At 35.7% G+C, this 72,089-nt stretch overlaps 2 protein-coding genes and 1 pseudogene across 3 annotated transcripts; 2 read left to right on the top strand and 1 right to left on the bottom strand.

The window, feature by feature from the left end:
* The first annotated feature begins 33,698 nt into the window (after nucleotides 1–33,698).
* On the top strand, nucleotides 33,699–43,070 carry LOC141668504 (uncharacterized). Of its 2 annotated transcripts, XM_074475393.1 has the most exons (9): nucleotides 33,699–34,206; nucleotides 36,674–37,393; nucleotides 38,565–38,660; nucleotides 38,751–38,834; nucleotides 39,385–39,619; nucleotides 39,706–39,866; nucleotides 41,732–41,938; nucleotides 42,268–42,546; nucleotides 42,627–43,070. In XM_074475393.1, exons 1-9 carry the CDS (start codon nucleotides 33,853–33,855, stop codon nucleotides 42,687–42,689), a joined length of 2,199 nt encoding a protein of 732 aa, XP_074331494.1. In that variant the 5' UTR covers nucleotides 33,699–33,852; the 3' UTR covers nucleotides 42,690–43,070. The 2 variants fall into 2 exon arrangements, with proteins under 2 accessions (XP_074331494.1, XP_074331503.1); XM_074475402.1 differs by lacking the exon at nucleotides 41,732–41,938 and having other exon boundaries at nucleotides 33,700–34,206.
* Nucleotides 43,071–44,836: 1,766 nt separating this feature from the next.
* Nucleotides 44,837–48,455, top strand: LOC141668494 (uncharacterized). The gene is made up of 2 exons (XM_074475384.1): nucleotides 44,837–45,135; nucleotides 48,107–48,455. Exons 1-2 carry the CDS (start codon nucleotides 44,880–44,882, stop codon nucleotides 48,355–48,357), a joined length of 507 nt encoding a protein of 168 aa, XP_074331485.1. The 5' UTR covers nucleotides 44,837–44,879; the 3' UTR covers nucleotides 48,358–48,455.
* A 616-nt stretch (nucleotides 48,456–49,071) lies between these two features.
* On the bottom strand, nucleotides 49,072–70,441 carry LOC141708371 (flotillin-like protein 3; annotated as a pseudogene).
* Nucleotides 70,442–72,089: the final 1,648 nt, after the last annotated feature.

Here is a 72,089-nt window from a genome sequence, read left to right as displayed (position 1 = left end):
CCATGCAATTCAATTCCATACACTAGTAATCACATACACATACTTTATTTGTTTAGTAATTACACGGTTAATATTACAGAAATGTACGAGTCATTATATCCTTCACCCCTTAAAAAGATTATGTCCTCAGAATCCGATCTAATTAAACAGTGAAAGCCTTCAATAAAGAGAAAGCTTTAGCAACGGTAGGAGTTACTGCTTACACCAGCACCGGACTAGCTTACCAGAACCGATGGGCGGGTTCAGTCTGATTTTAAAATGCCGTTGACTTAAATGAGGATATTTGTCAAGCATATCTGACTCTAATTCCTAAATGGACTCTTCCACTCGAGGATTCGTTCAAAGCATACTTACTATATATATAAATTCATTCCTAAGGATTTGCTCATAATGACCTAGGATCTGGGTCGATCATTCCATGGAGAACAATTTGGATGAGAGCCCATTGGCTCCTACTCAACGACTTGGTTCGAATCAAGAACATATCGCTTTAACAATGACATGTAGAACACATTATAAATGTCTGCAACTGTAATGACAATGCTAACTCATGAGCACTTCATCTGTCTTCCTCGATACCTCCAACGGGTACATATATTTAGGGCTCAACTCGCCCCTTCTAATCAAACCTAACCAATCTCTTTTTCGAATCAACACCACCACGTCCTTGGTACGCTGAATTGAATCATGACCTAAAAACATTTTTACTCCCACTTTCTCTCCATAGAGGGGAACTCACATTTATGCTTACACAGGGCTTTGCAAAGTAGCATTCCCTTACTAGCATGATAACTATTAACATAGCAAACTCAGTCAATGGTAGGTGATTACCTCAGTTTCCTTTTAGATCCAAACTATATACTCTCAGCATGTCTCATATCTTCTTAATCGTCCTCTCACTTTGACCCTTCGTCTAAAGAAGATAGCTGGTACTCACTTTCAACTTAGTTCCCAAATATTCGAACACCTCTTACTCATTTTCATCAGTTAAGACTAGAGAGTAATCTCATATATTCACTTCTTATCACCTTCAGATATTTGAACCCCAACTTTCACTCTTTCCAATTCTTTTACTAATTCCTTAGTAATCTTAATCACATTCAATCCGTCTTTTCTACTCAAGACATCTGTCCCTAAGTGGACCTTGCTTGGTTGGTAGTTACTCAAACAACTGTGGCTCATAATCAATTTTGACCAGAATTTCATACTTTTGAAGCTTAGTATACAATTGCTACTTTTCAACCCTTCGCAGACATCTCTTCAGGTGTTCAACTTGGCCTTCCTTAGTCCTTAAATGGGCAAGGATGTTATCAATAAATATAATTACACCATCCAAGTACTCCTTGTACACCATGTTCCTTAATTCCTTATAGACAACTGATATAATTATTATCCCATATATTATCACCAGAACTTGCAACGCTCGTAACTCATCCTAATCACAATCTTTGATATGTCCTCAGGCTGGATCTTAATTCAATCCCCGAGAACAAACACACTCCTTGAATTAATTCATATAAGTAATTAATTCTTAATAGGGGTTACTCATTCTTAATTTCCGTTTTGTTAAACTCCCGGTAATCATTACATACTCTCATAATTTCCTCCTTCTTTTCAGCAACATCTCTAGCGTAAACCAAGGGACTATATCTGGTATGCTCATTTTCCTGACTAATATCTTTTACATTTATCGAACTAATTATTTCACCCCACTGGCCTTCAAAGAAATTCCAAGGCAATTATATATTACTCAACTTCCTCCAGCTTAAGTGTTTTCTTCTTCGAATCTTTACACAAGGTGGATCTACTTTATCTCCTTAGCTTAATAACTATTTTCTTCGCACGATTGGAAGAGCTTCTTATTTTGCTCCTTCCTTTAGCAATTCACCCTAATACTGGCTTCCATACACTTTACTATTCGCTTCTCCTGCATTAATCCTTGCCTTATGAAAGGACAACCGATTCATTACTAAAATCATGTTAAACTCCTCTAGCTCAAAGAGTGTCAGATCAATCGCACTATGTCTGAATTCTAAACACTTGATCTTTTGGCCACTCTAGAAGTTCTACCTCTAACTATGCTGGATGTTGACCTTTGAGATGTAGTACCTTGAGTAACCGTTCCACAACTCCTTGCAATACGCCTAACCTTCCAACATTTATAACAAGTAACTCTTAGATTTTCTGGGTTGCACTCCGACGCATAATGACCCTTATGACCACATGTGACACATCGAACGTTCTTTGTTTCCAGGTCTGAAAATCACGTTTGACATTGTCTTACACGAATTGGAAATGACTTCTATCTAACTAACCATTAGCTGATAAAATTAACCAACTCTCTCTTTTAATTGATCAATTGGAGTATCAACAGAAACATCAGTAACACATCATAGCAGACATTGTATCTTTAAAAGTAGGGTATTTTCCAAAAATTTGGGCAGCATTTCCTCTATATTATTGACTACCAGTCGGACTCAAACCGACACCAACAATCAACCAACAACCATATCAACCCATCAACATCAACCAAACCACCAACAAGTATACTAACCATCTTCCACCACTCCACTCCATGTTCACAATACTGTGACACACAACATATTAATAACCATATGTATCACTAACCAACTAATAAAACGGGGTTGGCTATTTTAGCCATAATTACCAACAAACAACCTCGCAACTAGGCCAACTTAAGGACCTCTGCTAGGCCTACTAGTCCAAGTTTCAGCCAACCATTCTTCTAAAGGCGGTTCCCTATCATTTGCCATAGACTCGACAATCACTGAATTAACTTTTCTAAGACAACAACCTTTTCCAATGGATCACAAATCCTTTCTGTTGCCATCATTCCAAAATAATAATCGGATATAGGACTGTTATTTCTCCTGACGGTCAATTCTTCGTTTACTTTCCATAACTAGGATGATCTGACCACAGTGGTTACCGAAGGAAATTCATTGCAATAAAATGCCAAATAAAATTTTGAAATCAAGATAATCCATTCTAAAAGAAATGTGAAGGAGATGCGGATATGATTGGGAGCAACCATATAAGTACGTAAGATGGCCAGTCTTAGTACCATACGGTCACAACACATAACTCGGTGGCATCCCACCAGACCCTTTTTGTCATATAGACAAATGGTCAATTCATATGCATTGTTTGCCCCAATCAACTGAAAAAGTCACCGGGGAAAGAAACAATATTCAGATAAGAAGTTCACAAATAGAAAAGAAAGAATCTAATTTGTAAGGAGATCAACCGAACCCTAAGTAGCTTACCTCAGGTTCATAACTTTCTCACAAGAAAGATAAACAACTTATGGAATAGGAAACAATTACTCTGGAGATAAAATACATTTCAAGGAAGAGTTCAACGACATCACCTCCCGTTCTGATCCACATTCACTACCAAACTTAGTTGTCATAACAGCCCCTGGCTATTATCACGCTATTCGAACTCACCAAGGTCACACAATCAGTCCAATAACATTCCTTGACACAGAAAATGCGATATTTAGATATAACGTTGGTGTCTCTTCAACTGGCATATCAAAGGTCTGCTTAGAAGCTGAATTCTCTCAATCTGACTCGAATTCTCGAGAGGGAATCGAGAAATCTTTATCGAATATTACTAATAATACATGTACGAAGGAGACATACTCTAAACTAGGGCAGTTCCAGTCAATCCTCAACAAACGTCAGGGTTACGCTTCCGAAACCCTTGGCTAACCTCATAGACTTACTCATCTGACTGAGTTGCTGACTCACCTTTATATATATATACCCTTCTACACTCTTTCGGCCCTACTCCTAACCCAAATCAGGGACTCAAACCTGTGGCTCTGATACCAACTGTGACGGCCTCAACCCCGGGGTTAGGAGTTGACGTCCCCAACAACAATACTAATAAAAAATATAACCCAAATTATTAATTATACATAATCTCAACCCCTTTACCAAGACCTTTTACAGGTTTAAGTATGACTTAGGTTACAATTACTACAACACTAATTTAATGCAGCAACTCAACAGACCATCTTTGGTCCAAACACAACTACCTCAGAGGAGCCTGACACGGAAGGAACTGGAACTCTGCCCCGACTACCACTGAAGAATCTCCTAGGTATCTGCAATACATATATAAAACATTTTGTAAGGGTGAGCAATCAATTGCTCAGCAGTACCACTATATGAATAATAATAAAAAATAGTTTATGATAAATAATTATAGGAACATAATTCATGACTTGCTAGAAAACAAGTAAAAGATGTGTGAACTGGATATCAAAACTAGCATGCTCTGTAAAACCAAATCAACAGTTGTGTGTTGTACATAAATATCAATTTCAATTTTTAGCATGCTTCTTTCATTTTCAAATCTTCTATCCCATCGCAGGACCCATAAAACCATTTGTCCCGTTATGGGGACCCAAAATCATTTGTTCCGTTACGGGAACCATAAAACTTGTCTTATCATAGGACCTATAAAACTTGTTCCTCTCCGAAAAGCTCAAAATCACTTGCTCATATATAAAAGTATTGGATGATCCCTAGTGAGACAACTGACCCGGCTATCTCCATAGGATAACTCTAGCCTGGCTATCCTATGAACACTTGTTCCGGAACTCAGAGACTAGCTAGGTCCCTGTCACGCTGGGTTGGTGGTTATAATAGGGTGCGCAACCACTTCGCCTCTTACGCTAACTTCCAGGCCGTTACGGGCCTCCTGCGCACACTCATCCAATTATCCGATCATTTTTATCCAGTTTTCCAAATCACTTACCTATCTCTTGTCAAAACAATTATAACACAGCACATTTTCCAAAACAATTTCATTTTATTCAAAACCTAGAGATAGGTATTTCAGAAGTTACTTTTCCCCCAAAACACAAGTTAACAAAACAATTTGAAACCCAGGGGATACGTAACCTAAATCGTTATGTTTCAGTACATAATTTAAATCCACAATTATTCATATATACTAAACCGTAAAAGATTTGTTCATGGGTATTTGCCTTGCAGATCTTTACAAATATTATGGATTGACCTTGAGCCGACTCGGACGCTAAGGCTTTATCATCTAACCACTAGATTACCCTGGATTCGACTTCAACACTCAGGTACTTCGATTGGAACCTTACTGAGCTCGTCGACTGTCCACTAGACTATCTTTAGACCAACACCAACTCTTGGGCCTTCCGACTAGAACCTACAAGGTCGAAAAACCCTAACTTAGACATTCGATTATGCTTGACATATCCTCTCTTACAATCTACCTAAACGTTAACAAAACTTGACTCGTAATTATATACATTATTACAATACAATAACACACCCAACAGTCAGGGTTCACATTCTCGAGAAATTGGTTTGGTGTTCACCTTCAGAAGAATACATATACTTGTCATTTTACAAAATTAGGGTTATTACTTTTGACAAAACATTTCACCACAACATACAATCAGATTTTGCATAAAACATATATATGTGTTTATATATACTCATTCGATAGCCCGATAATTTACTGGATACGCTCCCGTATTTTCGGAATTTAATTTCCCGGAAATCGGGCAGCACTTCCTTTATTTATCGGACTATCCCGTCGAATCAATTCGACGTCAATCAACCAAGTCAATCACAACCAAACCCAATCAATCCCCCAACCAATCAACCCAGTAATTACAATTCACCATCCAAATTTATATGCCCGACTTTATTTAAAATAACTAATTTTCGATCCGAGAAATTATTTTATAACTAATTGGTATCTATTTAATATTTGGCTCATGAATCATCATCGCCAATTATCCGTCAGCTCAACGAGTTCATCGCTGATGTGGCATAATTTTGACGGTACCCCTATGGGTTTCCTGTCGAAATTTCACCAATAATAATTAAAAATCAAAATACGAGTAATCGCCGAAATTCACTCGATTATTCTTTTAATAAAATAAGTCAAGTAATTCGAACAATCCAAATAGGAATATATTCAAATTAATCAATACAGTAACATCACAGCAACCGGATACAATTCAGAATGGAAGCAACACACGGCGGCCTTGGGGCCAGAAAACAGAGTAATCAAGGGAAACAAGAACCAGGAAACACAACAATTTTTAACCTTACCACCGCACATATACACGCGTATAGATACACGCGCATATACACACAACAATCACACACCCACATATGAACCACACACACACACACGACCGCCACAGACCAAGTCAGAACAGGGCTGGCGGCCTGAAACAGATGATCAAGGCGGCGCTTAACTGCAACCGAAGGAGAAATGGGAGGAGGGAGAGGGATTAAGAGAGAATCAGGGGAAAAAAAAGAAAGAAAGAATCGAGAGGGAGGAGATTATTGTGAAGTGAGAGAGAGATTAGAAAGAAAGAGAGTGATGCTGGAGAGATAAGGAGAGAAATAAGAATTGGGGATAAGTATAATTGTATTTATCTCATTAAGTATTCCTGCTAATCTGAGTTCGCACCGTAATTTATCAAGCTAACGAATAACTACGGGTGAAAATTAACTCGTAAATTTACCAAATTAATTTTAAAATATCCCAAATAATTCAAGGTTATTAAAAATAAATTTTTTAAAATTTTTAAAGTATTTTTGAAACACAATTTATACCCGCATTTGACGATTAAACGAACCAACAGCGCGTGTGAATTTAATCTCAAAAATTCCCAAAATAATTTTAAAATTCTCAGAATAATACGAGCTTACTAAAATATAAGTTTCATAAATTTTGAAGGTTTCCATAATTAAATATGGATTTTACCATTAAACACACTCAGAAAATTATTTAAAAATAAATAATTAATAAAATATTGATTTCTCAATTTTATAAAGTCCTAAAAATAATTATTGAAATTATAAAGTCATAAAAACAATTTTAGAGACAATCCAAGTATTTATGGAAATAAAACTGCAATAACATCATTTTTAACAACGATACAAAATCATACAATTCATTAATTAACCATGCAATTCAATTCCATACACTAGTAATCACATACACATATTTTATTTGTTTAGTAATTACACAGTTAATATTACAGAAATGTACGAGTCATTATACTTACGGTATGGCTGCGGGATACCAGTATTGTTTCGCGACTGATCATCGGAAACAACATGAAATATAATTGGTTCCAATCTAAATTGATATTTAAATTTCTTTATTGTTTTGATAATCATGGAATAAATGATTTATCAACTGTTTTCATTTTGGAATAATGGTAAAATGCAGTTTTGATTCAGATTCTGATTTATGCTGATACTTACGTTGTTGTTAAATATCAAATATGGTATTAGTATAGATGATTGATGTTGACTTCAGCATGGGATATTGTGAGCATCAAAGTTCGTATTGATATCTAATTTGTTATGACAGCAAAATAAGTACTAATTTCAAGAGTTCGGTTTTGAGTAAAGTTTATGATTCAATCCATAATCATTGTTTCATGTTATTGTGGTTTATGATATTTCCGTAAACACTGTTTTACGAGTTTTATTCTCGTCAAGATTCAAAGTATTGCTGATGTATTTCGCTAAAAAATATCAAAATGGTTTTGAATACAATTAAGGAATCAATTCTGGGGTTCCTCAACTAAAATTTTATGATTCAGCAATTATGATTTTAAATGTTCTGCTCTAATGCAGATATCGGTTTTATATCAAAGTGACCTTATATTCGCTATAATGATCTTGCTGAGCATTTCTTCCGCTTATACTTGCCTGTTTTCAAATTTAACCTTCAGTGAGGATTAGCTTGCAATGTTTAACTGCGTAATTCAAGGAAGCAGAGAAGAAGCTTTTGGAAGGTGGTTAGTCAAGGGTTTGTGAATTAGTGTAAGTTCTTTTGTGTAAAGTTGTTTATATTATATTATATTATAGTTGTATAATTTTTATTTGGGCCTAGTATACTTCATTTTGAAGTTATACTAGTGGGTTTAGTTTTGAGTTGGAATTTATTGAAAAGAGTTTTAAAAGAAAATGAAAAATTTATTTGTGGAATTTGGATATCTTGTTTCTAGAACTGTAACCTTAAAAGATTTTGGATTAGTTTGGGGTCATAAATGATAAATATCTTCCACTGGCATTTATTTATTGATTAAACGGGTTAATTTGGATTGAAGTTTTATAGTGACGACCAAATCCTCTGACCCCGGATTTGGGGGCGTTACATTTTCGTCCAGATCTTCTCCTGTAAATCAGCCGCATTCCTTCTCTGATGTCTTCCCGCACTTAAGTCCTGATATATATTTTCTGACGCCTTAAGTTCTGATATTAAGTTCTGACTTCAGTAAGTCCTGATAAGTCATGTTGTTAAATTCTGAAAACTAAACACAAATCATATTAGACATGACATCTCAAATATATCTAACAAAACAACATATTCCTAACAATCTTCCCCAATTTATGTCTACTAGAATTGTAGCCATAAATTAAGAGAAACTTGATAATAACAAAACACTCTATGAATACCATAATGAAGTACAGTAGATTAAAATATCAAGTGCTGTAGTTTATTGAAAATTCTCATAAAGAAAGACTTTTAGAGTGTCTTACAGATCATTTTCAAGGTGCTCCTCTAGACTGAGCAAATTAAGATCATTTCCTTGATTGCCTTGACTTCTTTCCCAGCTTCACATCATTCTCTTCAATCTGGTTTTGGAGTTGTCTGTAAAATTCCGATTCTTCATTATTTGTTAGATCCAGGTTTTCTTGTATTTCTTTTAGAGTTTCATTGCTTGCAATCTTTAGGTGATCTTCCAATCTGAAGAATCTTCTAATGTTCTTTTCATTCTTGAACTCCATGATCCAGTATAGCCTCAAATGCACTCTATCTCCAGTGAAGGGAATAGTCAATACTCTTGGGAGTGCATTTGGTCCTCTCCAGCTATTTCTTATCTCCTCAATCTTGTTTAGTACCATTTTCTTGGCTACTATGTTGAATCCAAAGTTTTTCTTGATTGAGGAGAAGACAGTCACTGGAGTTGAATAACCTTCATTGAGTATTCTGTGAAGTGGCCATGTAATTTCTTTACCACCCTTGTACCTGGAGACTAGTCTCTCTGGAAGGTGCTTGTAGGCATCAATAGATCTGACTTCTTCAAGCTCATCCAGATAGAGATTTATGTCTGAAAATTCTTTGATGTCACATAGGAAGAGTTGATCTCCTTTGTTGACAATAGGTTTGGGTTTGACCACTTGTCTAAATTTGAGCTTGGTAGGCTTGACTATTTTGACCACTTTTTCTTTTGTCTTCCTTTGTTTAGCAAAGATGGGGAGGTTCAGATCAGGAAGAGGCAAGCTGTCCCAATCTATAGGCTCATCCTTTGGAACAATAGGATCATCATGAAAGGTGATGTTGGGATCAACCTTGAATTCAGCCTCCTTCAAAGTGGGTAAGACTGATTGGCTTGTGGTTGTAGACTGGGCTGGCATGTAATCTTCCTTGTCTTCATCAAAATTTATCTTCCTCTTTGTGTGCATCTTGTATCTAAACTTTCTCTTTATCGGTTCTGGTTCTTCTTTCTTTCCTTCATCCAGATTCTTAGATGTCTTAGTTAGCAATACAGCTTCTGTGATTACAGGCTTCTTAGCTTGGTTCTTTGCATCTAAAGCAGCTTTCTTTTGTTGTTGTTTGAGCCTCACCTTTTCTTCCTTCTTAGCCTCTGCAAATTGTGGATGTCCAGCCACTACACAGATCAGTTTAACAATTCTGTAGATTTTAGCAATCCTTTTCTTTAGCACTGAGTCTCTAGGATCTTTGGAGAAAGTTATGGACCTTCCAAGCAGCTTTTTTCATCTGGCCTAGGGGTTTCATATGATAGGTCCAGTGGATTTTTTTCTGAGGTTTTGGATAATTTCTTTTTGGCTTAAAAATACCACTGGCCTTTGGAGACTTGATTGTTGAGGGTTGACCCTTTTCTAAGTTCCCTAGGCTCATTTCATTGATTGAAATTTGTCTCAACTGAGAGACGTGAGAAAAGATCTTGTCTTTCTTCTCAATTGGACCAAACTTCTTTTGAATTTCTTCATCAATCTTCTTCCATTTGTCATCCAGTTCTTTCTAAACTGCTGCAACATCAAGCTTTTTAGATTTCTCATTTGATTCCAACTTAGCAGCTGCTATCTTAATCAGATCAATGATGTCCAAGGCTGGTGGCTTTGGGAAAGTAATTGCTTGAACAATTACTTTGCTTACTTGAATTTTGAGCACTTGCTCCCCCTCACTTGTTGACTCCCCTTGGCTAATTGGAATTATATCTTTCTCCCCCTTTTTGTTAGCATCAAGTTGAGTGGAGGAAGAAGTTTGTGCAAACACCAGATTTTGAAGTAGCTGAGTTTGTTGGGCTTGATGTAGATGGATTGCAGCTATTGAAGCTTCCAGGGTTTTGAGTCTTGTGTTTAAGGAGTCCACCTTGCTGGCTAGATTAGAAGTTTTCCTTAGTTGTTTGTTGATGTCAAGCATGGTTATGTTGGGAAACTTAGCATCTAGTATTTTAGTAACATCCTTCTCGACTTGATCAATTTCTATATTTAGCTCAGTGACATCCATATTTTGTTTGAGAGATTGAATTTGATGTAGTTGGAGAGAGTTTAAGTGTGCTTGTAGAAGTCTCTTGGTGTTGGAATTTGTAGTAGTTTGAAGAGCTGTCTGAGTTTGTTGAATGATGTGAGACAGAGTGGATTTGAAATGGTGCTCATCACATGTCTTGGAAAATACCCAAGATGGCATGTTTGATCTTGAGCTAGGTCCTGCTTCTCCCCCTATATCCATGAACTCTTCTTCATCATCATCTTCATCCCCAAAATATCCTCAGAATCACCAATTTCATAGTCAATATCATCACTAGCTGTAGGCGGCATGGCTGTGATGGCATCCCTAGCCTTTTGCATGAAGCAGGAGTGTGCACCAAGTTGAGTAGCTTCTCAGCCTCCTCATTGCCCTTTTCCCTTCACACTCCCCTCTTGGTTTTTAGTAGATTTTACAACTAGCTTTTGTTGAGAGAAACTAGAGGGGGTTTCTTTGACCTTGATTTTAAAACTTTTGGTTTTGTGGCTTGGGTAGGCATCTGTTTGGTCATTATCACAGATGCTATTGCCACAATTGTTTGCAAAGAAATAGGTTGAAAAGTAGTGGAGACAGACATGTATACCTCACTTACCTGAGGCTGTTCCATGATGGGCATGTATACAAGTGGAACATCCTTGGGATGATTTGACATGTTAAGATCAGCAATAACTCTTCTCTCTTGAACCCAACAAGCTAACTTGTTTGTTGGGTTCTCAATTTAGAGATTCTCAGAAACAAAATTAGCTAGCATCATGAGAAATCTAGCATAATAGATATTCTTAGTCCTCTTTTTAATATCCCCTAATTTACTCCCTATCTCATACATGACAGATGTGCTGAAATTGAAATACTTATCACTAAGAAGCATGTAAAGTATGTGAATTAGTGAGTAAGATACAACATCAAAATTACTGACTTTGCCAGAAAACACTTTGATAATAGAATCACACAAGAAACTCCATTCATTTCTAAGGCCTAATCTTCTAACTTCACCTAACTTAGTGGCAGTTAGAGCATAACCCATAAATACTAGCATGTTGCTCACATAAGTGTCTGTGTGTGGAGCAAGTGTGTTATTTTCAGGCAATTTAAAACATTTTTCTATTACATCACAGTTAACACAGTGTTCATTACCTTTGAGAGTGAAGGTAATAGTCTTGTCCTTTGAATTGAACATAGTGTAGTCCAAATTTCCTCAACAACTTCACAGTAAATGGTTGGGGACTCAAGCATGGCATAGCTCTGTTTGCAGTTCAGTATGAAGTCCATCATCTTGTGATAGTCTCCAGATGCCGGAATTTGCTTGTTCACCAGAGCCACAAAGTTTTTTTTTCATAGATGAACCCATTTGAGGATATAATCTTGACTACGGGTGCCATTGTTGTGATTGAGATTAGTTGCAGAGAGAGTTTTTGCTTTTGGGAAGAAGAAGTTAGAGAAATTGTTTTGAGATAGATAAAAATAAACAATATTAATGAAATAAGCTTTTATACTATCTCGGAAATTAACTGTCAAAAAGTAAAAAGTAAAATAAAGTGACCAATCAAATTAACCCAAAATAGCCGATTAAAAATAAGAAAAACTGTCAAAATTCTAAGATTATTAGTTGAAATATACATACAGGCTGTAAGTAAATTCGACGGATGATGCTCAAAATTAACGGCTAAGATTGAGTGCAATTCGACGGATGATGACAAAATTCCCCAGAGTAATAATTGATACTTCTACTGATAATAAAGTTCAATGGATGTTCATTTTCAACGGATAATGAACATCCGTCGAGATATAAATTTTGTGTTAGATATATTTGTGATGTCATGTCTAATCTGGTTTGTTTAGTTTCAAAACTTAGTATCAGAACTTAAATGGAAATAAGAACTTGTTGAAGACAGGAAGTTATTAGAACTTAATGCGTCAGAACTTATATCAGGACTTAAGTGCGGATATACTTCAGATAAGGAAAGGAGCTGATTTACAGGAGATGATCTGGATTAAACAAGTAAAGATATGCATGAAGAATTGGACAGCTATAGGACTGCAGTAGATAATCTCTGATTGATGTATTTTAGGAAACAGAATCATTATCATATCAATTAGGAGATATCTTGTAACTGTGAATTATATAAACACAGATTAGGGTTTACACTATAAGTATTATTATTATCGAGTATATTATACATTGTAACCCTAGCAGCTCTTAGTGATATCATACATCACTGAGAGAGTAGATTAAACCTACTGTAATAGAGTTTGATATATTGAATAAACTTGTTTTATGTTACATACTTGTGTTTATAATCGTATTGATTGTAGATATTATATTCAACCCCCTTCTATAGTATCATTGAGGCCTAACAAGTAGTATCAGAGCCAATCTGTTAAGCTTACAAACAGTTAAGATCCAAACAAACAATCAATCATGTCTGATCAAGAAAAAATACCAGAACCTCAAGAACCTGCAAAGGTTCAACCCATTCATAACACCAGTAGATATGAAACCATCAGGGTTCCTCTGTTCAGGGTGTCTGAGTACCCTGTATAGGTTGTGAAGATGGCCATGTTTCTGGAAGCTACAGATCCAGAATATTTAGACAGAATTTATGATGGTCCACACAAGCCCGCAAAGCTTTTTGTTGTAGTTGGGAATGAGCCACAAAAGATGATTCCCAAAGAAAAGAGAGAATTCACAACTGAAGACATCTCCTCACTAGGCAAGGATGCAAAAGTAAGACACTTGCTTCATAGTGCACTTGACAATGTCATGTCAAACAGGGTGATTGGATGCAAGACTGCAAAAGAAATCTGGGATGCATTGGAAGTAAGATGTCAAGGAACCAATGCCATCAAAAAGAATAGGAAGACAATACTCACACAGGAATATGAGCACTTTGACCCAAAATATGATGAGTCACTAACTGATACATATGACAGATTCATAAAGCTGTTGAATAATCTGTCACTAGTGGATAAGGAATATAATCCAGAAGATTCAAATATGAAATTCCTACTAGGTCTTCCTGAAAAGTGGGATTTGAAAGCTACTACAATAAGAGACAACTATGAACTTGCTGATATGTCTCTTGATGAAATCTATGGGATGCTCAAGACTCATGAACTTGAGATGGAGAAAAGAAAGATGAGGCATGGAGGGAAGTCTAAGACAGTTGCTTTAAAGGCTGAAGAAAAGATAATTATCTCTAGGAAGGCAAAAGGAAAGGCTCTCATCATACAGTCTGATTCAGAGTCATCAGATTCTGATGATGATGATTCAGAACTTGAAAATTTATCTGAAGTGGATGTTGATGTAGAGATGATGCAACTGTGTGCTCTTATGGTGAAGGGTATCACAAAGATAGCCTACAAGAAATTCAGAAAGGGTAAGAAGTTTTCCAGGAAAGGTGGAAGTTCTGACAAGAAAGGGCTCAGAAAGACTGAAGGTAAAGGAGGAAAGTCTGAAAGAGGAGACAACTCAAATGTCAAATGCTACAATTGTGGTGAAAGAGGCCATATCTCTCCTGATTGTAAGAAAGGAAGAGGTGATAAAGGCCAGCCACTCATCACAAAGAAGAAAAATTGGGTAGACACTTCAAAATCTGAAGAAGAGGTGAACTATGCCTTAATGGAAAATGCTGATAGCAGTTCTGATGCTGCTAAACTAGAGGTACCTCTATCAACTCTTGCTTTTGATACAGAAGATATTACTGAGTTGAGATTATTTCTGAAAAACATTTATATTAGCTATAGAGATCAGACTTTAGAGAATGAAAGATTAAAATCTGAAAATCTAAAGCACAAAAACAGAAATAGCTATCTTGAAGAAGAGTTAGTCAAGATGAATAGTATTCAGACAGAGAGAGATAATGTTGTGTATGTTAAGGATGAATTGCTTAAACAGAATGATTATCTAAAAACTGAATTAGAAAAAGAAAGAGAAATCATCAGGACTTGGACTAACTCAGGCAAAACAACTCAGAATATTCTAAGTAGTGGAAAGTGGAAAGAGGGGTTAGGTTATAAAGATGATAAAAGTGAGAAAGGGACTTTGCAAATTAAGCCAATTGCTATCAAACAGATTATAAAGTCAAAGGTAAATCCTGTTAAATTTGTTGCAAAAACTGTTGTATCTGATTCTGAAAAGATGAAAGACTCTAAAACAGAAGTCAAAGAAAAGTCAACTTCTGACAAATCAAAACAGGATAAACCAGCTTTGGTGAACATTGGCTTAATGACAAAGAAGCAGCTTAAGTATAAATTGAAAGAGATTAAAAATGTGAACAAGGTAAAGGAAGCTAGGAAAAATAGGAATGGAAAGGAAGGTGTGAAAAAAATTAATAATTATATGCCTGTTCCTAATGCTCCTAGAAAGAAATGTTATAATTATGGAAACTCTAACCATCTTGCTTCTTTTTGCAGGAAAAATAAAAACATTAACTCATTACCTCCTAAGTCAGGAGTTAAGAGTCGGTCTGTTAGGTTTAAACCACAAAATCCTTGTTTTCATTGTGGTAGTTTATGGCATTCTATTTATACTTGTAAGGAATATCATAGTTTGTACTATGATTATTATGAAATAAAACCTTCTTTAAAGAAAGTTAGTGTAATTCCTTCTAGTGTAAATTCTGATGCAAAGTCTGATATAAAGTCTGATAAAAAGCATGTTAGCATAAACTCTGAAACTAAATCCGCTGCAAATGCTAACAAACTTAACAAGGCCAAAGGATCCAAGCAAGTCTGGGTCCTTAAAACTAATCAATAGTGGTCTTTGTGATTGCAGGGCAACATGAAAAACATCTTGGTTCTGGACAGTGGATGTTCAGGACATATGACTGGAAATAAAGCCATGATATCAGACTTTGTGGAGAAAGCTGACACAGGAGTTTCTTATGGAGATGGCAACATGGGAAAGACTCTGGGATATGGTAATATCAATCTTGGGAATGTCATAATTGAATTAATAGCTCTTATCTCAGGACTTAAACAATATCTGCTAAGTGTGAGTCAAATCTGTGACAGAGGTTATCATGTGGATTTTTTTGAAGAATACTATGAAGTTGTAAGTAATTATACAGGCAAAGTGGTTCTGAAAGGTTACAGACATGGTAACATATATGAAGCCAGACTTTCAACAAATTTTGATGGTTCTGCAATCTGTCTGTTAAGCAGAGCATCAATTAAAGAAAGCTGGAATTGGCACAAGAGACTCTCTGATTTAAATTTCAACATAAATGAGCTAGTAAAGAAAGATCTTGTGAGAGGACTGCCAAAATCAGTATTTGCTCTTGATGATCTTTATGACTCATGTCAAAAGGCAAAACAAAGAAAATCTTCATTCAAGAGCAAAACTGAATCCTCAATTCTTGAGCCTTATCACTTACTGCATGTTGATCTATTTGGTCCAGTCAATGTCATGTCTATTGCAAAGAAGAAATATGTTATGGTTATAGTGGATGAGTTCACAAGATACACTTGGGTATATTTCTTGCACAAGAAGAATGAAACTGCATCTACTCTAACTGATCATGTCAGACAGCTAGATAAGCTAGTCAAAGATTATGTTAAAATAATAAGAAGTGATAATGGCACTGAGTTCAAGAATTCAATCATGGAAGAGTTCTGCAAAGAGCAAGGAATAAAGCAGGGATTTTCTGTACCTGGAACTCCACAGCAGAATGGAGTTGTAGAAAGAAAGAACATGACTCTTATTGAAGCTGCACGAACTATGCTTGATGAAGCAAAGCTACCAACCTATTTTTGGGCTGAAGCTGTGCAGACTGCTTGTTTTACACAGAATGCTACACTCATAAACAAGCATGGAAAAACACCATATTAGATGGTGAAGAAAAAAAAGCCAAATCTCAAATACTTTCATGTATTTGGATGCAAGTGTTTTGTTCTTAAGACTCATCCTGAACAGCTGTCAAAATTTGATCTAAAAGCTGATAAAGGAATTTTTGTTGGATATCCACTTTCCATAAAAGCTTTCAGAGTCTATAATTTAAAAATAAGGGTTGTCATGGAATCTATCAATGTATCTTTTGATGATAAAAAGATTACTGGACTTGAAGATTTCAATAATCATGATCAGGTGAGATTTGAAAATGAAGATGTAAATTCTGATTCTGTAAATTCTGATGACCTAAATTCTGATCTTGTAAGTTCTGACGAGTTAAATTCTGATGTCATTGAAACTGTGGTAACTGCTCCAAAGGAAAATGCACCTGTTCAGGGGGAGCAAGCTGATGATCATACCACATCTCAAGACTCTCAAGAAGCATCGGAACCAGTCACTGGCTCTTCAAGTTCTGATTTATCAAATTCTGATGAACCAAATTCTGACAATTCTGGAAACTCTAATTCTTCAATTCCTGAAGGATCCATTTTAAATTATAGAATCTCAGAGAGCATAACTTCAGGGGGAGCATCAAAAAATGCTGATGGAGACAGCATGGATCATGGGGGGAGGATCCAGTTCTAGAGATCAACTTCCATCTGCAAGGAAGTGGAATAAATCACACACACCTGACTTAATAATTGGAGATCCTGAAGCAGGTGTCAGAACTAGAACAACAACAACAAATGAATGTCTCTATCATTCCTTTCTATCTCAGACTAGACCAAAGAAAATGGAAGAAGCTCTTCAAGATGCTGATTGGGTGCAAGCAATGCAGGAAGAGTTAAATGAATTTGAAAGAAATAAAGTCTGGACCCTGGTACCAAGACCAAAGCACGGATCAATTGTTAATACAAAATGGGTGTTCAGAAATAAAAGTGGCAATGATGGAATAATTACAAGAAACAAAGCAAGGTTGGTTGCTAAAGGATATTCTCAACATGAGGGTATTGACTATGATGAAACATTTGCTCCAGTTGCTAGATTGGAAGACATAAGAATCTTTTTGGCTTATGCTGCTCACAAGAGGTTTAAAGTCTTTCAAATGGATGTAAAGAGTGCATTTCTCAATGGAGAATTAGAGGAAGAGGTATATGTTGAACAACCTCCAGGATTTGTAGATCCAAAATTTCCTAATCATGTTTACAAACTTGATAAAGCACTCTATGGCCTAAAGCAAGCTCCAAGAGCATGGTATGAAACTCTAGCACAATTTCTTCTGGAAAGTGGATTTACCAGAGGCACAATTGATAAAACTTTGTTCTATATCAACCATGGCAAGGACTTACTTTTAGTCCAAATTTATGTTGATGATATCATTTTTGGTTCTACAAATGTCAAACTCTGTGAAAAGTTTTCAAAGCTAATGAAGTCAAGATATCAAATGAGTATGATGGGAGAACTTAGCTATTTTTTGGGACTTTAAGTCAAGCAAACTGAAGAAGGTACATTCATAAATCAATCCAAGTACACCAGAAATTTACTCAAGAAATTTGGAATGCAAGACAGTTCAACTGCATCCACTCTCATGGCCACAGTCACAAAGTTAGATAAAGAAACTGGAGCATCAGTAGATATTACTAACTACAGAGGTATGATTGGCACTTTACTCTATTTAACTGCAAGTAGACCAGATATCATGTATGCTACCTGTCTTTGTGCAAGATTTCAGGCTGATCCAAGAGAACCTCATCTAATAGCTGTGAAAAGAATTTTCAAGTACCTCAAGGGTACAGCTGATCTAGGAATGTGGTATCCAAGGGAATCAGATTTTAAGCTAATAGGTTACTCAGATGCAGATTTTACAGGATGCAAAATAGACAGGAAAAGCACTAGTGGAAGCTGCCAATTTCTTGGAGGCAGATTAGTTTCTTAGTTTAGCAAGAAACAGAAATCAATTTCCACATCAACTGCAGAAGCAGAATATATTACTGCAGGAAGCTGTTGTGCACAGATTCTGTGGATGAAGAATCAGTTACTGGACTATGGTTTAGAATTTTCTGAAATACCCATTTACTGTGATAATCAAAGTGCTATTGCTATGACAGGAAATCCAGTTCAACACTCAATGACAAAGCACATCAGCATTAGGTACCATTTCATAAGGGAACATGTCATGGAAGGTACAGTGGAATTGTATTTTGTTCCAACAGATCAACAACTAGCAGATATCTTCACAAAACCACTATGTGAAGCTACTTTTACAGGACTGGTAAATGAACTTGGAATGGTTTTAGGTTCTTTCTCAAAATCTGTTTAGTTTTTGTTCTCATACATCAGACTTTATGATCAATGTTTACAGATTTTCTTATCTCAATGTAATATGTTCTTAAATTGTAACATATTAAACACTACTTATTATCTGATGTGATTCTATAAACTCTGAAAGTGTTTTGAATGTTTTGTGACTATTCAATCCAATGAGGATTATTATGTTAGATAGTGACTTAGTAGTCTTTAACAAACTATGTATCCCATGTTTGAATAAGTTATTTATGTAGAAATCAATATCACAAGCAAATTCTGATTTTGATATTAGTCATATTTACTTCCTGTATCTTATTACTAAGTCACAAACTAGATTATTGTTTCTTATCTGTCAAATTCTGATGTCAGTAAATCTTAAGAATGAACTACATGCTTGATAAGCCTCACTTATCTGAAGAAAATAAAAGAAAAGAAAATTGAAATCAGGTACTCCTTTGAGATCTAGAGTAATTTATGTGAAAGGGAATATCCAAGTGCAAAACTGGTATTAAGTTATATGCATTAGAAAAGCAAATTAATTCTTCTTAGTGACTTTTTACATTCTCTGATTACTGGAGAAATATTCTGATAATAGCATAAATTCTGATGGCAGTTATAACTCATTTACACTGAGAAGCCCTTGTCAAAGAATTTTAAAAGATGCATAAAATAAGCACAAACAGCTGAGGTGGATTCTTGTATAACTTTATTCTACAGTAGACTTCATAATTCAAGACATATTTTAAGCATTTTTCTTAGTTATGCCTTATTTCTAAGATATACTGAAGTTTATCAGACTTTAATCTTTAACTGATCATTTGCACATACACACACTATCACTCCATATGAATGATAAAAATTACCGTGGTGATTAAGTTGTTTCTGATAAACACTTAAGTATTATTTGCATAAATTCTGAGGATAAGTTCTGATTATATTCTGATCATTAAACTCTGAAGAAACCAGATAGTATTTGTGTGAAGAAACACAGAAACAGTCATTCACCTTTTTGAGTACAGAATCCATGTTCAGATGACCGTTAAATTCTGATAATAATCAAGTTCATAAAAGAAAAGAAAATTGAAATAAGGTTCTCCTTTGAGATCTAGAGTAATTTATGTGAAAGGGAATATCCAAGTGCATTGTTGGTATTAAGTTATATGCATTAGAAAAGCAAATTAATTTTTCTTAGTGACTTTTCACATTCTCTGATTACTGGAGAAATATTCTGATAATAGCATAAATTCTGATGGTAGTTGTAACTCAGTTACACTGAGAAGCCCTTGTCAAAGAATTTCAAAAGATGCATAAAATAAGCACAAACAGTTGAGGTGGATTCTTGTATAACTTTATTCTACAGTAGACTTCATAATTCAAGACATATTTTAAGCATTTTTCTTAGTTATGCCTTATTTCTAAGATATACTGAAGTTTATCAGACTTTAATCTTTATCTTATCATTTGCACATACACACACTATCACTCCATATGAATGATGAAAATTACTGTGGTGATTAAGTTCTTTCTGATAAACACTTAAGTATTATTTGCATAAATTCTGAGGATAAGTTCTGATTATATTCTGATGATTAAACTCTGAAGAAACCAGTCAGTATTTGTGTGAAGAAACACAGAAACAGTCATTCACCTTTTTGAGTACAGAATCCATGTTCTGATTACCGTTAAATTCTGATAATAGTCAAGTTCATAAAAGAAAAGAAAATTGAAATCAGGTACTCCTTTGAGATCTAGAGTAATTTATGTGAAAGGGAATATCCAAGTGCATTGCTGGTATTAAGTTATATGCATTAGAAAAGCAAATTAATTTTTCTTAGTGACTTTTCACATTCTCTGATTACTGGAGAAATATTCTGATAATAGCATAAATTCTGATGGCAGTTGTAACTCATTTACACTGAGAAGCCCTTGTCAAAGAATTTCAAAAGATGCATAAAATAAGCACAAACAGCTGAGGTGGATTCTTGTATAACTTTATTCTACAGTAGACTTCATAATTTAAGACATATTTTAAGCATTTTTCTTAGTTATGCCTTATTTCTAAGATATACTGAAGTTTATCAGACTTTAATCTTTATCTGATCATTTGCACATACACACCCTATCACTCCATATGAATGATGAAAATTATTGTGGTGATTAAGTTGTTTCTGCTAAACACTTAAGTATTATTTGCATAAGTTCTGAGGATAAGTTATGATTATATTCTGATGATTAAACTCTGAAGAAACCAGTCAGTATTTGTGTGAAGAAACACAGAAACATTCATTCACCTTTTTGAGTACAGAAGCCATGTTCTGATGACCGTTAAATTCTGATAATAGTCAAGTTCTGATGCAAACTTTGATGCTTATGTGCCACATTTTAATTGGTTGATTTATTATTAGTTTTTATTGTAACGGTCATTTTTTCAGAAAATAATTAAGTGAGATAAAATTAGTGATAATCATTTGGTTAATGGGTTGCGTGTTTGTTTTGGTAATCGCATGTGAGCAATAATTACTGCACGTTTACCGTGCCCACTAATAATGTTTTGACTATTTACATGCTGTCAGGTGTAAAATGTATGTTCTGCTTCAGAAACATAGTCGTTGTCACTTGGAGAGTATAAATACTAGAGTTAAAAGATTTTACCATCTTTTACCTACTTTTACTCTTTTCTCTTCTCTCTTATTCTCTTTCACTCTTTATTATTCTCTGAAGCTATTTTCTCGCAGTCATTTTATCAAACACTCTATGCACACACAACTTTTCACTTAATTTTCACAGAAATGGCACCTAAGGATCTTATCTATGATGGAGCCAAGTTTGTCCCCAACAACTATATGGCTATTCTCAACAAGGACGAGGCTCCTTCAGAACCTCACTTCATTCAAGATTTTCTTGCTCGAAGTGAAATTGGGTATGCTCTGACCCAACCACAGGCTCTCTCAGGAAAGCAAATTCTGGAGTTTTGGAGGTCTGGAGTCTATAATAATGGTGGTGAAAGTGGGTCCCCAAGCATCATTTTTACAACAGGGGAAGATGAGCACTTGGTAACCTTGTCAACTGTTTGACAAGTATTACATCTGCCAGTAAACTGTACTTACAATTCACAAGTTGGGGAGTCAGTTCTTCAAAACATGATGGAAAATCTTGGCTATGAAAAGTCTTTGTCCAAGCTGGGACAACTGAAGAGGCCCTACATCAGGAGGGAGTAGAGATTCTTTTTCGATTGTATAACCAAAGCTTTTGCCAACAAATGCTCCAATTTTGATGCTATTCCAATCATGAGTCAGCAAATCGGGTATGCTCTTCTTAATCAAATTCATTTTGATTATGCTAGTGTTGTGCTAGGGTTTATTGGGGATAGGATGAAAGAGGACCCAAATACTGTTTATTTTGCTAGGTTCTGTTAGCTTATTTACAGTTTTTGTTGTTCTGATAAGCCCCAAGCCTTTAGTGAGTTAATTGAACCCTTTAAACTTCACAAAAGGACTTTCACAGACTTATTATCTGCTGATAATAAGAAGGATATACTAAGACCTCTCCAAATTCCCCAATCTGTCAAATAATTCTTAGTAAATTCTGATTCTCACACATACACAACCATATATCATGATGTTGCACCAACACAACCTACTACTTCTCAACCTCCACCAGCCCAGCCTTCCAATACTCAACCAACACAATCCGTTCAACCACAACCATCAGCACCTACTGTCAGAACCTCACCTCTCAAGTCCAAATCTATACCACACTGTGGTACATCTAGGCCCAAAACCAAAAGAACTATCTTTGTGCCTAAATCTCCACCAAGGAGAAGAAGAAAATTGATTCTGAGAGATGAATCTGATGAGGATGAATAAGTCCAGGTTCCTGCATTAAAACATGTGACATTAGAAGCTGAAGAGTCCACTCTTCAGAAGGAGACAACAGCTGAAGCTTCTGGAATTCAGAAAAGAAAGAGGTCTTCACATTCTGATACAGATCATGTCACCCCTCCATCTTGAAGATCAAAATTGAGGAAGACAAGAGCAGGTGTGCATCTTGCACAAATTCAATCAGAATATGCTGAAAATGCTAAGGAAGGGGATCAGGAATCTCTGATCTCATCAAAACCTATAGTGATTGAAGCCCTTCCAGCACCTGAAGAAGTTCTGATTCAGGAATCTGCAATTCCTGAAGTCCACATATCAGAACCTGTACAAGAATCTGTGATTTCTCCACCTCACTCTCCAATCAAAGCTACAGATGATGTTGAAGATTCAAAGTTAAGTCCTGAAATTGACATTCACAGGTTGAATATTCCAATTGTTCTATATCTGGAAGCACCATCAGCGAAAGAGTCAACTCCACATGTTTCTCCAATATTAAATGCTAAAATTCCTACTACACCAATTCTGGATTTGGAAACTGAAGATCAGAATTTAGACATAGCTGATACAGAGTGTCCTACAGCCACACACACCTTGGTGTTATCTGAAGATGAGGAGATTCTAGCAAGTTCTGGAGAGTCAGCTCCAGTAAATAATCCAGTGCCTACAGGGAAAGAGCCATTATTCCAGTTTGAGGAAGAGCCTGCTCCAGTTCCATGGAAGGAAACCTTTAGAGGAGTTGAATGGACAAAGAAGTGGAATGACCCTGACTTCATTCCCAGCTCAACTGTTCTGACAGATCATGTTGCAAAAGCTGATGAGTTGCTGATAAATTCTGACTTCAAAACATAACTTAAAGTCACTGCTCTCAGTACTAAATCTCTTCAAGGTCTACACTCCAAGACTCATGCAAAGGTTGATAAACTTCAGGAATCAGCTGATAAGCTAGACATGATGCTCAAACTAGACAAGAAGAGGTTTATCAGACCAATTCAAGAAAAAGTGGATGATATTGAGCTTGTTCAAGACAAGCAGCAGGCCCAACTGGATGAGGTCTTACAAAATCAAGTTTCTCAACAGATTCAGTTAAATGAGATTCCATCTTCAGTGGAACTCCTTCTTTCTCTAATCCTGACAGATGATGCCAAAAAGGGGGAGAAGGTAGTTAAGTCCAAATGCTCAATTAGCAAGGCACTGAAGAAAAAGGATGATTCTGAAGATGACCAAGGAAACCCTAGCAAGGGCAAAGGTCAAAGTCAAGGAAAGCAAGTTAAAATACCTGATAGTAAGATTTCTGATAAATCTACTATTTAGAGGAGTGATAAGGAAGGAAAGAAGACTTCAGCTACAGATCAAACGTTGTTGCTCACAAGTTATGAAATTGAAGATCAAGTTCTGACAACAAGTTCTGATAATCAAATTTCGATGACAAAGTCTGATATTCTCATTCAAGGTGGAAGTCAAGACTCAAAGAAATTCATGCATACCTTAAAGTTCAGGGGAAAGAAGGCAACCTTCTTCTACAAGGATCCCAAGATTCAAGCCCTAGATGAGGAACTTGCAAAGAGACTGTTCCTTAAGGATAATCCAGGAGTGGATTTAGAGGAACTTAGAGAAGAAAAAGCAAGATTTAATGCTGAAAAGTCAAAACTACAACCTAAAGCTTCTAATGTTAAAAAGCCACCAAGGCCAAAAGAAAAGGGGATTGTGATAAGAGAAAGATCTGCCACAGAGATTCCTAGATCAAGGACTAGATCTCAAACTACTACTGATCCCAAAGACAAGGGAAAAGGAAAAGTTGGGGAGACAGTCAAGAAACAGAAGATGAAGATTCCTCAAATTCTGATGAATTCTGTGTGCAAGATGGTTCAAGTCTTTGATGATACTGCTGCTGAAGATGAAACAGTTGAAACTCTGAAGAGAAAGAGGATGACGGAAGAATCTAAGATAACCTCTGACATAGCTCAAGTTGTTTAGAGTGAAGATATTTCAGAATAGCAAGCTATAGATGAAACTGCAAATCCTGACCAATTCATCAAGACATCAACCTCTGACACTGCTCAACTTGACATAGACAGCTTAACACTTGATCAGAAAAAGAAGCTGCTATGGAACAAAGCTACTCCAGTGGAACCTAAGACCAATCTAATGCTGAATCAGCTTGTATCTTTTGGGTTTAGACCTAAACAAGCTAGAGACAAGTCTGAGTTAGGTTCTGACAAAGAAAAGAGAAAAACAGGAGTAGAAGTTACTCTCAGAGATCCTTTCATTTTGACAAACAAACCATATGAAGAAATCAAACAAAAGCACCTTGACAAAGTGTTGTCTGCTCAAATTATCATGGATACTCATGATAAATCAGAAGTTAAAGAAAAAATGATCCTGTTTCTCAATGATGGCAGAACTTACAGACTAGCAGATTCTGATGTGCTAAAGAAGTCTGTCAAAGAGCTTCAACATATTCACTACCTTCTGGAAGTAAAATCAGATGTTACAAAAAGATGGTTAGATTACATTTTAAAGGCTATAAGAGATCTTCTCAGAATTTCTGGTGCAAAAGCTTCTGAATACATCAGATTGGTGATAATGAAGATGAAGAACTGATGCAAGTCAAAGCACAGTTAGTTGAAGTTCTGAGAAATGCTGAGGACAAGCTGGTAACAGACTTTAAAAGGAATCACTATGGATTCAGATTGATCCAGTGATATTGGTAAAGCTACATGTACTGTAAGTTGTATTTAGCTATTTAAAATAATATCCCATTACATTTGTACTTAAATGTTTTTGACATCATCAAATCTATTAACTTGTATATTTTTCATAATTTACAAGTTGGGGAAGATTTTTAGATATATTTGTGATGTCATGTCTAATCTGATTTGTTTAGTTTCAGAACTTAGTATCAGAACTTAACTGGAAATCAGAACTTGTTGAAGACGGGAAGTTATCAGAACTTAAGGCATCAGAATTTATATCAGGACTTAAGTGCAGATACACTTCAGATAAGGAAAGGAGCTGATTTACAGGAGAGGATCTGGATTAAACAAGAAAAGATATGCATGAAGAATTGGACAGCTATAGAACTGCAGTAGATAATCTCTGATTGATGTATTTTAGGAAACAGAATCATTATCATATTAATTAGGAGATATCTTGTAACTGTGAATTATATAAACACAGATTAGGGTTTACACTATAAGTGTTATCATTCTCGAGTATATTATTCATTATAACACTAGCAGCTCTTAGTGATATCATACATCACTGAGAGAGTAGATTAAACCTACTGTAACAGAGTTTAATATTGAATAAACTTGTTTTCTGTTACATACTTGTGTTTATAATCGAATTGATTATAGATACTATATTCAACCCCCTTCTATAGTATCATTGAAGCCTAACATTTTGACTTAGCCAAAATTTACATTACTGACTAGAAATATCATATATTATTCTGGCTGCAATTCAATTTGCTTAGACATCAAAATGGATTACGAGTAATTAAGCATACCTAACTCACTTACCAACCTAGTGAAGGTGGATTCATCAAGTGGTTTGGTAAAGATGTTTGTAAGTTGTTTTTCACTTGGAACAAAATGAAGTTCCATAATATCATTCATAACATGCTTTCTAATGAAGTGGTATTTGATGTCAATTTGCTTTGTCCTTGAATTTTGTACTGGATTCTCAGTGATGGAAATAGCACTTGTGTTATCACAGAAAATAGGAATCTTATTCACTTGTAGACCATAGTCTAACAGTTGATTTTCCATCCATAAAATTTGTGCACAGCAACTACCAACAGCAATATATTCAGCATCAGCGGTAGAAGTAGAAACTGAATTTTGCTTTTTACTGAACCAGGATACTAACTTGTTTCCTAGAAATTGACAGGTTCATGTTGTACTTTTTCTATCAATTTTACAGCCTGCATAATCTGCATCTGAATAACCAGTTAGATCAAATCCAGAATCTCTAGGGTACCAAATGCCAAGTTTTGGTGTTCCCTTGAGATATCTGAAAATTCTCTTAATAAAATTAAATGAGATTCTCTAGGATCAGCCTGAAATCTAGCATATAGACAGGGAACAAACATTATATCTGGCCTACTAGCTGTTAAATATAAAAGTGAGGCAACCATGCCTCTATAGCTTGAAATATCCACAGACTTTTTAGTTGTGTTTAATTCAAGTTTAGTTGTAGTGGCCATGGGAGTTTTTGCAGATGTGCAATCCATTATATCAAACTTCTTCAAAAGAAATCATAAATATATTTGATTTGACTAATGAATATTCCATCACTGACTTGTAAACCAATAAAGTAAGTTAGCTCTCCCATCATGCTCATTTCATATTTACTTTGATTTGGAAAACTTTTTGCAAAGTTTTTTTTATATGTAGAGCCAAATATAATATAATCTACATAATTTTGAACAAGTATACTAGAGCCATTAACATTTCTAAAGAATAAGGTTTTGTCAACAGTACCTCTACTACAGTGATTTTCTAAGAGAAACTTTGACAAGGTATCATACCAGACTCTAGGTGCTTGCTTCAATCCATAAAGTGCTTTCAAAAGATAGTAGTCATATTCTGAAAATTTTGGGTCTTCAAAACCAGGAGGCTGACTGGCATAGACTTCCTCCTCCAAATCTCCATTTAGAAAGGCACTTTTAACATCCATTTGATAGACTTTGAAATTGGCATGGGCTACATAGGCTAAGAAGATTCTGATGGCTTCAAGTCTTGCAATAGGAGCAAAAGTTTCATCAAAATCTATTCATTCTTGTTGACACTAGCCCTTAGCAACCAATATAGCTTTTTCCTTACAACTATGCCATTTTCATCCATCTTGTTTCTGAATACCCACTTGGTGTCAATAGGATTCTTTCCTTTAGGCTTGGGTACCAGCTTCCATACTTTATTCCTTTCAAATTGGTTTAGCTCCTCTTGCACAGCTAAAACCCAATCAGGATCCAACAGAGCTTCTTATACCTTTTTAGGCTCTTCCTGAGATAGAAAGCTACTATATAGACATTCATCTTGAGTTGTTCTCCTTGTTTGCACTCTTGAAAATGCATCACCAATGATTAGTTCAAATGGGTGATCTCTAGTCCACTTTCTCTGTTGGGGTAGATTAGCTCTAGATGAAGAGGCCTCATTATTGTCTTGATGTGTGACAGAGTTTTGATTAGAAGAAACTCCCCCTGAGTTTTTGGATCTTTGACTTGTAGTTGGGGTTCTTTCTATTTGTGATCTGTATTGGCCCTCAATTTCTATTGAAGGTTCAACGGATGCTGAATTTTTCCTTTCGATGGATGATGCAGATTGTCTTTCAACGGATGATGCACTTTGTCTCTCGAAGGATGTTGAATTATGTGCTTCATTGGTTGTGGACTATTCTGCATTGTCCTTAGGTTTTTCTTCTTGATCACTCTCATCATCACTATCATCACAAACCATCTCAACATTATCAAATTTAAGACTTTCATGGAAACCTGCATCTTGCAGTCCTTCAATCTTTTTATCATCAAACACAGCATGTACAGATTCCATAACAATGTTGGTTCTTATATTGTAGACTCTATATGCTTTTGCAACAGCATATCTAACAAAAATGCCTTCATCTGCTTTGGCATCAAACTTCCCATGCTGATCAGTTTGATTCCTTAAGATATAACATTTACAGCCAATGACATGAAGAAAGTTCAGTGTTGGCTTCCTATTCTTGAATAATTGGTAGGGTGCCATGCATTTTTCTTGATTAACCAAAGAAATATTCTGAGTGTAGCATGCAGTATTTACAGCTTCAGCCCAAAAATATGTTGGTAACTTTGATTTTTCTAACATTGTCCTTGTAGCTTCAATAAGAGATCTGTTTTTCCTTTCCACAACACCATTTTGTTGAGGGGTTCTTGTAGCTGAGAATTCATGCATGATCCCATTCTCTTCACAAAATGATCTCATCACAGAGTTCTGGAACTCAGTTCCATTGTCACTCTTGATTCTTCTTACTTTTAAATCAAGACGATTGTTGACTTGTCTTATGTGTTTGATGATGATTTCACTAGCTTCATCTTTGGACTTGAGAAAATATGTCCAAGAGAACTTTGAGAAATCATCCATAATTACTAGACAATACCTTTTCTCTGAGATTGACATTATGTTTACTGGTCCAAATAAGTCCATGTGCAGCAATTGTAGAGGTTCTTCGATTGTTGAATCAAGCTTCTTTCTGAATGATGCTTTGATCTGCTTTCCTTTATGACATGCATCACACAGTCCATCATTTGAGAATTCCACTTGAGCAATACCTCTTACCAAATCTTTCTTGACTAGCTCATTCATAGTCTTGAAGTTAAGGTGGAACAGCTTCTTGTACCATATCCAGCTTTCATCTTGACTTGCCTTGCTAAATAGACAAGTGACAGATTCTGCATTTGATGAGTCGAAATCATCTAGATACACATTCTCTTTTCTCACTCCAGTGAGAACCACTTTGTTGCTTCTCTTGTTGGTCACAACACATGCTTCAGGATTAAATGTTACTGAGTTTCCCTTGTCACAAAGCTGGTTGATACTCAACAAATTGTGTTTGAGTCCATCCACTAGGGCAACCTCTTCAATGATGACATTATCCTTTGAAATCAATCCATATCCCACAGTATAACCCTTGCTGTCATCTCCAAAAGTGATACATGGGCCAGCTCTCTCCTTGAACTCTGTGAGCAGGGTAGAATCTCCAGTCATGTGCTTTGAGCACCCACTATCCAAATACCAAAGATTCTTCTGTTTCCCTGCACACAACAAAATCAAATCAAGTTGATTTTGGTACCCAAGTTTCCTTGGGTCCTGTTTTGTTAGCCTTTTTCTTAGGTTTCTTAGGTTTGTCTTTATTTGACTTAGGCATTTCAGATTCATCCTTAGTCAATTGAATAGAACCCTTAAAACCATTCATCATTACAGAATTATCATGTACATGCTGATTAACATGAAAAGGCATATTTTGTTCAAACATGTTATTCCAATAAGGCATGATAAATGGTATTTGTGGCATACTAAATGCAGCAGAGTAAGGATTTTATGGAAATGGCATATTAGCAAACTGTGCATTCAAATTATGTGCAGGCATAACATTAACAGGCATTGTAGTTATGCTGGAAAATGAAGGAGGTGCAGACATTGGAGCAGGCATAGCAAGTTTGCAAATAACAGACAAATGATTAACACTACCACACTTAATACAGATTTTTCTTGGTGCATATTTATCAGGTGTGTAGTTGTTATGTTTGTTAATTCATACTTTCCCATTTATATTGTTTTTCCTTTTAGACTCTATTCTCACTTCAATTTTCTCTAATCTGTCATTTAATTGCTTAATGGACAGATGCCCTGCATTGACTTTCTTGTTTTGTTTCACTTAACTTATTTTTCTTTGAACAAAGTTCTTAGAAACTGATCCATATTTATCATTCAATTTAGCTAGCTTAGCTTTGCTAACTGGTTTACTTGCACTCAACGGATGTGGCTCATTGTATTTCGACGGATAATTCTTTTGATTATTCGACAGAATATTTTCATCATCCGTTGAATCCACATCCGTTGAAAGTCCTCCAACCAGATTGGAATTAAGCTTCTCCTTGTTCTTTTTCCAGGCTGCATCATAGAAAGATTATATATCTTGAACTTTAGTAATTTGAGCATGAACATCTCTAGATAATTTCCATGTCTTAATTACTTCCTGTTCTCGTTCAAGCTATTTTCTTAAAATCTCCTCTTTCTTAAGGGATTCAGTTAATTCATCTTTAGCAATCTTGCATTCTATTTTCAGTTTTTCAAACTTAACAAATTGAGTTTCTAACACAATGTTTCTTTCACTTAAAAACAGATTGTTCTCTTTAAGAATAGTGTTTTCTTTAGTGAGAGACTTGAGTGTAACTCGAGATGGTATAATTCAGTAGACATGTCATTTATGCCATCATTACACTCAGCTTTAGATAAATGTGCTAGATTAGTGGTGATTACCTGATTACTGGATGAACTGACTTCTGTTTCATCTGATTTGGCCATAAGTGCTAGATTGACTTAACTTGTATCATCGTCCTCTTCTAGTCCATCTGCAGCCTAGTCATTTTCCAGTGTAATGAAAGCCCTTTCCTTTTGCTTGAGCAACTCAAAGTATTTCTGTTTATAATCAACAGGCTCAAACTTCTTTTTGCCAGAATCAGGCTTTCTGCATTCATTAGCAAAATGACTTGCTAAGCCACACTTGAAATACTTGAATTTAGACTTATCAACCATGTTTCTGTTTGACTTAGCTGCTCCAAAATTCTTCTTGAATTTGAGCTTGGCAAATCTCCTAGATAGAAAAGCAAGATGCTCATCTATGTAACCCATGTCATCTTGACTAAGATTGTCTTCATGTTCAGCTACTAGCCCTTTTCCCTTGCCTTCACAAACTCTATGGTTTGGTGCAGATTCAACAGCTTCAACCTTTATCTCCTTCTCCTTTTCTTGCTCAGCAACCAATGCAATGGATCCTCCCTTCTTTCTTCCTTTCTCCATCTTCTTATCTTGCACTATTTCAAGCTCATAAGTCTTTAGAATCTCATACAGTCTATCCAAGGTGAATTCCTTGTAATCTTGAGAATTTCACAATGAGACTGTCATAGGCTTCCATTTCTTTGGCAGCGATCTAAGGAATTTGAGGTTTGAATCTTTTGTTTGATATATCCTTCCATGCAATTTTAGAGCATTCAGTAATTTTTAAAATCTACTGAAAATGTCAGTGAGTGACTCACTTTCTTCACTGTGGAAATGCTCATATTGCTGAATCAAGAGTTGCATTTTGTTTTCCCTTACCTGTTCAGTTCCATCACATATAACTTGAATTGTATCCCAGACATCCTTAGCAGTTTTGCAGTTTATGATGTTGTCAAATATGTCACCATCAACACCATTAAACAAGATGGTCATGGCCTTTTTGTCCTTATAAACTTGTTCAATATCAAGATCAGACCATTTTGCTCTAGGTTTTGGGACAAATGGTTCATTTCCTGTAGCAGCTCTCATAGGGACATGTGGACATTTCTCAATGCAGTCCACATATGCTTCATCTTGAGATAGGAGATGCAAGTGCATCTTCACCTTCCAATGGTGATAATTGTCTTTGTCCAGAAATGGAATCTTTACTCCAACATCTTTATTGTTCATCTTGTTAGTTATTGTGATCTTTAAACTCTTAGTTCTTCAAGAGCTTGCTCTGATACCAATTCTTATTCCAAAATAATCTAAACAAGAATTATAGAAGGGGGGTTGAATGTAATTCTGGCTTCTTTTTGGATTTTAAGAATGATTATTCTACCAATAAATAACTGTGTTTGATTTGCAATGGTGCGGAATAAGGATAAAACAGAAATTAAATCACAAAGCAATTAAATACAAGTATTTAAAAAATTTCTAGTGGATTGAACTTTTCCACCAGAGATATATATTAAGTAGAGAACTCTGTGATACAAATAGTAAACAGCTGCTTAAAAGTTGAACAACAAAAAAAACTACAGAGAAATTCTTTATAGATTTTGCTTTATCTATTTCTCTAGTTTTTGCTTACTAACTTGGATACTATTCAACTTGCTACACTTGGTTTATATAGTACCAAGTTACATGATAAAAGGACAAGATAATAAGATAAACTGTATCTATTCTAACTTCATGCTGCTACACTTCTCTTTCCAGCATATTTGAATATCATCTGTTTAGCATGAAAATGTAAATGCTTCTTTGTTCTCTAAATCCTTCAAACGGGCTGCCACATTCCATTTGCATACAACCAACGCATGTGACTGTCAAGTCACTATCAACTACTCTTTTGAATTTGAACATCTGTTGGAACTTAGATTGATCATACGTGCGAACTTTGTCTGATCATCCGTTGAAACTCAGGTTGATCATCCATTGAAGCTTTGAAAATCATCCGTGGAGACTGTCTTTTTGGAAGTTAACTCTACTTCATTTACACAAGATTACAAAACATCTAATATTTACAATTAACCATACTATCTTGTATATCAATCTAGTAGTTAACATGACTTGAACAATCTATAACATTTAGTTCACTAAGCTATCCAAGTATGCAAAGATGTGCTACTAGTCTTATTGTACATAAGCTGCTCTTTCAACGGATGTTGAAAAATGATCATCCGTTGAAAGCTACAATTTCACTTAACCAAAATCTACTAAGTGTTTTGTTCAAGTTATCATCAAGTACACAACATATTGCTAACATGTAGGATTACAACATGTTTGTTGTGAGTGTAAGTATTCTATGGATTGCTCAAATGCATAATTGTAATATTTGATACTAAATATACTTTCAACTGAGGCTCAATCCTCAATTTCCAACCAATGCTATAGAATGCTTCATTTTGATCTCTAAATGTTAACTTATTATATTTTTGTTTAATACACATAGGATTCTATGCTATGAATGAAATTAAATTGAAACAATTACTTTATCAGACTCATTATAACTCTTAAACAAGTCTAAAGATATACACAAAATTATCATGTATAATATTATATGTGATTAAAAATTAATGTTGCAATTGAACATATAGAAGAGTAAACATTTATTTTTCTCCTATATATTTGCAAAAAAAATTTAACTAACATCATACCGCAACTATTTGTGATGATATTATTTGAGAGACTTTTTTATAAACTCGACATCATGATTTTCACTGTAAAATAAATATTCATAAAAATAAATGGTAAAACAATTTATTTAGTGGTAATCGTAAAAAATAGCAAAATTAAATATTTTTTTGACTAGTATGCGTATAGCTCGAGTAAAGGTTCCTAATATATATATTGATACAATAAAAAATAAAAATTGACATATATCTCATTCTAGATATCTTATTTAAAATTTGATTGCAGGGATTTGTTTTATTCCTATTTATTTACAAGAAATATAAATCAACAGAAATAAATAAATCAAGCTACATATATTATAAATAAACCGATTTATGAGCCATTTACCATGGACTGTAGAGACTATAATCCACGTACATAACAATCTTTTCATTTGACATTCCAAACACTACACACACTACACACAGAAATAATTGTATCCCTATAATAACCCCTCAATATCTCTCCCTCACCCACAATCTCTCTCACACACAAACACACCTTGAAAGTACACGCACATGACAATTATCTCACCACCGTCATGCCGTCATCAGCCATACCTTCCTCGTGGTCTCACAACCGTCCGGAGCATCTAATTTCTCGCCTGAGATCCGCCGGCGAAGCCAGAATCAAAGCTTTAAGAGAACTTAAGAATCAAATTATCGGCAATCGCACCAAAAAATTGACCTATATTAAGCTCGGCGCTGTTCCGTTCGTCGTCGAGATTCTCTGCTCCGCCGCCTTTGATGTCTCCGGCGATGTTAACACTGTTTTGGTCCAGTCGTGTGCTGTTCTCGGAAGCTTCGCGTGTGGTGTGGATGCTGGTGTTAAGGCGGTGCTTGAGGCCGGGGCGTTTCAGCATTTGATGCTTCTCATTTCGCATCGTAACGAGAAGGTGAATTGAGTTTTTTCGTTGAATTATTGTTGTGTTTGTTAGTTGTGTTGTGAATTAGGTTAAATTGTTGATTTTGATGTTGTGTTGAAATGTTCGTGAATTTAGAAATGTGGTGAATTTTGTGGATAAGTAGGGGAGATATGTGTATCTGTTCCGTGATGATTAGGTAACAGGTTAAATTGATATGGTTTTTGTGTTGTAAGGTTTCGGTTTTGGGAATATGTGTTGAATTAATTTGGCGGATATATGTTTTTGGCTTAACAAGTGATGATAAGGTAAATGATGTTTTGATATGGTTTTTGTGGTTTTAGTCGGACTTTGTTTTGTAAGGTTTCGATTTTGGGAATAAAGATTGAATACTTTTGGGTGTGGAACAAGTGATGAAAAGGTGAAATGATAATTTGATATGTTTGTGTGTTTTTTAGCTTAGACTTTGTGCTGCAAGGTTTCGATTTTGGGAAATGTATTGAATAATTTTGGCGGATATAAGATATATGTGTGTGTGTGTGTGTTTGACGGTACAAGTGATGATAACGTAAAGAAATAATTGAATTAGGTTAAAATTGTTAATTTTGAGGTTATGTTGAAATGTTGGGTGAATTTAGAAATGTGGTTAATTTGTGATAAATAGGGGAGATATGTGTGCTTGTGCGTGGTAATTAGGTAAAAGGATAATTTGATACGGTTCTTGTGTTCTTTTATGAGCTCGAACTTTGTTTTTGTAAGGTCCCAATTTTGGGAATATGTGTTGAATACTGTTAGATTATATATATGTATATATATTTTGGCTTAACAAGCGGTGATAAAGTAAACTGATGATTTCATATGGTTTTTTGTGTTTTTAGCTGTACGTTGTTTTGTAAGGTTTCGATTTTGGGAATATTTATCGAATCCTTTTGGTAGATATATGTTGTTTTTGGTGGAACAAGTGATGATAAGGTGACATGATAATTTGAAATGGTTTTTGTGTTTTTTAGCTCAGACTTTGTGTTTTAATGTTTCGATTTTGGGAAATGTAATGAATACTTTTGGTGGATATATATATATATATATTTGTTTTTGACGGAACAAGTAATGACAAGGTAAATAAATAATTGAATTGGAAATTTTTATTTATTAGCTCTTGTCGTGAGGTGATTGAATTAGTTTAAATTTTTAATTTTGATGCGAACATGTTGGACTGAAGTTTTAATTAATCGCGAATATGCATTGAAATGGAGGATTAGGGCTGGTAAATGTATCTGTTGCGCTGGAACCAGTGATGGAATTCAGAATAGTAGATTATGGCGGTTCGAGCTTATCGGAGTGCTTAGTTGCCTTAATTTAATACTCATTATGGGGAGCACAATGAATTAGGTTTAAATAGATAACGGTTGACTGACAAGAGGTGCTAGTGTTCTAGGAAAAGGAGAATCAAGACACGTGTCTTGAAGAAATAGGCACCTGCAAGATAAGTCTGAAAGGGCTTGAATGATTAAGGATTGGTAAAATGAGGATATATTAATTATGATATGTCTTTAATATTTATTAATTCTAAAAAGTCTTCTTGGCGTATTTTCCCTTCTTAATGGTATATTAATTATGATATGTGTTTAGTATTTATTAATTCTAAAAAGTCTTCTTGGCGTATTTTCCCTTCTTAATGGTAATTATTTTGAGATGTAAGATTCTTTTTGATTTTTAGCCTGTTCAGATCTTACACCAAACAAGAGGTAATATAACTTTACAATAGACTTTATGCAAGTGGCTAGTTGTTTTTTCAACATTAAGTCCCAAGGTTTGTCATATACACATGACGGCGGGAGTGCCGTCTTAAACAGATTTGGACATGTATCTTTATTTATTGACATTTATTTTTCCCCTCACATTCCTATAGCGTCAACACGAGTGAAATATTATGTTCTCTGGTCCTCAGTTTTCGCAAATTAAAGTTGTGAAAGACTAAAATTAAAAATTTAATTTAGATACCAATTTGGATTGTTAGATCTTAATATAGTTGTCATTGACGTTACCTGGTTTCGCATTTGTAGTTTGTTTGTAAGATTCTGCGCACACAATATCTTTCAATGGATATTTTGACATGCTCCAAATTTCGTTTTGAATCTGCAGCGTATGACGTATCTACCAATGTTATACAATTACAGGTTTTCATTTTTAGGTCAAGGGAAGAACAATTATCATGTAGTAATTTGGAATTCCTGTATCAGCTCATTATGATAAGTTTATTAGAGGCTAGACTGCCCGTACCTTTCACATTATTCATGCAAGATAAGGGCATGTTTGTACTCACTGTCCTTTAATAGTTTGTACCACAAATTGTATGTCTTCTATTAAAGACCAAGCTCTATTACATACCGTAAGGCATCTTTGGGGCGACTCATTTGTATTTTGATGAATGATGCTTCTTTCAAGTATTATAATGTCTTCTATTCCATATTTCAGTATGGTGGTTCTGTTTTTACTGTAGGTTGTTGATGCCGCTGCTCGTGCCTTGAGAATGATTTATCAATCCAAATTGGCCCCGAAGTATGATTTTGTTCATACGAAAAACATTGAGTTCATTTTATCATTGCTGAATAGAACGAATGAGAATGTTACTGGACTTGGTGCTAGTATCATTACGCAGTCCTGCCGGACAAAGCTGGAGCAGAGTGCTCTCAGTGATGCTGGAGTCCTCAAGAAACTGGTCTCTCTTCTTAGAGGTTCTCTAAGCCAGAGAGATGCTAGTTTAGAGTCGTTAGCCTCACTAATTAAAGATAATCCAGCGGTCATCTCGAAGTTTGTTGGTCCTGAAAGTGGTAGAGCTTTGAGTGCTGTGACTGAGTTAACAAAAGATAGGTATCCTCGGACAAGGTTGCTTGCTTGCATGTGTTTGATTGTAGTAAATAGTTCGTCTCCTACCTGTCTTCAAGGTGCAGGAATCAAAATGAAATTGATAACAATTTTGCTTGAGCTTATGGATGATCCTGGTGAAGTTGGGGATGAAGCTGGCTTTGCTTTGTCAAGTTTTATTTCAGAATCGGAGGATCTGCAGAAATTAGCATTCGAGGCAAATGTTGTTGATAAACTATGTGACCAGTTGCAGAATTGTTTATTACAGATCCGACGTTATCAAGGTATACTGGTGGCTCTGGCTGGTCTAAGCTCAAAACTGGAGTGCTGCAGATCAAAGATCTTTACGCATAAGGTTTGTTGTCTCAGCAAAATGATCAATTTGGCTTTTAATGATTTTTTTGCCAGTAGTTTTCCTCGTCTCAGTTGTAAATTCTTTTAGCTTAATATTTTGATTTTGACATCTATCTTAATGGCATGATATGGGGACAACTAAAATTTAACATACAGGAAAGCTTAGCAACTTCCATTTGACCCCCCATATATATATATATCAGGGAAAATAGCTATGTAATAAGTTTTACCATTTGGGTTCGTCATCCAACAGATTCCAGTGTCAGATAAATCAGTGGATGGATAGGATACTAGATTACATATTATATAAACCCTAGCTCTGTAGTCTTATTAGATTCCTAGATTAGTTGTTTCTTGTAAGTTGTATCCAACAAGTTACCGCGACTCTCCAGATTTGCTTGTCCCTATAGGTAGTCTTGAGTCAGCTTAACCAGGGATTGGATTTCCGCCTCTAGAACTCCTGTCACGTGCAAATTATTGATTTTTCTTCTCCTTTATTTTTTTTGTCAGTTAAAGCAATGCGAGGAACTCTACTGCTTCAAGTATATATTTTTTCGTTGAATATAGAAGTCTATTTCAATAAAAAACTCTCGGCAGCTTTAAGTATATCACCGTTGCTAGGCGAAGAAAATTTATGTTTTTTTTATAACAAAATGACACATTCTATATCTTATACCTTCTTGATTCCTTTCTTCTAGTGCTGCTTAGAAAACAGACCAGAAAGGTAATCTCTTCAGAGTCCTTACTAAAGTTTTGTGAGAAATCTCCGTCATCGGTACATTGATAAGCCAGTGATATGCGAAACACAATTTCCCTCTGGTTTACTTTACAGCAAAAATTGTGATTTTCATCATTTACTGCAAAGGTTAAGAAAGGGTAACCTGACTGTGCAACAAAATGCAAAAAAAAATGTCAACCTTTATAGAAAATTTAGCGGATGTGTATGCATGTATATGCATCATAGTTTTGGTATTATCCTATATCGTTTTAAAAATGAAATTGGTCATTGCACACTTCTGAATAAACAAAGTAGATAAGCTAAATGACCAGTTTTATTGTTGGACCAGAATCAGTTATAGATAGTTTTATTGTTGGACCAGAATAGTTGTAAACAGTCCTGATATGCTAATACAAATATGTTTACTTAGTAGCAATGAATGCTTAAAGTGCAGGCGTTCAACTTGATGATCGATGCCTTAAATCATGAAAGATCTGAAATACGTGTTGCAGCATGCCTTTGTTTAAAGAGTCTCTCACGCTCAGTCCAGGTATGTTAAAAATTGCTAAACGTTCCATTTTTATGTAGGATATTAGCCTCTCAATCTCTGATAATCTTGGCTAACATCCTGTCATTTCAGCATCTAAGTGCGGGTCATTTTATGACTGAAACCATCATTATGCCTCTCATTCAGCTCTTGTGCGATACTTCTACTTCTGTGCAGGTATGTCTTGTTTTTCCCTGATAAAATTTAATGGGTGTTACCTGGACGCTTTATTTCACCTCCAGTACCCATGTTAGACATTGGTATGGACATAATAGAATTCAATTTTAGACCACAAACATGCCAGAGATTTCAAAATACTTCGTACTACGATACTTGGACTTATCCAAGTTCGACACTTCTAGCAAAGTCCAGTTACATAGATATGTATTATTAGGCAGAAAACTTAACGGTCATCCTTCCTTCTGAAGCAAAAGCTTTATTTAACATTTTATCTTTTATATAATGAATAATCACAAGGATACATCCACATTAGAATTATTACACTGGAAGTAAAAAACTACATTCAAATGGGTGAATATGGAATTACTACTTAAGTTCTATTTGATCGCTCATTTTAACACAAACAATTTTGCCGTTTTATCGAAGTATTCATTTTTATAAATTGGAAAAAGAAAAGGCAAGATGGATGCCTCATGTTGATAGTGCAATCCTGCAGTATTTGACTTTAAAGAATTAATGTATAGTGTTATGTTTTCTGTTTTTTCAGGTAGCAGCCCTTGGTGCTATCAGCAACATAATGGTCAATTTTGCTGTGCACAAGCCACTTTTCATAAGATGTGGCGGTGTAAAGCAGCTTGTTCAGCTATCAAAATCCATGGACTCAACTATTAGGGTAAATGCTGTGTTGGCTTTGAGAAACTTACTGTTTTGTGTGGACAAGACTTGCAAAGAAGGGATCTTATCTGAGCTAACAGCATCCACATTAAGTAGCCTTATATGTGGTAATTTTAATAGCGATCTTATGTTAATAGCTTATAAATATTATGACGCTTTATATATGCTAATGCACAACTTTCTGTGCATCCAGATCCCAAAACTTCTGTCCAGGAGCAAGCACTGGGCTTTGTTCGGAATCTTGTTGATGGACTTCCAGATTCTATTGAGTTTATCTTTCTCGAGGACAGTCTCTTGCTCCATGCTGTTGGAAGGCGACTGCTGAGTTCTTCTAGCACTGAAGTTCTTGTTCAGGTAGAAAACTAATTCATGAACATACCTATTGGCACCACTTAGTTACATATGTACAGCTGGAGGATATTATTGGTCAAGTTGGGTTAGCATGCAAATTTAGTAGAATATGAATTGGGGTTGCTCAGCTGTTACTAATCTTTAGTTTATGGAGCCATAACTTAAGAGTGTTGTTAAATTGGAATGACATGATAATTAGTAAGAAATATATGTTTCAAGGTGACACTGATGACCGTCTTGCCGTGAGGATGATTAGTATATTTACAAGTGTTACCTTGAATTTTGTGCAGGCTTAAATAAACTATAGGCATACATTAATTATGCTATTAATCACTGACAATTATTTGGAAATTTCGTTGGAATAGTAAATATCTATTAGTGGTCCCTGTTTATATCCTCAAGAGTTGGTGCGATACTTGTTTTTCAATCATTTTCTGATGTGGGGGAAGGAATCAAGTATAAATTTTCTTAATTTTATGTTTTTGTTTAGGGATACAGTTGAATGTAATTTACTATGAAATTATGTAAGTAGATTATTTGGAATATCCTAGATTATGGTAGTTGAATAACTAATAGAATTTTTCGTTTATGGCAGCTATGGTAGTATGTATATTTGTAAAATTAAGAAAATATTAATATTTGCTTAATTTAGTGGATTAGCATTATGTAGATATTTATTGAAGTGATTTCCTTGTTTTCACGATGATATTTATTGGTTAAGTTTTAGGTTCTCCTCCTATGTAAGGACACGTAGTTTTATATCTTTAGAATTTGAATCGTGATTTTTTTTACATGGTCGCACAAACATTTGATGGAAGTGCTGCTATGAAAATATGAACAATCATAGAATTAGGTATGATCACATATCTAAACTGGTTGCTTATATGCAAGTAGGAATCTGATTTCCATTTTCCGGAATTGTGGTAGGGGTAGGAGGTTGACTAAGCCAAATCTTCTGTAAGAAATTGACCATAATACCTATATTTCTCCAACCCATGGCCCGATATACTGATTGGCAGGTTCAGGGACGGAGGCAGGGGGTGGCCGGCGGGTGCGGCCGCCACCCCAAGCTCCGGTATAATCGTGAAATTAGTATTAAAATTTATGAAAAAAATTACATATTTATATTTTTAGTAGTAAAAAAAATTATTTTTAATTTTCGCCCCCTCAAAAATATATAAATTTTATGAATTTAGTACTAAAATTAATGATGTTTACAATATTTATGAATTTAGATACACGAATTCAAGTAGATTATGTACATTAAAGTTGTTAAAAATAATATTTATTAATTTATTTAATATATAATAAATTAAAAATAAATATTAGTTAGTCCGATAAAAATTTCGCCTCCCCAACCACCGGTTTCTGGCTCCGTCCCTGAGCAGGTTCTTGGCCCAAATTACCCACCCCATATGCTAGACACAGAAGTGTGTCTAAAATACTGCAGACTTTGAAAACCGTGCTTCTCTCTCCTGTACTCAAAAGTACCTCCACACGCAATTAATCTTCTCTCCAGAGAAAAGCATCAGATTATATCTGTACAGAGAGAAAAGCAATTATCGATGTTGGTGTTATACCGTCTAGTGTCTTTTACACAAATAGTCAAAGACTAATACTAGATTACTCTATTGTCTACCCTTCCCTTTCTTCACTTTAGTCGGGCAAACCGACCAAGTATCTGGAAAGACAATCATCACAAAAGCCAAAAAAGAGACATACACTTAGGCCTTCGTCTTCTGTAGCGGTAGTGTACATGTCCTCGTGAAACGTTAGTGCACATCTTCACATTTATGCAGTGGGCCTCAGGCTTTCAGTATTGCTATCAATTCTGATAAATCGTGAATTATGTGGAAACTTTTATATAGGGAATGTATGTCCTTAGCAACGTGGCTTCAGGGAACGAGTTTCACAAAGAAGCAGTTATTCGCCAACTACTAATGCAAGCAGAACCTGATGCCATGTCGATCGTGATCAAGTTCTTGCAAAATAATGACAGCCAATTACGCATAGCTGCTGTTTGGGCATGTAATGCGTATCTGCGTATCACGTTATTATCTGTCGCGCATGTCAAGGTGGATACTCCATCGGAAGTTATGTTTACTTCGACATGTGATTGGAAAAAAACTTGTCATCTTGACACACAACCCCCACTAGTGTATCTGATTGTTACGCCTTCCACAGTAGCGTGACTAATGGGTTTTTAGGGCCAACTGTGACGCCTATGGGTATTTTGGGATATGCCTATTAAAATATGGTTATATTGGGCCTTGACCCATCTTTTGTCTTGTCAGTACACTGTACATTATTAGTGCACATCTTCACATTTATGCAGTGGGCCTCAGGCTTTCAGTATTGCTATCAATTCTGATAAATCGTGAATTATGTGGAAACTTTTATATAGGGAATGTATGTCCTTAGCAACGTGGCTTCAGGGAACGAGTTTCACAAGGAAGCAGTTATTCGCCAACTACTAATGCAAGCAGAACCTGATGCCATGTCGATTGTGATCAAGTTCTTGCAAAATAATGACAGCCAATTACGCATAGCTGCTGTTTGGGCTTTGGTAAATCTCACCTCTCCCAGTAGTCCTGGTGCATTTCGTCGGGTTGTAAGATTAAGAAATGCTGGTGTTGTTCAACAATTAAAGACTATGGTCACTGATCCCTGCTTGGATGTTAAGGTCAATATATCATAATTGTGACGTTTCTTCATTGCCTGTTTAATATGCACTATCTGATATCTATGTATTTGTGCTCTCAGCTTCGTGTACGAACAGCATTAGGGCAGTCCATGACTTTTGATGATGGTGTGGTTGTGGTATGATTTATTTTTCCCATGCGGAACTCAATTGCCAATATGGAGCGGTAACTCATAATGGAAAATTGTCTGAGATCATCGTTGCCTTTAGGAGTACAACATGGTATGCTTACATTAGGGATTTATCATGTCAATGTTCATGATCATAGGGCTCAGATGTATTTCTGTACGATTGTAATAGTCAGTGTAATCTGATTTTTCATTTAGTTTTATCCTCCTTCCGTACAAATATAATATTTTTGAAAAAGTTTCATGGCCTCAATTGTCTTTCTTGGTTTTACCTTCATCTTCTTTCGGGCCTGGATTGAAAACGGAACTTTAGAAACATATTTTTGATCAATTTCCAGTTTCTGGATGGAAGTCTGAACTTTGCTTCCTTTAATTCTATATAGCTGTTACTTACATTCAACTTGTGACTTGCGAGGTACTAGATTTGTTACATTATCTTTTCTGTTTCCCTTTAGTTGTCTCTCCAAAGAAGTTTCATTATGGAAATTGTTGGAACGTTTTTGGAACTTCCACCTTTGCTTGACCATATAACTGCTTTGTTTATTTGTTGGAATTGTATTGTTTTCAATATTACTTATAGTAACTCTTGCTGGACATGAGCTCTCTTGAATTTTAATACTGCAAGGCAGGTTCATTGGAATAGTAATTTTAGTCGACTAACAGCTTCTAAACCCATCGACCTATTTTTGTTTTAGGTATTTAGACACTCGTGCCAGTCAATATTATTTGATTTGCATGGACTTGCATGGTTATCCCGTTTACCTTGCATCATTACTAATGTTGGGTAGTTGCATATATTCCAATGCATTGTTCTTGAGTATACATGGAAGGGTACAATGAATATCTCTTGATCAGAGGTCAGGGAGAGGGATAGCTATTCAACTAATCATCCAATTGTCCGACCAATTATTATTGGTTTCTTGTTGTTTTGGTTCTTTTATATCGATAAAAATTACTTGTAACAATTTAGAAAAGAATACCCGGTTTAAGAATTTCGGCCCAACACAGAATACCCAGTTAAATAATTTGGGCCAAATATACATGTTGGATTTGCATTCTCTGAATGGTTTATACAAGGAATGTTAATAATTACTTTCCGTTAACAAAATTCAGGAGTCAAGATAAAATCACCAATTTTTTTAATATATAAAAGTCAGCTTGATCCTTTCAAGTACAAAATATAAAAGGTGAACTAATATATATTCTATGTTATGGACAAAAAGGATCATAATTTTAAGTAATAAATTGGTGATGCCTAGCATAAAGTTTGATAATAATTAATCAATTCGTACTATTCATATTTAGTTACTTGAGTTACTAGGTTAAACTGAATTAACATATAATTATTTTTTAATTATATAAATGTATTATGTAAATACGTAACGACATAAGTTAATATTGGGTCCGGTAGGGTTTTGTTTGGTTTGAATTGTATTTCGGCTATCCTGGTTGAATTTTGGTTTGTTTAGTCTAAAATTAAACCCGAACCAAATTTAATAGGTTTTTAAAATAAAAATCGAATCTGTAATTAAATCATAAAGCTGGGTTTGATAGTAATCATTCGGGTCGATTCGATCGGATAATAATCGGTTCGGAAAATTATGTCAATAGCGGCCCTAACAAATTATTACTAATAAATATCGGTGTTTTAAAAGTCACCACTCGTACTAGACGGTGACTAATGAACTTATAACTCCAAACATCAGTAATAATGCATGAAAAAAGATTTAATTGGTAAGAAATAAGAATTAGTAAAAACTATTAAAAGTGATAAAAAAATAAAAGGTAGAAATAGAAATAAAAATAAAAATTAATATAATTTACGTATAAATAATTACTATTTTAGACGGTTAAACCACAAATTTTACCCTCAAAATGATCTATAATTCAAAAGTCAGCTCTTGAAATTTCATTTATTCCAATTATACAATACTTTTAAATATATTTAATATATGATAATTATATATAGTTAAAATAATAAAAAACTCTATATATAAAATAATTACATGTTAAAAATATTGTTAAATCAATTAATATTAATCGGCAACTCCAATTTCCAATGTTTGGCCTCACTCTTGAGTTTAATTTTCCTTTGGTCAGTCATATTTCAAATTTTCAACCAAAATAAAACAAATAGGTCCAAAAACATAAAAGTGGGTGGGTTGGGTTTTGTGCTGAACTCAAACAATGCACTCTATCTCTTGTCCTCATCACTTTTATCTCCACACAGCAACCACTGGTTTTGTTGGGAACAAAGTACATAGAAGCAACATGAACAACCAGTTACATAGATTTAAGAACTATAAATATCAAGTTGTTGCGCTCAGTGGGAGAGACTCAGAGTTTGAAATAGATCAGGATAAGGCCCGAGAAGCACTCAAGAAGCTTGACCAACAACTTCAGTCTATTTCTGATAAACCCGTTACTCCTCCTAAAATCAGAGGTTATCATTCTTTTCTTTTGCATAAAATCTTTACATTTATGTCACTTGCTTTATTTCTAATGCTTGCTTTGCTCTAGACTGTGTTTGTCAGTGTCTGCATGTAATATATCCAAGTGGATAAGGATTTTCATGTTGTCTCTGTTTTTTTAAGAATACTTCTTTCCACTGTGCTTTTTTAAACAACATTTTTACATCCTACTATTTATGTTTACACACCCTTGTCCCCTACCTGATATACTCTTATTTTGCCGAGACTTGAACCTGCAGTAGATTTAGGTAGCTACTATGACACTGTGCTAGAGACTCCGAACTCTGATATTTTAACAATTCCCTCTGAAATCTTTAACTACAATAATTAAACAGGTTGAATCCTAATTGTTAAAGAATGCTTGTGAAAGGAGCCTCATCAGTGGCTCTTACAGATCAAATAGTTCCATTAATCAATATTTCATATTCAAGTGGCCATTTTAATTTATTGAGCTTTATATATGTGTAAACATTGGGGTCCAAATTATCATCAAGCATAGGATAAAAGACTCAAGTTCATTTTACCTTTGAATGCTAAATGGCTAGAGATTCTCAAGGAGAGACTTTCTGGTTAAGGATTCATGGCGGGCTAGGAAGCAGGGATTCTTTGGTAAGCCAACGAATCCTTGTATCTCCACGCACCCCCGTACCGGATACTCGGATTCCTGAGGATACTTAATTACTCATAATATCCCACCTGAATTTTTTCTTTTACACAATTGGTACAACAAAATTAAATGATTTGACATAAATTGTTGCGATTTTGATGCTTATATCACATATATTTGTATCAACATGTACAAAATTATCAGTTTTGCTACTAGATCGTATCATTCTTACCATCAAATATATATTTATAATATTTTTATGTATGCTGTATCCCGCCGCACCCGAATCCCCATAATTTTGAATTTACCGAATTTCTATATCCCCGTACTACGCACCGCCGAACCCGCACCTGCACTCATGCTTCTTAGATGGCGGGAGACGTGAATCAGAGCGGGAGATGGAATGTCAAAGGAAGTTCGAAGATTTGATTCCAGTGGAAGGCCAGACAGGGTGGGAAGGTGAAGTTAAGATTTGCAGATGACTCACCATGGAATGATGAAAAAAGGAGAAACTTCTTCGTAATGTTAAGGTTATGAGTTTGCCTCTAAGGGAAATAGAGATCATGAAATGCTTGAGGAGAATAAGAATTTTATTTGCTTAAATCAGTTCCTGGTGGTTAGGAAGATTTTTAATGACATCTTGAGGTGTAAATACAAAAGGACATGATCAGGAAGTCTTTGGAAAAGATCCATTGTAGGGAGACTTGTTCGTAAAAACATTATAAGATTAAGAAGAGAGCCTAAGCTTATTCCTTTCTCTGTACCTACAGTCTAATCTTACGCTGAAGCTCTCACGCTGGAACCTCCCAAAGATTATAAAAATTCAGGATTGGCTTACCAGTCATTATTATATTGGGGTTTCTGGTGTGGGCTAGTACAAAGGTCCCTTTTTGGATAACAGTTTTTCATAGCATCTCCAGAAATAGGAAATTATATTTTGAATTCAACCTAGGAGCGGCAATTTAGGATAGTGGGTTGGGGTTGATGTATCTAGTCACACTTCTAGGTCAATCCGAACCTGGAATTGGTTAAAAAATCTCAACCTGAATCCAACCTATTATCAATGTAATTAATGCGAAATCAACCTGTTGTATAATCGTTCATGTCAAAGACACGAAAATGTATCATCATAAAAAATACAAGCAATACTATTATATTTAGCCCGATTATTAAATGTTAAATGACGCAAAACATAACAATCAGATATCTCAGGTTACCAGAGGACAATAGTATCATTTCACATTATGAAATGATAAAAAGCTCTGTAGTCACTACCGAGTCGTCTATGGATAATAAATGACATAAAAATATATTACTACTTGTCCAATGCAAGTCTCCAAATAAATTAAGTACATATAACAAATAAGAACTCATCAGTCCATCTGCAATAACAAGACATAATACACGAGTAAGTAACAATTCTGCAATGAATTTGCATCAGCCCATAGCCCATTTGGATTTGCAGTCTAAAAAGGTGGCACATGTGAAGTTCTACAAGTAGGTCTGCTTCTACAAACTGCAACAAAATTAGAGCAGCTTATAATTTTATATAGACACTTGTAGCTGTTTAGATTAAAAACTGATATTCAGTTTTCAGGAACAACATAAATGATCGCTATAACCGATAATATTTAGCAGCGCCACATTTTATCAAAGTTGTTTTACACACACACTGAACATACCTAGTACTCTCAGCATCCTTGTCACCCCTATATTCACCTCTGCTATAATTCTTGCTATCGAGTGTGTCACTAAGGGATCAGCCACATATTAGACTTTGGAAAATATTCTTAATTCATATCTAAAATTTGAGATCCTTATAATTGCTCATATAAGTTGAATGTTCAACAGGGAAGCTAATTTATTAGCTAAAGAGGGATTGAGGAGAAGTTATATAGTCAAAGGCTGAGTATAATTTTCTACACGTAAGTGGTTTGGAAGATATGTGTTAGAGTATATTTTTTTAGGTCCAACCTGCAAATTTGACTCACATTGTTAGGAAGTGATAAGGTTAAGACTGAGGAGGAAGCCGACTTGGTTGTAATAAGGGAGAGGAGAGTAGACTGGATCCCTGTTGCTGAAGAGGATGTTGTTTCCAAATCAGCTGAAAGGAAATCGGAGATATAAATTTATGGTTTATCATGTATATACTGTATGATCTTATTAGTGCAATCATATTGACCCTATATCAGAATTTTTCTATGCATATTATAGGCATTGCTTTATTTGGTTTTACGTAAAATATGTGCCAGGCAAGTATTCTACTAGACACACCTTGTCTAGGCACATTATATAACTACGTATGTTTTGATGAATGTTGGCGTAAATTAATGCAGCTGCTGATGTAAAATATACAAGAGAGCAAGCTGAAATTGATCGTTCAACAGCGCAATCATCACCGGGGCTTGCTGATGGATCTTTTCAAGCATCTTTGGTTGTAGTTCTTTTAATCTTTACAATATTCTATAATGTAATTTTTATCACAGTGATAAAACCATCTGTCGATGGACCAGGATCACCACCAACCACATTGTCCAGAGAACCTTCAAAAGCAGCTATTCTGCAGCGGTTATTATTAGGACCCTGATATTTACTTGAACCATCAAGTTGTATAGACCTGCAAGTACTGATTGTTATGAAGCATGTAAGCATATTTACAGATATTGATCTTTGTAAACATCTAAATCGGATTCATCTCAGTGCAACTATATTGGATAGCAAGAAAGCACATATGGATATGAAATTGAGTTGCCTAAAATTTATGAAAACATCAGCATATCTCAAAACAGAACCAGAAAGACGCGAGTGAACTAAACTCTAACCACATTGCTCAGCTCAGACCGTATGCCAAACACTAGCACATAAACCAGGGCACATTGTGTGTCGAAGCATAACTTAAACGAACCAAATTGCATTTTCAATATGAAACAAAAACTTGAAAGAATATTGAAGATTAGAAATTCGTAAAAGCAGTATTTTGACGAACATGTTAATTGCTTTCAAGTGACATTAAAAATACAAGTGTTAGACTTAGAGGTGTTCAGAAAAATGTAAGATTGCTAAGATGGAAAAACAGGCAAACAAAGGCGATTAAAATAATATTAAGAAATCATGTAATGAAAATCACACTATAATAGACAAAACATAGGGAAAAAGGAGACAAAAATGAAAATATAATAAGCTGCAATCAATTCAAAGAATACCTAACATTGTAAAACAAGTAGCCAAAATAATATTTGGTACCTAACAAGAATACCTAGACTTAATACTTATTGTATGACCAAGTGCTTAATACAGAACTTCAATTTTTACTAGAATCAGTGGCCACTGTGGCTAGCCAAGGTGGTGGGAGCATCCCCGTCTGTCCATTTACCGTCTGCAGCAACGGCGGTAGTATTCCATACAAACCTGCTATCTCTTTCAGCGCACCTCCAGAGCCACCACCAGTCGAACTGCCCTCACCACCACCAGTACCAGGTGCCCCTGTCCAGATATTTATCCTTGGTTGCAGCCCACGAACCGCTTCAGAGTTAAGCTGGGCAACGTCCTTGTAGGTTCCATTATAGATCATCAAGTAATCTCTGAGAGATGAGTAGTTCCCTCCCACTTGTTTGAGGAGGTTTCCAACACTGAAGGCTTGTGCTTGTGCTAGTGCTGTCGTACCCTCTGCTTCTTTCAGTTTTGAATAGAGTTCAGCTTCTGCTTCTCGTTGGCGAGCATACATATCAGCATCTGCGCTTGCTTTCTGTGCTTCTGCTTTCCTTTGCGCCTCAAATAGAACTGCTTCAGCTGCTTTCTGTTTCGCATACAGCTTTGTGTTCGTCTCTTGTACCTGTATTACATTACCATATAATAATTATCATACATAAATTCGATTTTATCAAACTATAAGCTCTCTAAAATTTTATCAGAAGTAATAATAACATGGTCGTTTAATTCTATGACGATTTGCACTCTGTTTCAGAAAGAATAGCCTAAAAAGATTTGACAATGCATGTTAAAGTAAGGTCAGGAATTGATCACAAAACAACCAACTTCATATAATTACGAGCAAATAACAGACGAAATAGAAAATTACCTGTATGTCATATTCCATGTTAGCCTTACTGAGATCTTGAGCCCTAAGTTTCTCAGTCATGGTCAAAGCATTCTGCTTCTCCACCTCCATTTGCAGAGCTGCCTCCCTTATGGACGGACACTGCCTTCTGTGCCTCCACCTCTGCCATCCTAGCTGACTGAGACCACATGGCCTTCTTCTTTGCCAACTCTGCATTCGCCTGCTCAACCTCTGCATCCCTCTGATTCTTATATATATGCACTTCCGTCTCGATCCTTATTTCCTCCTTATTGCCCTCTCCTTGCCTCCTGGTTGCCATAATCTTGGATTCTACATCAACCTTGGCTGCATTCTGTAACGTCAATCCTTCTCGTTCCTTGGCTCCTATAGCACCTTTCATCTTGGCCTCCGACACATCTACCTTAGCCTGATTGGCCGCCTCCATCTGAGTCTTCTACCGGGAACATCCACAAGTTGTTTGACATTGGCGTTGTATATATGAAGCCCAAACTGATTAAGTTCAAGCTGAACTTGATCAAACACTTGTTGTTTAAACTGCTTGGTTCCTCTAAAGATTTCATCCATGGTCATCGAAGCAGCGAGAACCCAAGTTTCACCCTCGATAACACCCATGACAAGATCATTGACATGGTTAGAATGTCTGCCATGGGAAGACACAAGTTTAGCGTACAGCATGAGGCTATCATGTGTTAGAAAAATTGGATTTTTAGATCATAGTTTTATTATGTTTTTTATGATAATCCTAAAATCTAATAATTGAAAGTTGTTCCATGACATGTGAACTTAAACTTTCATGTATGGTTTTAAGAATTTTTCTTAATAAAATCCATAGAGATTAGAGTTAAACTTAGTGGTTTGAAAGAGTTTGAATGAAGAGAATGTGTTTTGTCCCACATTGAAAATAAATAAAATAAATAAAGTGGGTATTGGCTTTATATAGTATTACAGGTAGTGTACAAATATTAAGGTGTGTGATGGTGCACTGTGTTCTTGCGTGCTTCACGCGCCGCCGCTGGCTGAGTCACTTTGTAAGTGGGCTTAGTCAGATTCATTGAACCTGAACACTTAACAAATAACTTTGTAACTGATAATATATTCAAATTAAAATTAAATCTGAAATAATGTGCGGGATTAATGAATAAGCTTTTACAATTTTATTTTAAATTCAAATTATCGGTTTTGATTTATCTATTAATTGTACAGTTTAATTCTGATATTAAATGGGGTGGCAGTTTCACTTAGTCTCTACTATAAATAGAGGACTAAGGTTCTGAGTTTTTTACAACACAGCCTTCATTCTTCTTCTCCTCTCTATACTCTCTGCTCTCCCATATTCAGATAGTGGTTTTCCGGCGAAGTGAGGTTCCAGTCGAAATTGAGCTTTCGAGTTGCTGTCAACTCAAAACTCGGAGCTGTTTTATCCTGGAGGAGTTGTTGCATAGCATCCCAACGCAGCCAGGTGGGGGCAACTATCTCTTCAAGAGAAGCCAAGGCTTCGAGCAAGGCCTGGCGACTCAGTTGTGTTTTTTTTTCTTGGTGTTTTTGTATTTGCTGGCAACCATCTTTTCCAGTCACTCTTTCGCTCTGTTAAAGCTATGGTTACGGGTACAATTTATGTTCTCTCTTCGGTATTTCAGTTACTGATTTATTTATTGTTTACCTGCATGCTTTGTTGCGTTAATCGTTATCTTGGCCTTACCTTGCTAAATACAATATATAATTGCATCTATGTTGCTGTAATAGTTAGTATTATTTCCAACATTCTTGAAGAGATAGTTCGTTATATATTATTTAGCGTAATAATGGTTAGGGAAGCTGAGATTCCCCTTTGGTGGTGGTAGTAGTTCTGGTGCAACTGTTGGGGTCATAGATTGGACCACTTATAGTTTTCCACAAGCCGTTGAATTAACTAGTTTACCGGAGAAATTCAACGGTGGCATCGGCTTTTCTCGCTGGCAGAAAAGGATGAAATTGTGGTTGACTATTAAGGGTTTGTGGCCGGTTGTGGAATATGAGAAACCGGTTGTAGATCAAGAGAAGGCTGAGATGGTTAAGGCTTTTGCGAAGTGGGCTGAGAAGGATGGGGTGGCTAGGGCGGCCATTTTGGCTGCTCTAACAAACACTTTATTTGATGTCTATTCTTCTGATGCATACTCCGCAAAACTCTTATGGGAGAAACTGGACCAAACACATAATACTAACTCACAAGGTCTGGAAATATTATGTGGCAAGGTTCCTTGAGTTCAAGCTGGTGAACAATAAGTCCATGACTTAGCAAGTGCATGAGTTCGAGATGATAGTGCATGCTTTGAAGGAGTCTGGAATGGACCTCCCTGAGAAGTTCAAGGTTATGAGCGTGATTGAAAAGTTCCCGAAGTCTTGGGAAGAGTTATCTCTCTCCCTGAAAAGACAGAAAGGAGAGATTACCTGGACCAACCTTATGTTGGACATCTCGGTCCAAGTACAACACAAGTCCAAACAGGGATATGTGATGCCAACTGAGCATGGTACCTCGAAGGTAAACGTAGCAACTATAGGACAGAAAAGGAAGGTTGTTGCTAAGAAAGTTAATAGTAATAAACCTAAGAGTGACGAGGACAAGGCCAAGAAACCCAAGATAAACAAACCATGTTGGTCTTGTGGGCAGGTTGGGCACTGGAGTAAGGACTGTCTTACGAAGAAAGCGAAGAAAACCGAGGTGGTAGCGCAAGCGAATGCTGTGCTTGGAACCGCAAGTGGGCCCGTAGTGAAAATGTTCGTTGGTGAGGCTACGGCTTCTGAAACCGATGTTGACCGGTATGTATCCTACAACCCTGTAATATTTTCTACCTATTTGTCAAATGAATGGTTGATAGATACTGGAGCTAATGTGCATATTTGTGCTGATATTAGTTTATTTGTATCTTATCAACAACGTCATAGCTTTCAAGTACTTGGAATAGGAAACGTGGATCTGAAGTTCCCTTCAGGACGTATAATATCTCTGACTAGAGTGCATCATGTTCACAACATGCGTAGAAATATAATAAGTGGAAGTTGTTTAGTTTCTAGTGGTTTTGAAATTTCTTTCAAGTGTAATAAAGTAGCTCTTATTCATACTGGTATATTTTTTGGCAAGGGTTACTTGTCAAATGGTTTATTTGTTATTAATACTGAACCCGTTTTGGGGAGTTTGAATAATAAAATTATTCCTTCTATTAACTATGTTGAATCCTCGGATATATGGCATGCTAGACTAGGTTCTTAAGAAAATGATGAACTTAGAGTTGATTCCAAAATAAATCATAGAAAAGAATTCTAAATGTCAAGTATGTGTGTCTGCTAAACAAATAAGGAAACCTTTTCATAACATTGTTAGGGATTCAAACTTGTTAGATTTAGTACACACTGATATTTGTGAATTTGGTGGTGTGTTGACCAAGGACCAGTTTAGATATTTCATTACTTTTATAGATGATAGTAGTAGATATTGTTATGTTTATTTACTTAGACATAAGGATGAAGCACTTCGTAAATTCATTATATATAAAACTGAAGTAAAAAAATAAACTAGTAAGTTACTTAAACGATTGAGATCTGATAGAGGTGGTGAGTATACGAGTGACATTTTTAATGAATTTTGTGCAAATAATGGTATAGTTCATGAAGTTACTCCACCATACACACCTGAGTCTAATGGGGTTACTGAACGAAAGAACAGAACATTTAAAGATATGATTAATAGTATGCTAATTAACTCTAGGTTTCCTAAATACATGTGGGGAGAGGCTCTAAATATGGATTGCCATATTTTGAACAGAGTTCCTCTGAAACACATGGATAAGACACCCTTGGAGTTATGGAAAGGCAGGATGACTAGTCTTAAGTATCTTCGTGTGTGGGGGTGCCTTGCTAAGGTATTTGTTCCTGAACACAAGAGAAAGAAACTAGGTCCGAAAACTGTTGACTGTATCTTTCTGGGCTATCTTGAAACCACTACAGCTATGAGATTTTTAGTATTAAAATCTGACATAGATGACATAGTGGAAAACACGATAGTTGAATTTCGAGATGCTACATTCTTTGAGAATGTCTGCCTTATGAAGACTGGAATACCTGAAACAACTTCTGAGGAAGATCCTACTCACACATCGACTTCTATTCCTGATCATGTGAAAAAGATGATAAATGTGGGGGCGGAACCAAGTAGTAGCTCTATTCCTAAGGAAGTAGAGGAACCAAGGAGAAGTAAGCGTGCAAAGATAATTAAGGACTTTGTATGTGATTTTATCACTTACAATGTCGAGGATGAACCTTTAACTTTCCGACAAGCTATGAATTCTTCGGAGTCTAGGCATTGGAAGGGTGTTGTGAATAGTGAAATTGACTCTATTATTTCTAATGGAACATGGGAGTTGGTTGATCTCCCTCCTGGGTGTTCTACTATTGGGTGCAAATGGGTCTTTAAGAGGAAGTTGAACCCCGACGGCTCAATAGATAAGTACAAAGCTAGACTGGTAGCTAAGGGTTTTAAGTAGAGGGAAGGAATTGATTACTTTGATACATACTCTCTAGTTGCTAGGATGGTAACAATCTGAATGCTTATAGCATTGGCTTCCGTCCATGGTCTTATCATCCATCAAATGGATATAAAGATCACTTTTTTTCATGGTGAACTTTAAGAAGAGATTTATATGGACCAGCCCGAGGGATTTGTTGCATCTGGCAGTAAAAGGAAAGTATGTAAGTTGATCAAGTTCATCTATGGCTTGAAACAAGCTCCCAGAGATTGGCATAAAAAGTTTGATGAAACTGTATTGCCATTCAATTATAAGATTAATGAAAGTGACACGTGTGTCTACACTAAAGTTAAAGGTAGTGAGTGTGTTATCCTATGCCTATACGTGGATGACATCTTACTGTTTAGAACCAATATTGATATTATTAACGAGATAAAAGAATTCTTGAAAAGGCACTTTGAAATGAAGGATATAGGTGAGGCTAGTATGATTCTTGGAATCAAACTGATTCAGTCAGCTGAGGGAATAACCTTGACTCAATCTCATTATATAGAGAAATCTATACTTGAGAAATATGGTTATTCACAGTGTAGAATCGCTAGTACACCTTATGATTCTAAAGTTTCCCTTGTCAAGAATACTTCAGGAGTGCCTGTATCTCAGTTAAGGTATTCTCAGATTATTGGGAGTTTGCAGTATCTAGCTAAATGTACTAGACCATATATTTCATATTCCGTGTCTAAGTTGGCTAGATATACAAGCTGTCCAAACAGAACTCATTGGGTCATTGGGATGCTGTTAATAGAGTACTTAGATATCTAAAAGGCACAATGTACCTTAGTTTACACTACAGGAGATTTACTGGTGTGCTTAAAGGGTACAGTGATGCAAGTTGGATAGCTAAGAAGTCTGGTTCCAATGGAGTGACTGGATATGTGTTCACCTTGGCAGGTGGAGCAATATCCTGGAAGTCAAGTAGACAGACTATAGTGACTCGGTCTATATTTGAGGCTGAGTTGTGTGCACTAGATGCCACGGGGATGAAGGCTGAATGGTTACACGGACCTATGTCTGCGATACCTGTAGTAAGCAGACCGCTTCATGCTATTGCTATTCACTGTGATAGTCGAACAGCTATCGACAAGATTAGTAGTAAAAAGAATAATGCTAAAACAAAGAGACACATCCAAGTTAGACTTAAGTCTATAAGGGGTTTAGTGATTGATAGGATTATTGCTATAGAGTTCATAGGAACTGAGAATAATATAGATGATCCTTTGACTAAAGGATTGGAACCTGCAGTGGTCCTCAAGTCAAGGTTGGGGATGGGCTTGTCAACCCATCTTAATTCATCAACAGTGGGAACCCAATACACATGAGAGGAGATCCCTCGAAGTGTATTCAATGTGGTAATAACAAGCTATAAGGATGAGTTAGTAGTACCTTTGCTACATAGATGATACTGTTGTATCTTAGTCTATCCCCTTTAAACCTAGAAGGTACCGACACTGCTAGAAAAGTAAGAGTATTAAAACTCTGAATGGGATCAAGTCATTTGACGAGATAGAGGCAGTATATCTCTGGAGATGCCCAGCTAAGTGAATGTAATTGTGTGGTCGCAATTAGAGGAAAGGGTTATTCCTTGAAGCATTCGATGAACAGGATCGAGACAAGATCATTAATATCTCAAAGCCGTAGATTGGCACCATAGCCGTTGACTTGTCGTCATCTATGGAACATGGTTATACTAAACATATTAAGGAAGGTGAAACATTCCATCTGAATCCGGTAGCCATTGAAGTAGAGGACTTAGGAGGGTTCAAGCCCGGAAGGGTACCGACTCCGAAAAATAAGTCATGATGGAAAACCTGATCGCATTTCTGTATGGATTTGTGGGGGATTGTTAAAAAAATTGGATTTTTAGATCATAGTTTTACTATGCTCTTGATGATAATCCTAAAATCGAAGGATTGGAAGTTGTTCCATGATATGTGAACTTAAACTTTCATGTATGGTTTTAAGAATTTTTCTTAATGAAATCCATAGAGAATTAGAGTTAAACTTAATGGCTTGAAAGAGCTTGAAAAAAGAGAATTTATTTTGTCCCACACTGAAAATAAATAAAGGAGGTATTGGCTTTATATAGTATCACACACATGGGTAGTGTACAACTACTAAGGTGTGTGATGGTGCATTATGTTCTTGTATGCTTCACGCGCACACACGCACACACCGCCCCCCCACCCCGCCACGGCAAGCACCGGACCGGAACGGACCGGGTCGGGTCGAAGGGCGATTTGGGCGAATGTCTCGGTGTCTTGCGTACGTGAGGTGACCTGGGTGAGGATTTTATTTATTTGTGTGATTTAATATTTTAATTAGAATTTATTTATCAGTTTGGGCTGGGTTATAACTGTTGGGCTGGGTTCGGTTTCTGAATTGGGCTGAGTCACTTTGTAAGTGGGCTTAGTCAGATTCATTGAACCTGGATACTTAACAAATAACTTTGTAACTGATAATATATTCAAATTAAAATTAAATCTAAAATAATGTGAGGGACTAATGAATAAGCTGTTATAATTTTATTTTAAATTCAAATTATCAGTTTTGATTTATCTATTAATTGTACAATTTAATTCTAATATTAAATGGGGTGGCAGTTTCACTTAGTCTCTACTATAAATAGAGGACTAAGGTTCTGAGTTTTTTACAACACAGCCTTCATTCTTCTTCTCCTCTCTATACTCTCTGCTCTCCCATATTTATATAGTGATTTCCCAACGAAGTGAGGTTCCAGTCAAAGTTGAGCTTTCGAGGTGCTGTCAACTCAAAGCTCGGAGCTGTTTTATCCTGGAGAATTGTTGCATAGCATCCCAACGCATCCAGGTGGGGGCAACTATCTCTTCAAGAGCAGTCAGGGCTTCGAGCAAGGCCTGGCGACTCAGCTGTATTTTTTTTCTTGGTGTTTTTGTATCTACTGGCTACCATATTTTCCAGTCACTCTTTCGCTCTGTTAAACTATGGTTATCGGTACAATTTCTGTTCTCTCTTCGGTATTTCAGTTACTGACTTGTTTATTGTTTACCTACATGCTTTATTACGTTAACCGTTATGTAATATCCGGGATATAACGTGTAATTATTTTTTTACTATTAAATAATTAATATGTCTGTTCAGTATCTATTCTGTGAGTTAATTGTTAAGTGATATATGTACTTGAATATTCAAAAATAATATTAATTGAGTATTTTAATTTTTATATGTCCAAAATAAAATATAGATAATTGTTATATCTTCCTAATTATTTTTATGTTGATTTATAGATTTATAAGAATCATATGAAATTTTTAAAATCTTTTTCCGGGTAATTAAAATCTATTTTATAAAAACGGGAACCAACCGACGTCAATCGTTTTTACGTTTTTGGAACCCGAAACTCTTCCGAGAACTCCTTCCTAACCTAATTGTAATATTCCGAGCATTTTCCATATTTCGACTTTTTCGATCCGGCGTACGGTTTGTCCTGCGCGGGTCCCGGCACAACATTTTCGATACAATATTCGTTTCGGTAAATTAATAAAACCCGTATTTTCGATAAACGGGAGCTTTTTATTAAACTATCCCAATTATCACTTCGTAGTACGTGTAACTGGGTGCTGAGACCAAGACCGCAGTACAAGTTGTACTGATTTGGATAATTATCCCGAAAACCGATACCGTTTGGATCAGTTTTTATAAATAAACGTACCATTTTATATCCGGAATGATCCAACGGGATACTAATTTTCCGTAATTATAAATAGCCTTTTACCGTATTTTATTTCGTATCAAAATCATTTGCAGACAGATAAATATATAATTTTACAGAGAAAAATCATATATTCATAAACCTTTCTGAGAATCAAACCACAAATTCAAGGCGTTAGTGAAATCCGTTTGAAAAGTTGGAGTAACCGATTTGAAGGTTTCAAGGAGTACTATCAGATTCTAAGCTTTGTTTCACTGCAGAATCAAAGGTTGAATTTCTAAAAATTTAATTATTTTCGAATTTATTTTATTAAAAATATGAATTTTTGTTCGGATGATTGTTTGTATGATTTGATGATTGCATGTTGTAGAGCTTGTTTTCCTGATGATTTTCATATGTCATACGTCTGATTTGGAGTTCAATAACATGTTCAAATTTGAGTTTGATTTTCGAATTTTAAAATTAGGGTTTATAACCCGTATGAATGTTCTTAATTGAAATTTGGGGGTTTCTTATTCTGTGATAGATTGATGTTGTGATATAGTGGGTTGTGTTCTCTGTGAAATTAGCAATCCAGTCGTATAAGTTTCATGAACCAACGAGGTCTGTAGAGAAGGGAGTTGTGTTTTGAAGTTTTCCGATGTTCGCCGGAAACTGGAAAATTTCACGGCCAAATTCCGGCCAACTCAGGGATTGTTAGGTTGTTTTGATTGCATGGTTGTGTTCCTGGTGTTATGTAGATGTGATATGGAGCTTGTGGCAAGGTGAGGAGGCCGGAATCGTGTTCTCCGGCCACCCCTGTGTTTTCCGGCGACTGGACTGTAAAAATTGCAGTTTGGTCCCTGAAGTTTTGGGGACGATGCAGTTTGGTCCCTGTAGTTTCCAGACTTTGTAAAAATAGGATTCCTGTTTTAAAAATATTTAAAAATCATATTTCTCATTTATTTTTATTATAAAAATTCGTTTTTAATTTCTGAAAATTCTAAAAATTATTATTTTAATTCCGAAAATTATTTTTAATTCACAAATAAATCTGAATTAATTATTTAATTAATTTCAGTTAATTTTTAATTGACTAATTAGTCAATTAATTCGAAAATTAATTGATTAATTGATTTAATTAATTATTAATTGATTTTTAATTAATTATTTAATTAGATTTAATTATTAAAAATGATTTAAAAATTCTGAAAAATAGTTTCGAGCTTTAAAATATTATTCTAAATTATTTTCAAGGCTCGATAATTATTCTAAAATTGTTTCGGAGCCAGAATTGGCCAACCGAACCCTGTTTATTAAACCGAAATTGATCCAACGACCCATTTTAATTCCGAAAAATGTTTTAAAAATTATTTTAAATACCCGAAAGCACATTTATGACCTAAGACTTCTTTATAAATGATATGTCATTGATTACGTGATGTATTAAGTGTTATACGTGACATGTTGTTTGACTATCGGTCTATATATGCGGTGTTTACTTCGTTATTGCGTAGATTTCAATCCATTAATCGGATTTGGGTAAAACGAAGGGTAGATAGAAGTGTGCGTTGAATAGAATCTTGTGAGTTGATGATTGATAAATGTTTATGATATGTGAGCAGAAGAGGCAAGGCGTAGGAAAGGGAAACAGATAGTTGAGGAATAAGACGATTGTGATTGGAAGCGAGTACAGAGTAGTGAGCTAATACCAGGCAAGTGTTCTGAACTTTCTCGAGATATTGAAATTCTTGATAGTCTTGTTGACATTGCAAGTGCTTTGAGGCACGGAAACCTAAACCCTGATTTCAGTTATTGTTCTTGAGCCATGAACCATATTCTTTCTAAGCCATTGATTATTGTAAACCCAAACTCGAACCTCAAATATACGATACTATTCCATAAATACATGCAAACAAAATCCCAAACACTGAACTGAATTACTTGTACATTCAACCATTGTATCCTATGCTTTGAGAGCCCAAATCTTTGAAACCCTGAAATATTGATTCTTTTGTTATCCAATTCTTTCATTACCCAGCATTCAAGCTTTTAAACTACTTTATTGATCCTTACAAAGATTGAAACCCTTTCATTGTTAAACACTCATTGTTGTTAATGATTTTGGTTATTGTTTATTATTGCATATTCTGTTATTATGTTAGAATTGGATTGTTTTTTATAAAATTGTGGACCAGATTCATGGTCAGACCATATAATGGTCAAGTTAGGCCAATGTGTGCCTTGGATCCAGTAGTTAGAGCAATGCTGTGTGCCTTGCTCGGGGTTAGTGCGTGACTGATCAGCAGCCTAACCTTGGTTTTTAAATTAAAAGTATATTATCCAATTCTGAATCATAATCCAATGTTCACTTGATATCATAATCATAGTCACCTGATGATCATTATTCTCAGTTTTGTTATTGTGACTTGCTGAGCTAGTTAGCTCATTTGTGCGATGTTGTTTATATTCTTTCCAGTTAAAAAGGAACCAGTTGGTAGCGAGGATCCCCAGTCCAGCGCGAGAGCTAGGGGTTCAGGTTGAGGAAGTTGAACTAGTAGGCTTCTTTTGGGATAATTTAAGTTTGTAATAATGTTTGATACTCAGTGTGAGTTTGAAATAGTTGGGATTTGAACGGTTTGTAATATATTAGTGTGTTGGCTTGTGTGCATACTTTAACCTGTTGCGGTCCGTGGTGGTTGATAAGTAGGGTCACTGCATATATTATTATTATCTTTATCTTGGATATAAGCAGGTTATAATTAAGGTGTGTGTGTGGACCCCAAACTTCTGACCCGGGTTTGGAGGGCGCCACAGGTTGGTATTAGAGCTACAGGTTATAAGTCACTGACACAAGCCTAGGTTAACGGGAATGGGTAGAGGGTTAAGATTAGAAGTAAGGCATAGGATGAGAGAACGTTGAGAGGGTGAGTGCTTCTGTATATCAGGTATTAGTATAGTTTGCGAGATTCTTATATTACGATATGATTTCAGATAGCAGAGATGGCCGACTCTTTTATTCCTGTATCAGCTGATCATTCAGAGCCTTCAGTTGGAGTGCCGTTTTCGGATCCACGTCCTGTTATTCCACCAGCATTGGCTATTCTACCTCCACCGGTGTTGCAGCCCGTACCACTGCAGGCTATTCCACCTCCAGGCGTGAGGCCACCTATCAGAGGACCCCCACCTGCGGATTCAGGATTTACTAGTCATTCAGTCACGGGAGTACCTTTCCAGTTCTCTTCCTATCCTGTCCCATATCATCAGTTTGAGGCTTGCCTTATGGAGCAGCGATTCCTACAGGGTCAGATCCAGGAGTTATTGCATATCATGCGTACCAGAGAGATGGGGAGTGGTGAGAGGCGACTTAGAGAGAGGCTCCAGGCGTTTCGTAGAGCAGCTGCTGTGAGGATTGCTGAGGCTACACATGAGGACATCACCCCTGATTTCCTAGTCGAGTGGGCTAAGTGGGTTCTAGAGGAGCTTGAGGAGATAGGAGGTCCAGATTTGCCATGAGCCAGAGATTCAGAGATGGAGATGCTGAGAAGTGTTGTTATGGTTATATAGTATGTACAGTAGTGTGTAGTGTGTATCAGTAGACTTTTGAGTTGTATTTATAGACTAGCTATTCTGACTAGTGAGTAAGTTGTTGTACCTTTTTGCTTTTACCTTCGAAGCGTCTTTACGCTTGTACTACCCTAAAACCTTTGATCTATATATATCAGTACCTTTTTCCTTTCCAGCACTGTCATTTATTTTATTGCACCTGTTTTACTTTACCTTATTTATTGCACCAGTTATACCCTGTGATACCATGTACCCTGTTTTCCATAACTGTTTATATTCTGTAAAGAAGCATGCAATTTACTTAGTTACAACTATTTTCAAAAAGAGATATTCCTGTTTTACAAAACTTTTCTTTTATGCAAATATTTGATTTAAAAGCTAAATAAATTGATTGATTCTTTACAGAAAATGCCTCCTAAAAGAAATACCCGCACCAACACCAGAAATGAAGAAACCAACAACAACAACAATCAAGATGATACAAACCGAATGTGAACCCAGGACCTATGGACCCAGCAGTAGCCCAGATTCTTCAAATCTTGGCTCAACAAACAGTTCACCTAGCACAACAACAACAAAGACAGACCAATCCCCAGGTAACCTTCAAAACTTTTCAGGCAATAAACCCACCAGAATTCAAGGGTTCCTTAGAGCCAATTGAAGCAAATGTTTGGTTAAAGGAAATAGAGAAGGCATTTGCCTTAGTGAAAGTGAAGGAGGAACAGAAGATTGAGTTTGCAAGTTATTATCTGAAGAATGAAGCCACCTATTGGTGGGAGATGGTGAAGACATTGGAAGGTACAGATGTTATTACTTGGGAAAGGTTCAAGGAATTGTTTCTAGAAAAGTATTTTCCTCAGTTTGTTCAGGATCAAATGGAGCTGAAGTTTTTAGAGTTAAAGCAAGGGAATATGTCGGTAACAGATTATGAGGGGAAGTTTGAGGAATTGTCAAGGTATGTGCCGTCGTATGTTGATACTGATAGAAAGAAAGCTAAGAGATTCCAGCAAGGCTTGAAGCCATGGATCAGAGGGAAGGTAGCTATTTTTGAATTGGAGACTTATGCAGGAGTAGTACAGAAGGCTATGATCGCAGAGACAGAGAGTGAGATGTTCCAGAAAGATAAGGAAAGCAAGAAAAGGAAAGTTGAGGGAAGTGAGGGTCAGTCACAAACAGGGAAGTTTCCAAACTTCAAGAAGGGCAAGTTCCAGCCAGGAAGAAATTTTAATTTCAGAAGACAAAATGCAGGAGACGGAGGACAGGGCAATCGTCCAGCTAATGTAAATCAGCCGAATCAGTTGAGATTAACTTTTCCAGATTGTCAAATTTGTGGAAAGAAGCATGGAGGAGTTTGTAACAAGTTGAATGTGGTATGTTTTAAATGCAACCAGAAAGGGCACTATTCAAGGGAGTGCCGAAATCAGCCAGCAAATAAGGATCAGCCTATCCGGAATCCAGCAGTGAAGGTTCCAGCCATTGGATTTACATGCTTTAAATGTGGGAAGCCAGGACATATGGCCAGGGATTGCAAGACACCAGCCCCAGTCAATAATGCATTGAGGATTATGGGATCTACCCCAACCGTGAATGAGACTCCAAGGTCTAGAGTTTTTGACATGTCAGTGAAGGATGCTATCCAGGATACGGATGTCGTGGCAGGTACGCTTAATATGAATTCTTTATGTGCCAAAGTGTTAATAGATTCGGGAGCAACTCGATCGTTTGTTTCACAAGACTTTGTTAGTAAATTAAATTGTCCAGTTGAATGCTTAAATGAAATAATGACTGTGGAATTAGCAAATCAAGAACGTGTAACTGTGAACCAAGTTTGTGGAAATTGTGAGGTTGAGATTTCTGGTAGTAAGTTTTGTGTAGATTTGATACCATTTAAGTTAGGAGAATTTGATGTAATATTAGGGATGGATTGGTTATCTAAGCATGATGCTCAGATAGATTGTCGGAATAAGAAAGTAATGGTGAAAATGCCAGACGAAAGAATAGTAACGTTCAAAGGTCAGAAACAAGTAAAGAAGTTCTTAACAATGATTCAAGCCAAGAAATTATTACGGCAAGGATGTGAGCATTTCGTAGCATATGTAATCGACAGGAGTCAGGAGCCAGCAAAACTTGAAGATATTCCAGTAGTGAATGAATTTCCAGACGTATTTCCCGACGAATTACCAGGACTTCCTCCAGATAGAGAAATTGAATTTGCGATCGACTTAGAACCTGGAACAGAACCGGTGTCCAAAGCCCCGTACAGAATGGCGCCTGTTGAGATGAAGGAGCTAGCAAGGCAATTGCAAGAATTGTTAGAAAAAGGAGTAATTAGACCCAGCGTATCCCCGTGGGGAGCCCCGGTATTATTTGTCAAGAAGAAAGATGGAAGCATGAGACTGTGCATTGACTATAGGGAGCTCAATAAGCTGAAAATCAAAAACAAGTATCCGTTACCCAGAATCGATGATTTGTTTGACCAATTGAAGGGAGCCAAGTATTTCTCCAAAATTGATTTAAGATCGGGATATCATCAACTAAAGATCAAGTCAGAGGATATACCAAAGACAGCTTTCAGAACAAGGTATGGGCATTATGAATTTCTAGTGATGTCTTTTGGATTGACCAACGCCCCAGCAGCATTTATGGACCTGATGAATAGAATTTTCAAAGAGTATTTGGATAAGTTTGTTATTGTGTTTATAGACGATATTTTAATCTATTCCAAAATGAAAGAGGATCATGCGGAACATGTGAGAACGGCTTTGGAGATTTTAAGGAAGAAGAAGTTATATGCTAAACTGTCGAAGTGTGAGTTTTGGCTACAGGAAGTTCAGTTCTTAGGACACATAGTCAGTAATGAAGGGATCAAAGTGGACCCGGCAAAGATTGAAGCAATTACGAATTGGGAGAGACCGAGAACACCCACTGAGGTAAGAAGTTTCCTAGGATTGGCGGGATATTATCGTCGATTTGTTCAGAATTTCTCAAGGATTGCCACATCATTAACAAAGCTTACACGAAAGAATGAAAAGTTTATATGGAACGACAAGTGCGAAGAAAGTTTTCAAGAATTGAAGCAGAGATTAATCACGGCACCTGTTTTGTCACTTCCAGACGATCAAGGGAATTTCGTAATTTATAGCGATGCTTCTCATAAAGGACTAGGATGTGTTCTTATGCAGCACGACAAGGTGATTGCTTATGCGTCAAGACAATTGAAACCACACGAACAGAAATACCCTACTCATGATTTGGAGCTAGCAGCCATAGTTTTTGCTTTGAAGATTTGGAGACATTATTTGTATGGAGAAAAGTGTGAGATTTTCACGGATCACAAAAGTTTGAAATATATATTTACCCAGAAGGAACTTAATATGAGGCAAAGGAGATGGTTAGAATTGATCAAGGATTATGATTGCTCGATTAATTATCATCCCGGTAAGGCGAACGTTGTAGCAGATGCGTTAAGTCGGAAGGAAAGGTTAAATGTGTTATCTGTACCTGAAGAAATATATAAAGAATTTCAGAAATTAGAATTGGAGGTTAGAATTTGCAAGCATGAGGAAGCAAAAGTATACAGTATGATTTTCCACCCGGAGTTATTGGAGAAAATAAAGAAATGCCAGAAAGAGGTAATGGATCAAGATATAAATAGTTTGATAGGTGAGGAATTATGCACGCAACAAGATGATCAAGGTATTCTTAGGTTTTCTTCAAGAGTTTGGATTCCACCAGTGACGGAGTTAAAGAATGAAATTTTACAAGAAGCACATAGTTCAAGATATTCCATCCATCCAGGGAGTACCAAAATGTACAGAGATTTAAAGAAGAATTATTGGTGGCCAAATATGAAGAGGGAAATTGCGGAATGGGTTAGCAAATGTTATACTTGTCAGAGAGTTAAAGCAGAGCATCAGAGACCAAGCGGATTGCTACAGCCATTGGAGATTCCAGAATGGAAGTGGGAACATATTACCATGGATTTCATAGTTGGATTACCAAGGACAAGGGCTAATAATGATGCCATTTGGGTTATAGTGGATAGACTTACCAAGTCAGCTCATTTTCTGCCTATAAATGAAAGATTTTCGCTCGACAAGTTAGTCCATATGTACCTAAAAGAAATTGTAGTTCGTCATGGAGTTCCAGTGTCTATCGTATCTGATCGAGATCCAAGGTTTAATTCAAGATTTTGGAAGAGTTTTCAAGAATGTTTGGGAACAAAATTGAATATGAGTACGGCCTATCACCCGCAGACGGACGGCCAAAGTGAAAGAACAATCCAGACAATCGAGGACATGCTACGTGTTTGTGCTATTGATTTCAAAGGAAGTTGGGACGAGCATTTACCCCTGGTAGAATTTGCTTATAACAACAGTTACCACGCCAGCATTGGGATGCCACCTTATGAAGCCCTTTATGGACGCAAATGTAGATCTCCATTATATTGGGACGAAGTAGGAGAACGCAAAATACTCGGACCTGAATTGGTACAGCAGACAAAGGAAGTTGTTGAACTTATCCAGAAAAGATTAATAGCCGCACAAAATCGTCAGAGGAAATATGCAGACCAGTCAAGGAAAGACATGGAATTTGAAGAAGGGAGCTTAGTATTATTGAAAGTATCACCGTGGAAAGGACTAACGAGGTTTGGGAAGAAAGGGAAGCTAAGCCCAAGATATGTCGGACCTTTTGAGATCCTAAAGAGCGTTGACAAAGTCGCTTACGAATTGGCGTTACCTCCGCACATGGAGCACATTCACAATGTTTTTCATGTATCGATGCTCAAGAAATATAATCCAGACTCCAGGCATGTAATAGAATATGAGCCAATAGAGTTTCAGGCAGATTTATCATATGTAGAGAATCCAATAAGGATTTTAGTGGAAAGAGAGAAAGTATTAAGGAATAAAGTGATAAAGTTAGTAAGAGTATTGTGGAGAAACCCAAAGGTTGAAGAGTCAACCTGGGAGTTAGAAAGTGATATGAGAGAAAAGTACCCTCATTTGTTTTCTTAGGAGATTCTGAGGACAGAATCCTTTTAAGGGGGGAAGGATGTAATATCCGGGATATAACGTGTAATTATTTTTTTACTATTAAATAATTAATATGTGTGTTCAGTATCTATTCTGTGAGTTAATTGTTAAGTGATATATGTACTTGAATATTCAAAAATAATATTAATTGAGTATTTTAATTTTTATATGTCCAAAATAAAATATAGATAATTGTTATATCTTCCTAATTATTTTTATGTTGATTTATAGATTTATAAGAATCATATGAAATTTTTAAAATCTTTTTCCGGGTAATTAAAATCTATTTTATAAAAATGGGAACCAACCGACGTCAATCGTTTTTACGTTTTTGGAACCCAAAACTCTTCCGAGAACTCCTTCCTAACCTAATTGTAATATTCCGAGCATTTTCCATGTTTCGACTTTTTCGATCCGGCGTACGGTTTGTCCTGCGCGGGTCCCGGCACAACATTTTCGATACAATATTCGTTTCGGTAAATTAATAAAACCCGTATTTTCGATAAACGGGAGCTTTTTATTAAACTATCCCAATTATCACTTCGTAGTACGTGTAACTGGGTGCTGAGACCAAGACCGCAGTACAAGTTGTACTGATTTGGATAATTATCCCGAAAACCGATACCGTTTGGATCAGTTTTTATAAATAAACGTACCATTTTATATCCGGAATGATCCAACGGGATACTAATTTTCCGTAATTATAAATAGCCTTTTACCGTATTTTATTTCGTATCAAAATCATTTGCAGACAGATAAATATATAATTTTACAGAGAAAAATCATATATTCATAAACCTTTCTGAGAATCAAACCACAAATTCAAGGCGTTAGTGAAATCCGTTTGAAAAGTTAGAGTAACCGATTTGAAGGTTTCAAGGAGTACTATCAGATTCTAAGCTTTGTTTCACTGCAGAATCAAAGGTTGAATTTCTAAAAATTTAATTATTTTCGAATTTATTATATTAAAAATATGAATTTTTGTTCGGATGATTGTTTGTATGATTTGATGATTGCATGTTGTAGAGCTTGTTTTCCTGATGATTTTCATATGTCATACGTCTGATTTGGAGTTCAATAACATGTTCAAATTTGAGTTTGATTTTCGAATTTTAAAATTAGGGTTTATAACCCGTATGAATGTTCTTAATTGAAATTTGGGGGTTTCTTATTCTGTGATAGATTGATGTTGTGATATAGTGGGTTGTGTTCTCTGTGAAATTAGCAATCCAGTCGTATAAGTTTCATGAACCAACGAGGTCTGTAGAGAAGGGAGTTGTGTTTTGAAGTTTTCCGATGTTCGCCGGAAACTGGAAAATTTCACGGCCAAATTTCGGCCAACTCAGGGATTGTTAGGTTGTTTTGATTGCATGGTTGTGTTCCTGGTGTTGTGTAGATGTGATCTGTAGCTTGTGGCAAGGTGAGGAGGCCGGAATCGTGTTCTCCGGCCACCCCTGTGTTTTCCGGCGACTGGACTGTAAAAATTGCAGTTTAGTCCCTGAAGTTTTGGGGACGATGCAGTTTGGTCCCTGTAGTTTCCAGACTTTGTAAAAATAGGATTCCTGTTTTAAAAATGTTTAAAAATCATATTTCTCATTTATTTTTATTATAAAAATTCGTTTTTAATTTCTGAAAATTCTAAAAATTATTATTTTAATTCCGAAAATTATTTTTAATTCACAAATAAATCTGAATTAATTATTTAATTAATTTCAGTTAATTTTTAATTAAATAATTAGTCAATTAATTTGAAAATTAATTGATTAATTGATTTAATTAATTATTAATTGATTTTTAATTAATTATTTAATTAGATTTAATTATTAAAAATGATTTAAAAATTCTGAAAAATAGTTTCGAGCTTTAAAATATTATTCTAAATTATTTTCAAGGCTCGATAATTATTCTAAAATTGTTTCGGAGCCAGAATTGGCCAACCGAACCCTGTTTATTAAACCGAAATTGATCCAACGACCCATTTTAATTCCGAAAAATATTTTAAAAATTATTTTAAATACCCGAAAGTACATTTATGACCTAAGACTTCTTTATAAATGATATGTCATTGATTACGTGATGTATTAAGTGTTATACGTGACATGTTGTTTGACTATCGGTCTATATATGCGGTGTTTACTTCGTTATTGCATAGATTTCAATCCGTTAATCGGATTTGGGTAAAACGAAGGGTAGATAGAAGTGTGCGTTGAATAGAATCTTGTGAGTTGATGATTGATAAATGCTTATGATATGTGAGCAGAAGAGGCAAGGCGTAGGAAAGGGAAACAGATAGTTGAGGAATAAGACGATTGTGATTGGAAGCGAGTACAGAGTAGTGAGCTAATACCAGGCAAGTGTTCTGAACTTTCTCGAGATATTGAAATTCTTGATAGTCTTGTTGACATTGCAAGTGCTTTGAAGCACGGAAACCTAAACCCTGATTTCAGTTATTGTTCTTGAGCCATGAACCATATTCTTTCTAAGCCATTGATTATTGTAAACCCAAACTCGAACCTCAAATATACGATACTATTCCATAAATACATGCAAACAAAATCCCAAACACTGAACTGAATTACTTGTACATTCAACCATTGTATCCTATGCTTTGAGAGCCCAAATCTTTGAAACCCTGAAATATTGGTTCTTTTGTTATCCAATTCTTTCATTACCCAGCATTCAAGCTTTTAAACTACTTTATTGATCCTTACAAAGATTGAAACCCTTTCATTGTTAAACACTCATTGTTGTTAATGATTCTGGTTATTGTTTATTATTGCATATTCTGTTATTATGTTAGAATTGGATTGTTTTTTATAAAATTGTGGACCAGATTCGTGGTCAGACCATATAATGGTCAAGTTAGGCCAATGTGTGCCTTGGATCCAGTAGTTAGAGCAATGCTGTGTGCCTTGCTCGGGGTTAGTGCGTGACTGATCAGCAGCCTAACCTTGGTTTTAAATTAAAAGTATATTATCCAATTCTGAATCATAATCCAATGTTCACTTGATATCATAATCATAGTCACCTGATGATCATTATTCTCAGTTTTGTTATTGTGACTTGCTGAGCTAGTTAGCTCATTTGTGCGATGTTGTTTATATTCTTTCCAGTTAAAAAGGAACCAGTTGGTAGCGAGGATCCCCAGTCCAGCGCGAGAGCTAGGGGTTCAGGTTGAGGAAGTTGAACTAGTAGGCTTCTTTTGGGATAATTTAAGTTTGTAAAAGTTTGTAATAATGTTTGATACTCAGTGTGAGTTTGAAATAGTTGAGATTTGAACGGTTTGTAATATATTAGTGTGTTGGCTTGTGTGCATACTTTAACCTGTTGCGGTCCGTGGTGGTTGATAAGTAGGGTCACTGCATATATTATTATTATCTTTATCTTGGATATAAGCAGGTTATAATTAAGGTGTGTGTGGACCCCAAAACTTCTGACCCGGGTTTGGAGGGCGCCACACGTTATCTTGGCCTTACCTTGCTAACTACAATATATAATTGCCTCTATGTTGCTGTAATAGTTAGTATTATTTCCAACATCATGATCATCAACACGTGGACCGATGGTGAAAACAGCCGGGAGCACGAATGGCAGTTTTTTAGCACTCATAGCTTGCACATTGAAGTTATAGTTAACGGGAGAGATGTCAAATTTGACGCATTTTTGGAATGGGTAAATATATTTTTTCCTTGTAAGTTTACTTCGTTGATAAAAAGACCAGTAATGGCCAAGTACTCAGAAGGGCCAACAACCTTATACATCATGGTGACTATTATAACTTAATAGTAATTTGACAATGGCAGAAAGTTTATGTAAAATAAAATAAAAGCACGCAGATGCAGATGTATATATAGGAGATTCACCCAGCCTCGACCATTCATACTCCTATATGCATTCAAAGAATATAGGGGGGTTCTACTCCGATTTGAATTCATCTCCATGTGTTAGTAGTGCCCGGGCAGCCTTTATTTGATTACAATGTTGTTTCAATTTGTTTTTATTATTAATAATTTTTTGATATCAACAAATATACATATATTGAATTAAATCATTTTTCGGCGAGGTATATAATATAATTAAGTACAAGAATATCTTGTCATATTCTATCTACGATTTTATCATACCCTCAAAAAAGATTCTACGATTTTATCATTATATCATATTTTGATATTTAAATTATATTAGAACAATTTAGTCCTTTTTATATTTATAATTGGTTTAATATCTAATCATATTCTATCTATCTAGGATTGTATTAGAACCCAGCAGAACAACGTAATTTTTTTTATATTTATCATTGGTTGAACCTCCAATTATATTCTATTTAGGATTTTGTTATAACACTGTATCGTATTTTGTTGTTTAAGTAGTAATTGAACAATGTTATTGTTAGGAATATAATGTAGGCTTGATGATATTTTACCAAAACACCTTAGTAGATCTAATTAAGTGTAATTGTAGCTTTCAACGAATAATCTTACTCTGTCATTGGTTGAAAGAGTAGCTTATGTTTAAATAAGTTTTTGTAGCACATTCATGTATACTATAATGTCTTGAAAGATTAGAAGTTGTAGAATATTCTAAGTCATGTTGTCTACTAGAATGATATGCACAACAGGTTGGCTAATTATAAATATTAGATGCCTTGTAATTTTGCATAAATAAAATTGAGTCAACTGCTATGGAAATACTTTCAACGAATGTTTCTACAAGGCTTAGACGGATGACCCAAGTTTCAATCAACGGATGATCCAAAAGAGTCTCGAAGGATAATCAATAGAGTCAGAGGTTGTTTTAGATTCTTCCATAACAGCTTCTCCATAACTCTCTTCCATAACAGCTTCTTCTTATCAGCAATTGTCATCTTTTCCAAATTAACTTGATCAGAATTTGTTGTTTCTTCTGTAGCTTGTTGTTCTTCATCCTGAACAACTTGAGCAGTGTCAGAGGTTATTTTAGATTCTTCAACTATCTGTCTTTTCTTCAGAATTTGAACAGTTTCATCTTCTATCAAATCATCATCATGCATTATAGTTTGATAGACTGGAATTGAAGAACTTATCTTTTTCTCAATCTTTAAAGGTTCACCAACCTTTTCTTTTCCTTTTGATTTAGGATCAATCTCAGCTTGTGATCTAGTCTTGGACTTTAAAGTCTCAGATTTTGACTTTTCCCTGATCACAATGCCTTTTTCCTTAGGCCTTGGAGGTTTCTTTACATCAGAAGCTTTAGACTTAAGATTTTTCTTCTCAGCAGCAAATCTAGCTTCTTCCTCCTTGAGAGTTTCCAAATCCATTCATGGATTTTGTTTCAGAAATAATCTTCTAGCTATCTCCTCATCAAGTGTCTGGATTTTAGGATTTTTATAATAAACAGTAGTCTGCTTCCCCTTTAGCTTCAGAGTTTGTAAAA

The sequence above is a fragment of the Apium graveolens genome, chromosome 1 (genome assembly GCF_009905375.1).
Source record: "Apium graveolens cultivar Ventura chromosome 1, ASM990537v1, whole genome shotgun sequence".
Lineage (NCBI taxonomy): Eukaryota > Viridiplantae > Streptophyta > Magnoliopsida > Apiales > Apiaceae > Apium > Apium graveolens.
The sequence above is the reverse complement of the archived record's forward strand: the minus strand, read 5'-3'. Positions and strand labels throughout refer to the sequence as shown.

Excerpts from the sequence above, each read along its gene's own strand:
- LOC141668504 (XM_074475393.1), top strand. The coding sequence starts at position 33,853 with ATGCCGTCATCAGCCATACCTTCCTCGTGGTCTCACAACCGTCCGGAG. Across the intron at positions 34,207-36,673 it reads TTTCGCATCGTAACGAGAAG|GTTGTTGATGCCGCTGCTCG; the intron begins GTGAATTGAGTT and ends TTTTTACTGTAG. Across the intron at positions 41,939-42,267 it reads TATCTGTCGCGCATGTCAAG|GGAATGTATGTCCTTAGCAA; the intron begins GTGGATACTCCA and ends ACTTTTATATAG.
- LOC141668494 (XM_074475384.1), top strand. The coding sequence starts at position 44,880 with ATGCACTCTATCTCTTGTCCTCATCACTTTTATCTCCACACAGCAACC. Across the intron at positions 45,136-48,106 it reads TACTCCTCCTAAAATCAGAG|CTGCTGATGTAAAATATACA; the intron begins GTTATCATTCTT and ends AAATTAATGCAG.